This window comes from Phoca vitulina, unplaced genomic scaffold (genome assembly GCF_004348235.1).
Source record: "Phoca vitulina isolate PV1807 unplaced genomic scaffold, GSC_HSeal_1.0 scaffold5, whole genome shotgun sequence".
Classification (NCBI taxonomy): Eukaryota; Metazoa; Chordata; class Mammalia; order Carnivora; family Phocidae; genus Phoca; species Phoca vitulina.
Genome location: NW_022589708.1, coordinates 68,095,404 through 68,167,492, shown reverse-complemented (window position 1 = coordinate 68,167,492; position 72,089 = coordinate 68,095,404). Strand labels below are relative to the sequence as shown.

Below are 72,089 nucleotides of genomic sequence, written 5' to 3'. Positions count from 1 at the left end.
TACTTAATATGCTTATTGTTTATTTCCTGTCTTCACTGGAATGTAAATGACGCGAGGGTAGGGATTTTGTTTATTTTGTTTGCTGCTCGATGCCGTGCATGGTACAATACCTGGCACGCAGGAGCGTATTCATTTCCTACTGCTGATGTAACAACTTGCACAAAACTTAGCGGCTTAAAACAACACAAATTTATTAACTTACAGTTCTCAAGTCAAAGTGTTGGCAGGGTTATGTGCCCTCTGGAGGCTTCAGGGGAAAATGTGTCTCCTTGCTTTTTCTTCCTTTAAGGGCTGTGCCCATTCCCTGCCTCTGGTCCTCCCTCGAGACCAGCTCTGCTGGTATCACCTCATTGCCTTCCCTGAATCCTGCTTTCCTGCCCTTCCAGTTCCCTTAGAAGGACCCTTGGGGTTACACTGGGCCCACCTGGTGTATTAGCATGGGCTGCCCAATAACCAAACACCACAGACGAGGTGGCTCAAACAACAGCACTGAACTTTCTCACGGTTCCGGAGGCTGGAAATCTGTTAGGGTGCCAGCATGGTGGGGTTCAGGTGAGAGCTATCTTTGTGGCTTGCAGATGGCTCATTTCTCACTGTGTTCTCACTGGTAGAAAGAGAGGGAGATGGGGAGTTGGGGAGAGAGAGAGAGAGAAAGAGAGAGAAAGCTCTCCCGTGTCTCTCATGAAGGTATTAATCCCATCCTGAGATCCCCACCCTCATGACCTCATCTAAACCTAATTATCACCCAAAGGCCTCATCCCCAAATACTATCACGTTAAGGGTTAGGGCTTCCCTGTATGAATTTTGAGGGGACACAATTCAGTGAATAGCACCCAGATAATCCAAGATAATCTCTCTTTCTCTCAGGATCCTTAGGGACATCGGCAAAAAGCCCCTGTTGCCGTGTGAATCCTTTTCATATTCATAGGTCCCAGGAATTAGAACATGGTCATCTTTGTGGGCACCATATAACTGCTTATCACAGCAGGTGCTCAGTAAATATTTGTTAAATGAGTGAATAAAGCCTTTGGAATATTAAATACATTTCCGGTTTGGGTCTGGTTGCTGTACATGTAATTCTAGTTCAGGCCAGGCCAGACTGTCCTCACCTCTGGGGTTCTAGTGGCTAATTGTTCCCAGGGTACCTTGGCTGTGGAAGTGTCCCCCTCCCCCCCTTCATCTAGTGACATAGCCTCAGGTCAGCTCTCCATCCACAGAGCTTCCGTCAGCTCGCTGCGAAGTATGAGCTGGTAACAGCTCTCACGTCATTCCCTACTTCTGCTTTTTAGGCCTCTCGATTCTCTAAATATCTGGTAGCCTCTACCACAATGTTGGCTCTCAGCCCTTACCCGTCTCCTCCGACACCATCTACAGGTCAAGCTTCCTGAAGGGCCCTGCGCGGGCTTCTCCCTCCTCCGCTGTGCAGAGCAGGGCTGAGTGTTGGCACTTCGGTGACCATAATTGGGAGGAATAGGTTTTATGAGAGCGAGTGGTCACAAGGTCAATCCTATTGTAGTCGCTGCAGCCCCCAAGGAGAGATATAAACTGCCATTCATTTGTTTATTCGTTCCGCCAGTGTTTATGGAGCGCTTTGCAGGGCAGGAGGGCACCAAGCTCTGCCCTTGAGAAGTTCACGGTGGATCAGGTGTCGAAGGAGCACCAATGAGAGTGAGAGGTTGGCATGTGCTTCCTCCAAACCACGAGGGGTGCTGCTCTAAGCTAGAGGCTCCACGTGGCTCCTGGGGATGGAACTGACTCTCTGGTCGGAGGTACCATGAGGCAGAGTCTATGGAATGAGTACTATTTGGTTTTGTTGTCAGTGTCCAGCAAGGCTGCCGAGTCTTCACCAGGTGCTGATTTCCCTGTCATAGGAAATGTTCAGGCAAGGGGCGTGAAGGGGTCAGAGAAGACTCCACCCGTACCTGGTGGGAGATGAGGTCATATGACCCCAAGCTTCCTTCCAAGTCTAAGATTCTTTTTTGGGTGAGGTTGGGGCACCAGGCTGAGAAAGCCACATGATTAGTTCTTGGGTCTCTGTCGGCTGCAAACAAGGAACGTGCTCTGGCTGGCTGAAGCAGAGAAGGGATTTAAAGGACATTAGTCACTCCCACAATGGGATACTTTTCCGAGCACAATGGAGGCTGAGCTTCCAGGAATGGGAAATCACTCCCTCTCCTGTGGCGGCCAAGTCCTGGGTGCCACATCACCAAGAGGGAGTGGATGGATGCCCACGGGAAAGGATTATGGAGACCTGACCCCCCCCACTCCCCTTCCTTCCTTCCTTCCTTCCTTCCTTCCTTCCTTCCTTCCTTCCTTCCTTCCTTCCTCCCTTCCTTCTTCCTATGCTGCTCACATCCCTTCCTCAACCCTCTGTTCTTTCTTTTTTTGATATTGCCTTCATAGGAACATGAGCTCCATGTTCGGCATTTCTCTTTATATTTCCTGTCTTTTCTCTGGGACATAAATAGAATTGAAAAGAAGAGGGAGGGAGATTAGTGATTGTCTCCATTCATACAGCATCACTCTGCCGCTGGTACTACACGACTGAGATAATCCTTACAGGATTATTTAGCCCACCTTTTCCTTTGTTTGCTCTCTTCTTCTTCTTTTTTCCTCCTCAGAGGTAAGGGATGGGCAGGAAGTATTTATAAAGTAAAAAATAAAAGGGAAAATAAAATCCCCTCCAATTCTGTGCCTCAGAGGTATGCATTTGGCAAATCTTCAACCAGGAGATTAAAAAAAGAAATCTAAATTTGTAACATAATTTATGTAAATTTCCCCTATTGCAGGGCATTGGGGACTTTCCTATTGTCTTCTATTACAAGCAGAGCCACAGGACGTTTGTTCACTTATATCTTTATGCATTTGTTGCTGCTATTGCTGTAGGATAGGGTCCTTGAAGCAGCATTTCTGAATTATAAGGTGTGGGCATGTGTTTTTTATAGATAATGACAAATTACCCTCCTCCAAAGTTGTAAGATTTACATGTTTATCAGTAGTATGTGAATGCACATTTTCCTGCACTCGAACACTAAATGTGATTTCTTTCCTGTTTTTAGGTGAAAAATGGTATCTCTCTCTTTTAACAGTGTTCTTTTGCTTTCCATTCGTTTGGTAGTTGATAAACTACCAAATAAGCAAAGCTTATTTGCTTAATGTTTATTTGACATTTTAATTTTTTCCTTTGTGACATGCCTATTCATATTTTTTAAAAGATTTATTTATTTACTTATTTTAGAGAGGAGGGGGAGATAGGCAGAGGGAGAGGGAGGAGAAAAGCAGACTCTCTGCTGAGAGCAGAGCCCGACAACCGTGAGATCATGACATGAGCCGAAACCAAGAGTCCAACGCTTAACTGACTGAGCCACCCAGGCGTCCTGCCTAGTCGTATTTTTTGATGATTTTTGCACTGAGTTCATTGCCTTATTTATTTATTTATTTATTTACAGGAACTCTATAGATGACAGCTATTAACTCTGCAAATATTTTCTTCCAGATCTGTCATTTGTCTCAATTCGAAGTAGTGTCTTTGATTACTCGGTTAACATTGTCAGTCTTTTCCTTTATGTTTTCTGGGTTTTGCTTCATGCTGGGAAAGGCTTTCTTAACAAGATTATAAACATATTCTCTTATATTTTTCTACTATTTTTATACATTTTTCACTTTGCTAAATTTAATCCATTAGGAATATTTTGTTACAATGGTGTGAATTTGGAATCTAATTTTGTTATTATTTTCTCAAACAAATGGCCATTTTTACCAGTCTTAAAAAAAAAATCCCTCCTTCCATTTTAGCTTATGTTAAATCATTGTTAAATTATTGTATCTCTCCATCTATCCATCCTTCCAAAGCTGTTTTGTACATTCCAGTATGTTTTACTATTTTTTCACTATACCTATTCCAGTAATACATTGCTTTGTTTATATTACTAAAAATTCTTCCTTATTCTTCCTTTCATGATTTTCTTGACTGCTTTTGCACACTTTACATTTCTTCTCTGACACTGAATATTTTTCATGTTTATACTCTATCTGATTTGTTCTCCTATGAGTTCTTTGTGCGCTTTGCTGATTTAAGCACGGTGACTTTGAGATGGGAGCTTGAAATTTCCCGGTTGAAGTGCAGGGCAGGCTCTGTAGGTGTGGAGTGGAAGGCAGGGATCAGATCATGGTAGAGAGATTCTAGTTTGTGACTCACCCTCACAAGTGAAACCAAGGAATAGATGAGCTCTCAGAAGAAGGGTGTTGGGAGAGAGATGGATTGAGGGCCAAGGACTAGCAGATGAGGATGGTCAACAAGAAGGAGACGAGCCAAACCAGGATCACAAAATTCATACCAAAGAAAAATTATAAAGATCAAAATGCCCAGGGTACATCGAGGTTCTTGCTGAAAAAATAAGACTTTTGGGTTCTCTGTTTAGAAAGAGATGGCCAGAATAGTGTGGGTACAACATCAGTACTGTTGGTGGAGGATGGGTAGGCAATTCAGCTGTCACTTGCTCAAGGGGACAGACACTGCATCCAAGTTTTATTAGTTACACTAGGAGAGTGATGCATTTTTCTATGCTGGTAATAAATTCCAACTAATTAATTCACTTTCTGCTTTAACCAATGCCCCTGATGAGTCAGGACATCAACCTCAAGCCCATGGCCAGGGGCAGAGTGACAATCTTTTGAGTGGACCAGAGGGATGCTAATTGGGCCATCCAAGCTCTGAACCATTGCCCTTGGTCCTGAGCAACAACAGAGACAGGCCATATGCAAAGAAACAGCAAACCCAGTTTTGTATTGTATGAAAAGTATAGCTCTGTTGTCATCTCAGTGAGAAACAGGTCATAAAATTGTGAATTTAAACACAGGTAGTTAGAGAACCTGAAATGCTGCATCAGGTATTTGAGATAAATGTGGTTATATAGATAGTTACTGTAAAACTGCCTGCTGTGTAGCTTTAATCCTGCTGGTCGGTGATGTCTGTCATTTTTTGTTGACTCTTCAGGAAGTTCACTATTGTGGCTTTTACTTTTTTCATACTCATCCAGCTTGCAGGCTCTCAGCAGTTGAACTAGGCTTCTGTTCTACTCAAAGATAGAAACCATTAGTTTTAAGTTTCATGTCATTCCCCTGACTGCCCCCCATCAGCCTCTCACCTCAAAATATACGTCCACACCTTCATCTCTGCCTCCAAAGCTCTCTGTGGCTTCACCCATCTTTCTTCCTTTCTTCTCTCAAGGAGATATAGCCCTTCCTCACTTTGGACCCAAATTTTTGACATGATACCTCCTTTAATTTGCAAACAAGTTAAAATGACAGATAATGTTGAAAGATTTTATTGAAAAATCACCAATCCCCTGATTTCACCCCTTTCAACTCTTTCAGCTGTTCTTTTTCTTGGTATTTCACCTCCATGTTTAAAAATAATGTGTATGTACCACTTTCTCTCTTTTTTTTTAATTAATTTTTTTTTTTTTTTTTACGTTGGGGAAGGGCAGAGGGAGAGAGAATCTTAAACAGACTTCATGCCCAGCACATGAACCCGACGCAGGGCTCCATCTCACAACCCCGACATTATGACCCAAGCTGAAGTCAAGAGTCGAACTCTTAACTGACTGAGCCACCTAGGCGCCCTGCGCCACTTGCACTTGAATATTTATAAATTGGCCAATACAGTTATCATCATACTTCTCTATTATACATATAAAGTGTAAATGAGTAAAATTCATTCACGGCTGAGTCAAGTAGCATGTTATATGTAACATTTCCTTTATCATATAACTTTTTTTTTTTTCCTGAGGGAGGGATTACCTCATTTTTTTTCTCTCTTTGAGCCTGGTCCTGATGCTTGCTTTGTCTTTTCAGACTGTGCTTGTTTTTGCCTTTTAGCATGCAATTCTGTAGTTTTTTGTTGAAGGCTGGACATGATATATATGGTCAAAGGAACTGAGAGGTTTTATTGTGAGGTTTGACGTTTATCTGGCTATAAGTTAGTCTGTGTTTACTGTCGTATCAGAAGCTGAAATTTCTTCCGGTGTCCTTGTTTTTTGTCTTTCTTATCATCTTTGGATTTTTCTATAAACGTCTTAAATCGAGTCTGAGGCTCACAGTTCTGTTGGTTCTGATCCCCTGTTATTATATAGGAGTCCTCTGATGTAGTAGTAAGGTGTGGGGGCAGGGGAATCATTCTGTAGTCCCATGATTGGGTCTCAGTCTATTACTGGCCCTGACTTGGAGATCTCTCTTCCTCCATGTTGAAGGCCAGTGGGAGCTGGAGTTGGGTATTTCCTGTCCCCCAGGATGGTTAAGCATCGGGAACATCCCAGTTGGTTAGCTCTGGTAAAGCAGTTTCCCTTGAGAGCAGCCCCGTTAAGGAGAACGGAGAGGTATGAGTGATATCAGAATGGTTACTTTCCCTCCTTCTGCCAGAAGCACGAGAGGCTTTTTCTCCCATCTTCACAGTGAGAATCTGCTAGGGCCCATGGAGGTAAACTTCACAGAAGTGTGGGGGCCCCCTCAGAGTTTTTAACTCTCAAGCTTGTTCACACTGCATCTCCAGCTATCTGTCAATTACAGCTTAAAGCTTTCTTACTCTAGTGGCCCCAGCTGTGGGTGTCTGCTTCTGGTAAGCTGTGATTACATTACCCCAACTGTCTTTCCAGTTCTGGGGGCAACAGTTTGCCCTGTGACCTCATGTCTTTGATGCATCTAAGAAGAGTTGTTGATTTTCAGTTTGTTCAAGTTTTTTTTCTTGATGTGAGGATGGGAGTGATGACTTCTGAGCTGTTTACACATCAGCCCAAAACCTGAAATCCGTTACTTTGAATTTCTGGCTAAGTTTTTTCATTCACTCCTAAAACCCTGTAAAATCTCTCTCAATGAAGTTTATCAGATTTCTATCTGTTCCTTTTGTGTGTTTGTTTATTTCCTGGAGACATCTTCTTGAAGCCCTCTGTTCTGCTTCTGCCTAGACTGCTTATGCTCTAATTGGCTGCATCCTGAGCTTTCCTTTTGCTATAATCCTATAAATTCCCTTCATGTTTCATCTGCCTTCTACCCTCTGTTTCATGAACTTATATTTTCTTCTTTTTCGGTTTACTTCCTTGTATTAGTGGAGTACATATTTTTATAGCTTCAGAAAAAAGATGCATTTGAAAGCACCTTTTAAAAGATCCTTGATATCTGAAAGTGCCTACTTTACTCTCTCACTTGATTACTGGTTTGGTGGGGCACAGGATTCTAGGATGAAAATAATTTTCCTTTAAAAAATTGAAAGCATGGTATCATTGTCCTGTGATTTTCCATGTTACTCTTGAGAAGTCCAGTGCCACTTTGGTTCTTGGTTTTTCTTTTTTTGTTTTGTTTTTGTTTAAATGCTGAAGCTTTAGGAATTTATCTTTATCTCTGGTATTCTGAAATTCCACAAAGATGTGCCTTACTTTGGGTCTTTTATTATGATTGGGCAGCTTAGACCCATTTCCCTGGAACCTCATGATCTTCAATTCTGAATTTCCTGTTTGTTCTGTTTTGAACTCCTTTAAGTTGGATGTATGATCTAAATTTTCCTGAATCTTTATTTCCTATTTTCGAATGCTTTATTTTTTGTATACTTTTTAAGGTATTTTCTTATTTCCCAGTACTTTTACCAAATTCAAAATCGTATTTTTATTTGATACGATATTCTTAATTTCCACAAGTTCTGTTTTGGATCGCTATTTTTCCTATTTTCATCCTTATCCTATTCTTGTACCATAGATGCAATACCTTCTCTTACTTGAAAAAAAGTAACGACAGTTTTATACTCCTGCATGAGGAGCTTTCCTTCATATACCTGGTGTTTCTTGGCTGCTCTTTTATATCCAAGGATGAGTCACTAAAAAGCTGTGTGGAAGCTTTATGTGCATAGGCAGGGCTTGTGGCAGATGGAGCTTTATTGCCAGGTGCTCTGATGGAGTCCTGGAGCTAGCCTGGGGAAGGCCGGGGGTCCCACTCTTGCTCTGCAGAATCTGATCTACTCTCCTAATGCCACACCCATGCTCTTCTCCATATGTGCTGTCCCCAAGGCTGTAGCCTCTTTGGATCCATTTCATCAGAGAGACGAAGTTCCCCGTAGAGCTAAGGAATGAGGAATGCCAGACTGTGCAGAAGAGCGGAAAATTGGGATCTCCTCATTCCTGTTTTCAGGCCTCCAGCTGCCTATTTCTTCCATGGTGTCTCAGACTTTGAGCCTTTCTGGAGCGATGCCAGGTAAATCATCTTGCTTCTCATACATCTCTCTCTCAGCTAATTCACGTACCAGTCCTTCATCTTCATTTCCTTCCCGTATACTAACCTCTCTCAATTTCACTGCATATAGATATGTCTCTTATTCTTGTATTGAGGGTAGTTTTGAGAAAGGGAGTAGAGACATCTTGACTGCAGCAACTCGATGCCCTCAGCCCCCGGGGCCACGCTCCCTGCTTCTAGACATGACCTTGTGTCAGGACATGTTTAGTTGGGGTATAATTAGTTCCGGGCTAGGGAGGCAGCAGTGTCACTTAGAAGGACGGGGTGGGGAGGGGGACAGGGTGCAGGTTCCAAGCCCTCGGGCTCCCTGCTCTGCTCAGAAGAGATGGAGCCCTCCAGGAATGCTCACTTTCCACAGGCTGCAGAAGCCGCCAGAACCCAAGCTGGTGCCTCCATCACCCACTTCAGCTCCACAGAGCTCAGCGGAGCTGCAGCTGCCCAGGAGCCCACTTCATGGTGTTTTGAAGCCTTCGTGGGGCTCCCTTTGTCGCTTCCTTAGTAGCCTTTGATCCGCTTCCCTGCGGCACTGGCTCATGCTGCCTTCTCCATCATTCTAGCATTCCAGCTGCACGCTCCTGTTTTTGTGCTCTTTTTACGGTCTCCCTGTTTAATATGCTGGGACCTCCAAAGTCTCCAGCCATCTACTTTAGATCACAGCTGCCGCTGTACAGTATTCTGCTTCATCAAAAAGACGAACTCCTGGACTCCCAATTCTCCTTCTCGCTCTCCTTGACCGCTCCTCCGCTGTGCACAAACAGGTGCAGAGTTGCTCACCCTGAAAAATGTCCTCTCTACCGTGCAAACCCCTCAAGTGACCATCTTCTCGCATTCCTTCCACTGGCCAGCGTCTCAGCCGAGTCTCTACTGCTGGCCTCTATCTCCTCAGCCCCCACAGACTGCCTCGCTGACGCCTCACACCGCAATCTGACTTGAGCCCCCCCGCCCCCGTACAACTTAAATAAAATCTGCCTCCAAAGGCAGCAAATGATCTAATTTCTAGATCGGTTGTCTTTTCTCCACAAGTTTGATCACCTCTCCTTTTTTGAAGGCCTTTCCTTAGCTTGAAAAACACATGATCTTGTGACTTGAGGCACTCCTCTATGGGTCTTGTTTTCTTTTTTTTCCCCTTTCTTACTCCACCCTCTATCCCCGTTGATGGAGACCTATACTAACAACTAAAGGCCCTTGGCTTTTAGTTGTCTCTTTTGGAATACCCTCATTTTATCCACAATCCCAGTATCCAAATTTCTGGTCCAAATCTCCAGCCTGTAACTGCCTTTTCAGTCCACTATTGCCCTGCATAAATAGGTGTTTTTAATACAAATATACTGTGAACACTTTTTTTCTTCCAGGTTTTGCTTCTCTGTTATCCTTGCCTCCAGATCTCCTTGCCAATTTTACTCTTTAAACCCCAGATATTGTCCCACTTCTTTGTGAAACTTTTCCATCCAACTCAAAATAGGATAACTTCTCTTTCCCCCCTGAATTCCGTAACAGCTCTCATGTGTGTCATTTGTGAGCGCTCAACAATGTCTTTATTATCAACATTCTTTACCCTGTTTCTCCAGTCCAGTGTTGTCTTTGAACACTGGGGGTTCAACACAGGGGGTGTCACCTGTGATTTGAAGTCTTAAGCTCCTCATGGTGGCTTTGCCCATGGTTGTTGCTCAGAGAGATTGTCGGTGATGCTATCAGTACCTCCCCATAGAGGCTGAATGTCACGGCTGGTGAGCTGAGAGCTTGTGAGGTTGGTGTTGTGTTTGGGCCCATGCCGGTCGGTGGACTTCCTTCTGCTCCCTTGGCCGGGGAGGGCGCTAGTCGTCCCTGGAGCCCACAGGAGAAGTTCTGGTGAGGAGGAACTGGAGGAGGAATGTGGATGATGGGCAGCTTGAGGACCACCTTTCTTTAGGTTGTTGAAAATCATCACCATGACAGAAGTCTGTAAGTAAATTTTAAAATTTCCCTTCCTTTGATGCATCAGTAACTCCACCTTCATATTCAAAGCACAGCAAGGAATTAATCTCTTATTTGCCGGAGAACAAAGCATTGAACGAAACCCACATTTTAGAATTTGAAGGTAGTGTGAAAGATGAGAACCAAAATAAAACTGAACAAATGAGAAGCAACACCTGCAGTTATTCACACTTCAGGAATCCAGAATTTAATAACCATGAACAGAACCTCAAAAAAACAGCAAGTTCCGGAAATAAACTTTAATTATCATGAATCTTCATCATTGGGTTAAATAAACTATCATCTGGAATATCTCTGCAAGTGCTGAAGTTCTGATGTCCAACTTAGGAGAGATGAACTTCAGATGTGAGCATTTAATCAAATAGGTCCTTTCTTTTTAATCACCGCTCAAAAAAAACACACAAAAAACACCTCTCTCATTTTTGTTTTTGTTTTTTTAACCGTTGGTTAAATAAAAGTTGCAATAGATACAATCTGCCCTGAGCAAACAGACCATACATCAATAAGCCAACACTTAAGTCTAAGCTATTTTCCATGAGCCCCATGAAGCATTTCTAATTAAAACTTAACAAGCTATAATGCAGCAAATGCTCTAGTCTTGGGCTCTAGAACGGAAATGTGATCCTGCATGCAGACTTAGGAGCTTTTTCATTTAGCTGGAAGCGAGTGTGCCCGTGCAGTTGTGTGGCGTAATGTTTTCAATTGCTGAAGTGTCACTCTTTGTTATTTCACATTTATTGAAAAATGTAAATGCCACATGTAAGAGAATAGCGATAGGTCTTGTTCCAGTCTGATGGCTTAATCTTACTAATCATGATAATATATGCTAGCCAGAGTTGGGACTATTTAATAAGATACTGGAATAAATTTGTTGTGCTTACACTTAAAGGAAATTAGTAAAACCGCCTGCATCGGCAACATTTAAAACTTTATTGCTTTTACATTTGTAAGAAACAGCACAAGGATGATCATTTGACGAGAACGGATGTACCTCAGTGAGGATCTTAGTCATTGAGCACAGGTGCAGATGTGCCAGAGTGAGACACACGGGACTGGAGAGGGAGGAAAAGATATGAGCACGATCTTACGTTTGTGCTTTCCATGATTGAGTCATCTGTGCACACATTTTTACATTTGCATTTCGCAGGCCTCTCAGGTGACAGGGCAGATGTGGCCACCTGCATTGTACAGATGAGATTCCTAAAGCTTGGAGAAGAGATGGTTTCACAAAGGTGGGGCCCAGGCTGTCCACTCCCCACCAGATGTACATCAGTTATTCATAGACTGTCTATATACACCTTCAAATGGAGACTGTGCCTCCACAGCTTCTGTCAAAAAGCTCTCTGGCAACTGGAAGAAACCTCAGGAATCTCTTTTGTTGTAGTGGGTGGGAGTGGTTGTTTGGGCTACACCCCTCCACCCCTTTCCCTTCTCAGCTCAGGTGGCATCTGTGGGACCCAGGGACCTCGGCCTCAAGCACAGCTGCGGGCACAACTTGGCACAGAGAAGTTACTGCTAAGTTCAGAGCTGAAAGCTACAACGTGATTATTCATAAAACAGATGCAAAAAGGATAAAAAAAAAAAAGGTGAATGACAGTTATGCAAAGTGGAAACCTTGGTACTTTGTTTTTTGTTTCTTTAAAAAGTGTTTTTTTGTTTTTTGTTTTTTTAATAAGAACAATCAGAACTGTCATGACATGAACACGCCACCTTCCCCTTCCTCTGGGCCGTGGGCAAGTAATTCTGCAGGATGTAACTTAAGAACAAGCACTGACTTGAAATGGTTAAAAGGTCACTGTATGAGGGAGAGTCAAGCAAAGTGTCAAGGCAACCCAAGCATCTGCTTTGTCTTCCTTGCAGGCTTTCTAGACTGGGGCCTGGGGGACGGACCATTTGTCCGTGCGCCAGTGGGACGGCTCTCCGCGAGAGCATCTTACCTAAAGACTCTAAGGGAAAGTGGGCCACGAGTCGCTCTCTCACCACATTCCAAGTTCCCACCTGACTCCCCCCCCACCCCCCGCCGCCGCCGCCCTCCCGATACGATCTCGGCCAATTCCTAATCGGTTCTAGCAATGTCAGTCTGCAACTGTTCTCGGCCTCCGAGTGGGAGCAAGGAGAAAGCAGGTGCTTCGCCGCTGGCGGACTCCGAGAGGGCAGGCAAAGAACCCGCGCGAACTCGGGGAAAGTTGGTGGGCCACCTTCCCTCCTCGACGAACGCCGGCTCGATGGCTTCTCCCAGGGGTGCGCGCGGAGGGGAACGAGAAGGCGGCGCCGAGAGAACCCGCGTCGCCGAACCTCCTCTGCGGCTCCGGGGAGCAGCGAGGAACAGGTGTCTTTTCTCCGACGTCCCGGAGTGGCGCCCGCTGCACCTTGCTCGCTGCCGCGCCCCCTCCCCGGCACGCGCTCGCCCTTTGCGCCCCCGCCCCCCCACTCCAGGGGGGGGGAAGCGCCGCCTCACAGGTAATTATTGCCAGCGGGGCCCGGCGGGGAAGCGGGGGTGGGCGCGCCAGTGGGGGTGGGCGCGCCAGCAGGGGCGGGCGGCGCGGCGGGGCGCCGGCATATAGGGGTGCGGCGCGGCGCCCCAGCGCCCGGCTCCCTCGCAGCATGCCCGCCCGCGCCCCGCCGCGCCGCCTGCGGCCGCCGCCGCCGCTGCCGCTGCTGCTGCTGCTGCTGGCCCTGGGTGGCCGCCGCCTGCACGCCGAGCCCGGCGACGGGGCGCAGATCTGGGCCCGCTTCGCGCAGCCTCCGGCCCCCGAGGCCGCCGGCCTCCTCCACGACACCTTCCCCGACGGCTTCCTCTGGGCCGTGGGCAGCGCCGCCTACCAGACGGAGGGCGGCTGGCGGCAGCACGGCAAGGGCGCATCCATCTGGGACACGTTCACCCACCACCCCCCGGCGCCCCCGGGAGACTCCCCGGTAGCCGGCCTGCCGTCGGGCGCCCGGTCTCCGTCCCCGCCCGCTACCGGGGACGTGGCCAGCGACGGCTACAACAACGTCTTCCGCGACACGGAGGGGCTGCGCGAGCTCGGGGTCACCCACTACCGCTTCTCCATCTCGTGGGCGCGGGTGCTCCCCAATGGCAGCGCGGGCGCCCCCAACCGCGAGGGGCTGCGTTACTACCGGCGCCTGCTGGAGCGGCTGCGGGAGCTGGGCGTGCAGCCCGTGGTCACCCTTTACCACTGGGACCTGCCCCAGCGCCTGCAGGACGCCTATGGCGGCTGGGCCAACCGCGCCCTGGCCGACCACTTCAGGGATTACGCCGAGCTCTGCTTCCGCCACTTCGGCGGCCAGGTCAAGTACTGGATCACCATCGACAACCCCTACGTGGTGGCCTGGCACGGCTACGCCACCGGGCGCCTGGCCCCGGGCGTCCGGGGCAGCCCGCGGCTCGGGTACCTGGTGGCGCACAACCTCCTCCTGGTGAGTTCGAGGGGCCAGGCAGAGGGCCACGCGGGGAGAGGCCCTCTGAGACGCCAGGGGAGAGTGGGGGGCCTGAGCCTCCAGCCTAGACGAGGCTCCCTTTGAAGTCAATCATAAGATCTCCTAGGATTCGCATCCCGGGGGTGAGCTGAGTAGCTGGGGCTTCCCCGGGAAGCCAAACAGTTGGGAATGGGGAGAGAGAAAGGGGAGCCCCTTTCTCTGGGTGCAGAGGAATCCCTAGAGGTAAGGAGGGGACGCTTCCCTAATAGTACCTACGGGGCGGGGCGAGTGAGGAGGGTGGATGAAAGAAACAGGTTTGTTAGGGAGCCTTGCAGATAGCATTACTTACTCTCTGCTCGAGTTTGTGGAGATGTCGTGAGTTCAGTGTTAATCCAATGAGATCTGCCTTGTGTGTGTGGCCCACGTACACACTGCAGCAAATGCAAAGGTGTCAAAATCACATCTCCTGGTGAGCCGGGCTTCAACTCTTTGGAAGTTCTTTCGGCGGCAGGTAGAACTGCATCCATCAACCATGCTAACCTCGGGTGTGAAGACCCCTTATACAATCTTAAACAGAGCTAGCCGTAAGAATAACAGAATCAACTACAGGATGATATAGATTGTGTCCTACAACTGTATTTCCATCATCCTTTCTCCATTCCAAAGATTCCTTAAGGATGAGATTTGATTTTGACACCCTTGTGCAAAGGCTTAATACATTTTGATAGCTCGGTTATTGATATGCCATGATAAAGTTGTCTCTCAAATAATTCTTCTTCCTATTTCTCCTTCACTTCGTGCTCAAGATTAGGTCCCATTGATTTGAGGGTTCCTTTATAATGATGTCAGTTGTTGGTACATTTTGTACAGTTTTGTATCATGAGAGCAAGAACTTTTTATGTGCAAATATTTTAATAAAAGAGTTCAAATGTCTAACTTCTGGTACTGTATTTTGGTGACCTGTGAGCTTACTGAAGACCTATTTGAAATTGAACAAATTCAAGATGAAAACCCCCTCTACACACTTTTAACTGAAGCCATAGGTAAGTGAGGCAGAATAGCACTGGGTTATTGAGGTGACTTAGCGCTTGAGCTGCTGCTAGTTGTCATAATGGCTAAATTAGGTTGTATGTCAGCTCCGGTTTGCTACCACAGATCGCAGAAGAATGTTGGATTTGTTGGAACAAAAAATTGTGATTTCAGATTGGTATATATTTTTTTCATTAAGATACTTTGGAGCAATGGTAGTAAACTTTTTCAGTCTGTCAGTTTTTTTTAAGGAATTAAAAGACCCTAAACATCCCCTGTTAATGGTTGGTGATAGAAAAGTTATGGGAAGAACTGGCCCCTCTTCTGAAGAAAGCATAAGCAAATTTTAGTCATACCAGAAACAAATAAGAGATTTGTGGACCAGCTGGAGGACCTAATAGAGCATTCCTGCAAAATCACTGTTTTAGATTTAAATCATACACGTTCTGTTTTTAGAGTGTATGTAATAAACTCTGTATGTATACAAAAGTCATCAATTTTTATTATAGTCACTTGCATGATAATTGCATTTATAAGATCAGGAATTGGGACTGTAGGAGCTTTCTGGTACTCGGGTATTTGAAATAATCAACATGCTTTTGATTTTTGACTCTTGTTCCCACTTTTGGCCCTCTGATGAACTTTTCAGTTATATTTTTGTATCTTCACACAAAAAACTTGACAAACACTAACCATCCTTCCCAGAAGCACAGTGGACTTTGTATTCATAAGAAATTAGTCACAGGTGGACACTTGGTTTTGCCGATGCTGCAAATAAAATGCTAGTTGCTGTAAAATATTAATTTTGCTCTCAAATTTCTTTGGTTTGGAATTCAGTCATTCTTGTATGCTATGAAGAGGGAGCTCGTCATCATCAAGGACAGTATCTTAAGTTTTTCATATGAGATATTTTCATTCTGTTTTCAATGTTCTTTCTTGGTGGATGTGTTAGGGAGAGGGAGGTAGGGAAGTTTTGACCTTATTTGAAAAGATAAAACATATGCTGCAGATTCTGGTAATAGAACATTTCAGCCAGGGCTTAGATATTGCTGTCAAGGCCACTAAGCCCCTAGCATAATTTTTTTTTTTTTTTTTTTGCATTTGGGGATCTGAGGCTGGTGAAGGAAAAGCTGGCCAGCACTTCTTCCCTGCCCCATTCTGTGCCACTAATTTACACGTGGGCTAAGGAGACCCCCAGAGGGAGACTGGGGATTTGAACGAAGCTTCCCTCCCCACTGTTCCCTGCCCCCCCATTCAATAATCATTGTCTGATGGCCTGGAGGACAGGAGGAAAGCCAAACAAAACTGCAGAGTGAATAATGGGGGGGGTGGGTGGGCTCTGCTCAAAATGGAGGCCTCCATGTTCTTTTGGGGTCCTGGTACTGAGGTAAACCTTGAAAAAACAATCTGTGTGTGTGTGTGTGTGTGTGTGTAAAAGAGATAGGGACAGAGACTGAGACAGAGGGAGAAACAGAAGTAAAAGAAGGGTTTCCCTACAGAGCTCTAGGAGCCAGGTTGCTTTGCTCATCTGAGCATAACCAGAAAGAGGGCACACCTTTTCTCTGTGACTTGAAGAGAGACTGCTCTGCCTTTACAGCTCTTGGAAGATGGTTCTTGCGCTGGGGCCTACAGCTGGGATTCCAGCCCCAGCAGTGCCTCTGAGTTTTTGTTCTGCCCATGGATTTCTGAGACGACCAGGACCCAGTTGAAGATACACGTGGGCCTCCCATGTGGGAGTCTAGCATATGTTTGTACAGGGAACCTGTGGAAAAAGATACCGTCTTTCACTTAAGGAGATGGGACGAGGAGAGAATACTTTGGACACTAATGGGTAGTACAGACACAATTGGTATTGAGCAGGCTATGCATTAAAATCAAGGCTCATGGCTTAGCTGATCTGTCTGAGGCATATGTCTAGACACTATTCTCTTTTCTTGACACACTTCCTCAGCTTGGCTCTCTTTCTTCCCCTCTCAGCTCACTGGCGATTCCTGTGTCCACCACACCTCACCTCTAGGTATTGGAGGGCCCAGGGCTCCACTGATGGGCCTCTTCTCTAGAATAACTCCAAGTGAACTCTTTGAATACTCTAGATCCTGATAACTCCAAGTTTTGAGCCTCCAGCCAGAACTTGTGCTCTGAGCTCCAGGCTTGGATGGACAACCACCTTCTCCACTTAGATGCCCAATGGGCACACCACGTTGAACACCTCCAGAAGCAAACTCCTCTTCTTCCCATCTCCACAATGGCAACTCTGCTCTTTCAGTTGGTTGAGCCCCACACCTTAACTCCCCCCTTTCTCTCACATCTTACTTTCCGTCCATCAACAAATCCTACAGCCCTACCTATCTTCCAAATGTATCCAGAATCCAACCACTTCTCCCTTTACGTACAGCCCTCAGATCCAAGCCCCCATCAGATTCTGCCTGGGTAGTTGGAATAGCCTCCTTGCTGATGTCCTTGCTTCTGCCCTTGCACCCTGCAGTGTGCCACGATGGACATTTTCAAGGATATCATCATGTGTGAACAAGACAAAGTCCCTTATTTATTAAAATCCCACCTTTCCTTCAAGAACCACCTCACGTGTTCCCTGTGGCTCTGCACCTGAATGCCATCTCTTCCTTCTCTGGAATCCCACCGTGCTTCATTTCTGATGCCTCCTACCACATGCCTCTTTCATATAACCACTTGCCTTCTTTCTCTGTTCCACTAGCTGGTCAATTCCTTAAGTAAGGAAACCATGTTCATCTATCCTAAAGTGCATCTTGTCCTTGGTAGGTGCTCAGTACGTACCCCGTACATGGCTCCTGGCCATTTGACAACCTGATTTTTCATTTCCCAAGTAATAGTGAAGGCAATTTATCTGCCAGATACATGCTCAAATTATATATGCCGCATGCTTTTGGGAAGCGCTTTACCAATTTTCTTCTCATTAAAATATATTTGGTACATAGATGGAGGAATCAGCTGGGTTGAAAGTTAATGTATTTTGTAGAATAGTACTGAATTCCTGAGTGTGTTTAATCAGAAATAGTTAAAATATCTTCCAAAGGGCTTGACACACTCCTCTTTGAATATCTGATTGAACATAGTGTTTTTTAAAGGTTACAGTCAAGTCCAAGAAAAATTTTAAGAATAGGAAAAGAACTAATAATTTCAAAATCATAGCAATGTTTAACAATGTCAATAGAAAAGAAGGAAAATACAAACTACTCAGCATTCAAATAATGTCACTGTGTACTTCTTAAGCACAAAATGAATGCACAACTGTGTACCTGACTATGTAGTTAGTCATGCCTTTGGCGTATAGAACTCTTCTGAGTTATATTAATTTTTCAGATAATATGATTGTTCTAAGCCAGAATTTTATTATTATTAATTTGTACAAAATGTGCCTTTCTTTTGATGAATGACATCTTTTTAAGGCATGAAGGGAAGTTTAGGTGTAGGAGGAGAATAGAATATATGCCTATTGGGAGGACAAAAAATAAAGAATGGGTGAGTAAAAATACAGTTACTGTCCTCCAGGATCCACATCTTCTCAGGCAACTGCTTAGTTATGCTTGTAATCCATACTTAAACAGATAACCTACTTTTTATATACTCTACTTTGATGTATTCTGGGTACAAAGTTAATCTGCAGGATCACTATATCTCTTCGCCTCTCTATCTTGGGATAAACTGATACTTAGCCTTCAAAGTCTCGACACAAATATTCCCATTATATGATAACAACAGGCAGCGCGGATCATTCACTCATTTGTGACTCCTTGAGGTCACAGACTATAGTATCATATTTATTTTTAAATGTCTAATGCTTCTCTCAGTCCTTGGCACAGAGGAATATAATTGATATAATTTCTAATGAAGGAATAAATGCAGATATAAAATAATCTCTATTTATTTCAGTATGTCCTTTCCCCCCTTTATTTATTAAGTAGGCTCCACAGCTAGCATGGAGCCCAGCGCGGGGCCTGAGTTCACAACCCTCAGTCTCAATCAAGAGTCGGAGGCTTAACCGACTGAGCCACCCAGGTGTCACCTTTTTTCTTCTAAGCTGAATACTTAGAGTGGGCTTTCTATACTGTGTCTGGGGAGGAGTTTAAAGCAGTGAGGAAGAACTGGGAAAAAATTCCTACCCAGATAGTTAGATGACCTTTGTGCATTTCCGGGGCAAATAATAGACCTTTTATCCAGTGACAGAGGAAGAGGGAAGGGGAAGGACGCAGCCTCATAAGTGCCTGATCTGGAGGCTGCACGGTCCCTTCCACTCGTGTCCCATTGGCAGAGCTTGGTTACGTGGTGTAAGGAACCTGGGAATTCTTGTCCCGCCTCGCAACCGGAAGCTCAGCAAATAATTCTAATTATGTTGAAATCAGGTGGGAACAGATCATTCAGGACAACCAGCGATCTCTGCCACACGGCCAACCTCCCAGATATATTGTGAGAAGGAAAACAAAATCATGAATGTCAACATGTTTTGAAAAATGTAAAGAACTCTGCAAAGGTGAGGTATGAATTTATTGTCAATTGTAATAATAAAAAAAGTGAAAGCACTTGGGAAATGGTCCTCTTAAGCTATTTAGAAGAAAGGAATTAGACAAATACTTTAGAAATTGTTGCCCACTTAACTTCTTCACTTGGAACTGGTAGTACCCAATGGAATGAAATCTTTGCAATCATTTTGATAGCATTTGACCAATTCAAATCATTTTTGAAATAACCTATTTTACATAAAACACACTACCCAATACCTTTAGTTGGACCCAGCATGGTGTTTAAAAGAAGTATACTAAAGTTTATGACTGCGCTAATTTGCTATTTTGACTAAACTAAAGATAAATATTTAGTGACCTGTGGTCTCTGAATAGATTTTTTCTTGTTTGAAGTATGGATGTCAGAACATCATCCATGAACCATTATCTTTGTGGTTTGATGAAATACTCAAAATAAACTGAAAGCAGGGATATACATAAGGTTTAAATACAATGGTTAAGCAAATACTATTTCCATATCTATAGTGCACCTTTATTTGATAATTAGAATGTTGGAAATACAAGGGACTGGGGATAACCCCAGATCAAATTTCTTCTGGCGACAAACCGCTTGCCGTGACCCTACTGGGATCCTCTAGCTTCTGCTCCACTATTTGCAGCAAGAGGAGCTCAAATCTTCGCAAGTAACCCACTCAGTTTTATCTTTTATATTGAACGGGAAGCCTGCCTCTCATTTCAGGGCTTTAGGACAGGACTCACCTGTGGTTGGCCCTTGGCCTTTCCAAATCTCGAAGAATAAAACTAACTGCTTTTTGACGAGACAGCCTTTCAAATATCTGAAAAGGCCACTCTGTTCTTCCTAAGTATTTTCTCTTCATGCTGAAGTCGGCTCTGAGAAGAGAATCAGAGGGAGCTGGACATTTAGCCAAGGCCCATTTCTTGGGAGGCTGCAGTGTGGCAGGCAGGTGTGTTGCTGAATTCTGAGAATGCAAATTCGACCCTAGAGAGGCCTCTGTATCTTCTGACACCAGAGGATAAGGTGAAGCGGGACATGGAAAAGTTGATCCATGGTGGGGGCTGGGTGGGGGTTGGTCATGGTCTTGGAGGAGCAGAGCAGTCGGACCTGTCTCTGTCCCAGCACCCTGCACAAGGAGCTGGAGATGGGCGTAAATGACTGAGGATAAGGGGCCTGAGGTGTCCAGGCTTGGGGTCCTGAAGAGAATAGGGACCCCTGGCTATTATTTACAGGTTCTTTTTGTAAGGGTCCAGGGATGGTTCCAAAGCCACAGGGGAGGTGGGGAGTGGTAGGGAATGTACTTGGCTTTCAGGCCCCTGCCGGCCTTTTGGGGATGCTCCTCCTCCTCCGTGCATGACGTCCCCTTCTCACTGGATTCCTCATCACGTGGTCTTCTCCCTTGAACCCCTTCTATCAGTGACCCTAGTTCTTCCCTGGTGTTGGCATCTCTTTACTTAATGTCAGGCCTTTCTGCGGGGGCTCAGCAGAGGTGGGGCAATGGTGGTAGGGCCTTTCGCTCAGGGCTCAAGTGCATCCTCCATGAAATTATCTGAAGTCAAACAAAAGTTGTAGCATGGATATTTTCAAAGCATACTTTTTAGGCTGCATGAGAGATTCCGTTTCCTCCTGCTTGCCTCACGGGGGCTGTGTTTGCTGTGAGCCAATCCCCAGGCCTTTTCCACCCCTTCCTGGCCAGGGTTACATTTCTAAGCCTCCCTGCACCCACAGAGGACAAAAGGCTTCTCTCTGAGTCTGCAGGTTTGCCCCAGCTATAGAAGAAGCTGGGGTTGCGGGGGGGGGGGGGCTGGTGATGGGCAGTTTAAGGGTGGTGGGTCTCACATTGCCACCAAAAGAACGATAAGGTAAGACCCCCGCCCTCATGTCGCTTACAGATGAGTAGGGAAGAGATAGTTGTCAAATAATGTATAAGTGCCTTAATATAAATAGTACCAGGAACAATGGGGGTGCCAAGAAAGGAGGGATGGGTAAGAGTTTTGGGGGGAGTCAGGGAAAACGATACTGTTGAGATCAGGGGCTGGCAAGCTTTTCTGCAGAGGGCTAGGTATTAGGCTTTGTGGGTCATGCAGTGTGTGTCGCAATTACTCAGTTGTGTCCATGCGGTGAGAGGGTGGCCATAGGCGACGTGGGGCTGAATGGGCACGGTGGCGTTCCGGGACAACTTCAGGTACAAACGTAGGTGTGGGCCCATATTGCTCGGGCTGGAGGGCAGGCACCCGACATAGGAGGGGCTAGTGGCGATCTGGGAGAGCAGCGTGCTGTCAGGACAGATGAGACGAGGTGGCCATTCACCGCACAGGGTCAGGACTCGGAATGGCTGAAGCATCAGGAGAAAAGGAGGGAAAGAAGCTGGAAAAGTAAACCTAGAATTTGCCAAGGCCTTTCTTAAAATCTGATGTACCGAACAGATTTTAGCTGCCGCAGATGTTCAGTGTACGTTTCTGGTTCTGGATGCTGACCTATGTTAATGCCGTCTGGGACGGCATTCACTGTTTCGGCTGTGACCTCCCTGCAGACTGGATTTGTCACCAGCTTTAATGTTTCCCCATGTGAGTTGCTGGTGAGCCAGATCTCTCCTGAACTCTCCTTTTGTTGTTTATTTTTGAACTCTTAATCTTAGTAAATTTCATCTTCACTGTGCAAAGAAGAGGGTTACCACAGATGGTGGATAATCCTTGAGAAATGGAAATTACCTAAATATATTAAGGTGATCAGTTAAAGGAATAGCCATACATGTGTACCATGGAGTAGTATTTAGCTATTAGAAAATTGATGTATGGTGATTAAGAAGTTGCACGTGGTATGTTAAGAGAAGAATGCCAGTTACATTATGCTTCTTACCTATCTCTGCTGATAAATAAGTGTGACTAAGTTGTATGTACTTTACAGTTCTTGGGCTGTGCGGGGCTCTCTAGCCCCTTCCTGACATGCCCAAACCTAGATTTGGTATTCATCCTTTCTCCTCCCGTAAAATCCTTCTGTAATAATACTTGACCCATTTTATTGAAATGATTTGTTTGTTTGTCTTCCCTCAACAGACCTCAGCTTTGAGATGCCAGGAACCGTGTTTAGCTTGCTTTCTATTTTATACCCAGAGCCTCCCAAGGCCCAGAGAGAGGGAGCATGCAGATGTTTGTTGCAGGAATGAAAGAACACACCCCGTCCATGAACTGGGAAAGGAACAAAGTTAACAGTGGGTTATTTCTGGATGGCGGGATTGCAGATGATTTTTTTCTTTCTGGTTATCTGGATTTTCTAATTTTTGTATAAGCAAAATGCATTACTTTTGTGATGGAGAAATAGTGTTTCTGGGAAAAGATGGCAAATTGAGTTTACCCATTAAAAATTTTTTTTTTTCTCTCTTGAGACCCCATCAAACTCTAGTAAAGAAACTTAAAGAAAGAAGGCTGAGGAAGAACTGAGGGCAGAAGAGAAGGAGGGAAGGGAGGGGGAGAAAGACCCATACAGTGGAGAGAGCAGAGTAGCAGCAAAGCTTTGAGAGCTGAAAAAGCAGATGGACAAGTGTTATTGACTGAGCAGGCTCGAGAAGGCGGACTGTTCAGTTGGCAGTGGGAGAGACCAAGAGCAAATCCTATGATTGCTACGGCTCCGAGAGTAGCAAGACCAGATACTCAGGAACCGGAGGAGAAGGGCGTTAAGCGCTCATGTAAGAATTGGTTGAAAGCTGTTTAAGAAAGAACTAGATTTCTAGATCACCCCCTTCTCCTCACTGCTGGGCATCTGCCCCTTCTCCATTCAGGAGAAAACAAGAGGTTAATTTTCTGGAGAGTATAGAATGGGAAGTGTCTGGGCTGAGGGACGTCAGGCACGTTTGAGGGCATGAGCCTATGCGGAAAACAAGGATTAAGTAAACATATGCAGCTGAAAGCTGAGACACCCCCGGGCCCCCTGCCCCCTGCTCACCCTCTTCTTCCACCGGGCTCTGTGGATGCTGCAGTGTGGCTTACTCTCCAAGTAGGGATGGAAGAGTCTTCTCCAGGGAATTGGATGAGTTCAGGTGGAAAGACCTAAGATGCTGATCCTACTGGTTCCACAACAATTGGTTGAGACAGATCCCTCTACAGTGAGACTCAAAGTCTACAAACCCCACCCACAGGCTCAGACTTTCCAATCAGGTTTTTTGTTTCTCCTTCTTAAATTTGAGTAGACAATCAAAGATCAACCAACATCTGAGGAAAGCCTCCAACATGAAGATTGAGAACCACACAAATGAAGAAACAACAACAAAAAATCAACTATCTCTGAAGGAAACTTGGAGAAACCAAGAATATGCATGGAGAAAAAGCTAAAAAAAAAGACCCTAAAAACCAAAAAAACCCTCAGCCAAAAGATACAAACTTCCAGTTATCAAATAGGTCATGGAATGTAATATACAGTATGGCAACTATAGTTCCCAATACTGTATTATATATTTGAAAATTGCTAAGAATGTAGATCTTAAAATTCTCCTCAGAAGAAAAAGAACTGTAACTATGTGTGGTGACGGATGGTAACGAGACTCATGGCCTCCGTGGATGTAACAAGCCCAGCTCTGTGATGGCCTCTCCGACTGTCAGCCCTGGCCTGTGGGAAAGTGCCACTAAATTTCTTAGTGATGCTGGTGCCCCCTCACTAGCATATTCCTGATGGCCTTGATGAATGGTCTGTCTCCCTCTGGTGCTCATATGAGACACAGAACGCTGGTGGATTGTTTGGCTTTACATAATATATTTATTCCAGCAGGCCTACTTCTCTCAGATTCTTGTATTCCTTCCTCTATCAGCTGTCAAGGAAGCTCAAGCATTTCTGCCCACTCAACATTGGCCATCACTTTTTCTAGGCTTCTCAGAGCCATTCTAGTAGCAAGTTTGCCCTATTTCCTGGGGTCCTTGCCAGAGCATTAACACACATTTTTAGAGAAAGTGCCCCCTAGTCAATGAATTCTGTCTTGTCCAGTCTTATATTCCAGTCCCTTAGTCAAGGGCCCTCAAAATTCAATCCCAGTGGTACCTCTTGTGTTCTTGAGTATATTCTAAGTCTTGAAGCAACTTTGGTATATAATGCCTTTCCTCCTCTGTCAGGCCCGGCTGTCTCCAGGTTTTAACCCCAGGATTTAACCCTCGTCAGTGGCTCCCGAGGAAGGCACTACTGCCCTTGAAGGGTGAGGCCTCCTCAGCATAGGGAAGGGCTGTCTCTAACGAGGGCAGAGCAGGCCGCCTCCGTAGTCTCCACGCGTTCCAAGGAGCCTGAAGATCCCAGCAACTACTTGCCACGTTTCAGAGTCTTAGGTTTTCCCAGCCAGGGCTCTGACCCTGGTATAACAGACCTACCCTGGTTGAGCATTTCAACATCCCGGGAGCTCTGCATCTCTACCAGGTCGTAGGTCTGAGGCTAAGTTGTGCGTAGACTTCCACTGTGGGAGATAAGGGCCTCTCTGTGAGTTACCAGTAAGACCCTCTGGCTCCATATTGAGTCTTGGACTGCTTGGTAAAGGCCTTTGGCTTCTCCTGATCTCTCTGTGGCGTCTCAGTATAGTACAGCAGGAACCGATCGCTTCCCCTCTCCTTGTAGCCATTGGAACGCCCGCATCATTCCACCTACGATGGCATTCCCCTCCGCCAGGACATTTCCCCAGTTCCACTGGTGAAATATTTGGCAATCGGGATTCCATCTTGTGCCGGGAAATTACCTACCTCCTAAATATCACTCCGAATGGCATTTTCTTTGCCCTGCAGGAAGTGAAACCTCACTTGTGTTTGTTTAGGTCTTCTGAGATGCAAATGTCAAGACAGGATTAGATGTGCAAAACATTTATTCAAGGAAACAACTGTGAAGGATAAAGAGGAAGGAGCCACAGAAGGCAGAGCCTTTAGACCATGACACACGCCCAACTCCTGTGAAAGAGAGTGGGCAAGAAATAGGTTTCACTGGGAAGAGTCTCAGACGGCTGTCCAGGTCTAAGAAAGATCCAGCCAGGCCAGTGAGGAGCCCTTGAGCCAACATTGCCTATTGAAGTGGTCACCGTCCTGCAGGTATGGGTCTGCATTAGTACCCTTGCCTTGTTCATTCAAAAGGGAGAGTAGCCCGTGACAAGCACGACCTCAGGACCTCAGGGCCAGTGAAGTGGTGGGTCCAAAAGGGCAACAACCGGTGCCAGTCGGTTATGCTTCTCATAGCAGGAGAACTGAGCAGTGCATTTTCATGGTTACCACAAACACCAGTGAGGAATGCCATTCAGAAGAAGGGAATGAAAATTATTTCCAACCAGAATTTTTTTTTAATATATATTTCCGACCAGAATTTGAGATTTATTTAAACTACCACTCATTTATGAAGGTAAAGTAATGAGATTTCAGGATATTCAAAGTCTCAAAAAATAAATCTTCCATGAACCCTTTATGAGGAACATAGCGGAGACAAGAAGGAAGAAGGAAGAAGACAAAATAGTAGGTCTAACCCAGGAATGTGATGAAGAATTGTCTACAGAGGAAGTCAACTGTGCAGCAGAACTAAGAGCAACCATTCCAGAAGGGGAGAAGATTCTAGAAGTGTGTCTCCAAGAAAAATATTGGAGGCTGATGTGAACTTGTAGAAATTTCTGTTGACAGGCTATTGGAAAGTGTGGGAAGAATTAGCCACAGGCACAAAGAAAACCAAGGAAATGAAAAAGCAATGCAATTATTAACTTTAAGGAAAACAAAAATAAGAAAGAAAACAGAGTCTTAATTACCACGTTATACAGCCCAGCTGTGAGTAATAGTCATGTTGGCAGAATAATGTCAGTATGGAAGAGTAGTTATTCAAACCCAAACCTGCTGTAGAGCTGAATTGGCTGGGTAAGAGAGCTAAGTCCTCACTTCCCATAACAGGAAGTCAGTAAGTATGGAAGTATAGAAATGTGTAAGTTTCAAAAATCAGAAGAGTCAATGGTGTTTACCTCTGCAAAGAGGAACTGGGGAGATTGGGGAGGTGGAGTAGGGCAGAGAACTGTGATTGTTGTTAGAAGTGGCATAAAAATAAAAATAAAAAAAATTTTATCATCACTTTAAAACTTAATTTTGTTAGTTATAGCACATATTTATAGCATTTCAATCTGTAGGACTCTTTTTGCAGCGAGCTTTTTTGCAGCATTTCCAAATTTTCAGATTAATGCTTTGTGAATTTTCATCCTTTTGATGATAAAAATGTTGAAAAGAAATAGGGCTGTGAGTCAACTCTGTGGGATGTTGTTAGTCACCTTCTCTCAGCGGGACATCTCCTATTAATCAATGTTGCAAACATCTGTCAGTGTTTGACAGTAAGCAACCAGTAAATTTTTGTTTAATCAATGAATACTCTTAAAATATAGCTTTCCAGCCTCAATTATTCAAGCAGACAGTACTGTGATAGATAGATAAATAGATAGATAGATGATAGTTAGATGATAGAACGAACTCCTACTTTTCTTCTTTTTGACCCCAAGAATATCAAAAGAAGTTCTAGCAGTTGTCAAAATTATTACACAGAGAGATACATCTATTGTATTCCTAGGTAAGCTAAACAACACTATAAAAATTATTTGAGGCTAGTTGGGCAGCTATATGTTATGAACCCCTGTTGCTTCCCCCGTATTTTCTCTTCCTCAGTGCTGATGTAATTGTATTAAGCCTTACATAACTTCAGTCCTGGGTCAGTTATTTCCAAAATCCACATTTTCTTCCATTTTAAAATTAAGAAAATGTTCATTTTTCAAGCATTGTATTTTCCATGATCACTCAAAGTAACTGATGACTGTTTCAGGATCATAATTGCAAATTCTTTTGCTTGGTCCCTCTTGGAGATGATGAATTTGGAATGGCATGCAGACTCCTGATGTGCTTTCCTCTTGCAATAATTAGTAATTCAAGTTCAAGAAAATGTCATAGTCTGAGGATAGATATAATAGAGGGCAAAAGGTAACAGACTAAAAAATGCTGGTGACAGGAAAAAATCAAGGAGACCCAACAGGTGTAGGGGATTTAGGAAGTCAGAGACTTGAAATGATCAGAGTCTATGACCTCAGAATGCAATGTTGATTTTCATATCAACTTTGTTATGTTGGAGTAATAAACTGATTTTCGAAATATATTTCTTTTATATAAGTAAATTCAATCAATCAAATTTTATGGAGTGCCTGTACCTACAATACAACTAATATATGCAGTTTGTAATCTTAGATTTTATTTCATATAGATACAGTTCTTTTTTTTTTTAAAGATTTTATTTATTTGAGAGAGAGAGAGAATGAGCGGGGGCGGGGGGAGGGCAGAGGGAGAAGCAGACTTCCCGCTGAGCAGGGAGCCCAATGATGCGGCACTTGATCCCAGGACCCTGGGATCATGACCTGAGCCAAAGACAGATGCTTAACCTACTGAGCCACCCAGGCGCCCCCGTATAGATACAGTTCTGCTGAGGAAGCTCAGAATGATACATGGGTTGGTATCTTGATAAATTCATGATCTGCTGGGTAGCTGCAAAGTGTAATGTCTAACAGGGACGAAAAGGTGTTTTAATTGCATGAAGTGGGCCAGCGGTAGGAAAGCTTGGGGCCTTTGGTGAGCACTTGCCACAGCCAAATCCCTGTCAGGAGGGATGAGATACGGTCCTGCCAGAATCTTTGTGATTTCAAAAGAAGTTAGAGATTTAGAATTTTGTGTGAAATTTCCTGATTTTTAAAGCTATCTCAATTTTTTTAAGTATGACAAAGACCACACAAATCTCCTCTATGGATTTTGAGTCCATAACCTCTGACCTACAGCATCTGGCTCATCTGCGAGAGGCCTGACTCCAAAGCTTCCAGCACGCCTGGTCCATCATTTCCTGCCTGAGGTTCTCGACCAGCACTGAGGCTTTCTCCAGGTTTCACCTCCCACTGCAGTGCTGCTTATAGACAATGGGATTTCCCCACATGGAGTGATTACAGAGGCTGGAGAACACAAATGGGGGTGAAGGGCAGAGGCGAGGGAGAAGCAGGCATCCGGCTGAGCAGGGAGCCCACGCAGGGCCTGATCCCTGGATCATGACCTGAGCTGAAGGCAGATGCTTAATGGACTGAGCCACCCAGGTGCTCCAGAGAAGTGGATTTTTGAGCATAAAGCTCTCTAATGTATGGATTGGGTAGTTGCAGGTGTTACATCCTGCAATATTAAATACATAATGGGTATTCATTTAAACTGATTTTGTTCAATGACATAAATAGGTTTTTGTCAAATCATTAGACAATCTACTTAATCATAGAGAATGTTCACAACCTGCCCCCACTCCCAGGCCAGAGATGGAAGGTTTACTTTTGGGAGAATTTGAAAGAGAAGGAGGTGGAACTTGGGGGCGCTACATAAAGCAAAGGGCAGGGGGTGAGACACAGGGATGAACAGAGGGGCTCAAGTGGAATTCTATCTACAAACTTCCTGTCACTTCTCAGCAGCCTCTTCACTCTGTCAGCAGGTAACATCGTCTCCCTGGGGGGAAAAGGGAAGTTTTTTGTTTTTTTTTTTTTTCCCTATTTGAAAGTCTCTGAATGGCTCCCAAAGTACCCATCTCACCCACTGACTTTTTGGGTGGGTCCCCTAACAAAACGACTGGCTTCCCAGCCAATCAGCAGAAAGTATGGCTTGTCCTTTATAAGGTGATCCCATACATATAATTTTTTTACCAGTTTTTAAGTACTTTTCTCTTAAGTATGGACAGCCAAGCATCAGAAAGTATTTGAAGAAAGCGCTCAACATAAAAGAGAGAATAAAATAAATAAACAGAAAAGCAAACCAGGAAAAACAGATTGTGCCATAAATTAAACACACACAAACTCAGAAAAGAGCAGAGAATATTAAAAAATTCTTGGGCATTAACAATGTGATTCTTGTTTAGTAAAAAGTTTGAAGAATAAAGTCAAAGAAATGACCCCAAAGTAGTGCAAAATGACAAAGAAATGAAAATATTAAAGACAAGAGTAAAAGATTGAAAAGATCAAGTACAAAAGTCCAACATCAGACTACGAGGAGTTCCAAAAAGAAAATAATGGAAGTGGAGGGCAGGAAATTTTTCAAGAAATAATATAAGAATACGTCCTTCAGCTTTAAAGATCCTATTGAGTTCCTAGAACAATGAATGCACAGTTATGTAGGGATTTAGAAAGCTTACCTTCAATGTAATCTGTCCTAAGACGCCAGTGGAAGGTATGCACCAGCAAAATTACAGAGCAAATAATAGGAAGAAATTGGATCCAGAAGAATATGGCTGTAATCCATGAAAAACAGAAAAGTCCTAGGAGGAGAGCAGCTCTAGACAGCATGTAGTCCAGATGGAACCAGGAAGGTGGAAAGGTCTAGCAGAGCAGGTGAAGAAGTAAACAGAACAGGTAGTATGGCAGTGAATACGATGGAGAATCATGAAAGCATTAAAACACATGGAGTGTTTTGCAAGTCTAATAATGAGGTGGTTATTTATTCAAGGGAAAATAAAAAGCTGTCCGAGAAACGTGGGGTGGGGAGGGGATGTTATTAGTGTCCTATTTGGCTTTGCAATGAACAATATTAATATGAGAACCTTGATGTAAAGACTGATTAATGATTTAAATAAGAACAGACATTTGGGAGGATAAGGGAGGAAAACTGGGGAGTATGAAAGACCTATCTCTTCATTATCATGATGCATGATTAAATTTTGGAATAAGCATGACTATGATGGTAATTACTAGAAAAACCCAGCTAAAAGTTAAATGCGATTATCTGCAGGGAGCAGGAGAGGGAGTTTGAGAGGGGGTGGAGAAAACAGTTTTTCATGGCAGGCCTTTGGTACTATTTGATTCTAAACTACATGAATGAATTTATGTAATTAAAATAATTTTTTAAACCTGTACCACTGAATAACGCTTATAGATTCTAAAGTGCGTTTGTGTATTTTTGGGGGGGGCAGGTAAATTAATAGAGGGGCTCAGAGAGTCTAGCTAACTTTCCTATGGCTGCCAGGGCGTGGAACTGGGGTCTGCTTTCCTGAACGTTCCCAGGGCGCATCCCGTGATTCCATGCTTTCTCCGACACGGCACAGTTTCATCTGGGGGTGTGCTGGTGAATGTCTACACCAAGAGTCAGTTCCCTCCTTGTCCGCATATTAGCACGCCGAAATGGAGGAGAATGGGAGCCCTAAATTGTCACCAATGGCTTCTACCTTTATTAACATCTAGAGATTCACCATTACCCGTATTGAAAAAAACCACTGAACCATATATATCTGTTCCACTTATTACTGCTACGTCATACCCCAAGACTTCGCGGCTGCCACAGGGCGGGGCAGGATTAGGGAAGTTCTCCCCGCAGTCACGGAAGCTTCCACGGGGCTGGGCTCTTGCATGATTGGCAGTTGGTGCAGACGGCCCGCGAGCCTCAGCAACACGGTGGTCTCAAGTCAGATGTTTTACATGGAAGCTAGCTTCCCCCCACAGCAAGCACCCCGAGAGAACCTACTAGAAGGAAGTGGTGTCCCTGCAGCTTCACTTCTGTCAGAACAGTCACAACCCCCAGGGTCAAGGGGAGGGAACAGAGACCCCTCCGGGGGAGGCGTGGCAAGGTCACAGTTGTATTGGATCACAGGGGAGGTTCGGTCTTTGAAAAATGCGAGCTGCCGCAGCCTCACAAGCTTTCCGCTCGCAGTGATCTGTCTCAAATGCCTTTTCCCATCTCCCCAGGACCTGCACAGCTCTCAGTATACGGTTTGGAAAGTACCTCCTACGTGAAGACATCTCCACAAGAAGGAGTCTTTCTTTTCTCTGAAGCCCCATTGTATTTTCTTAAAAAAATCCTTCTCACCGCCCTTTCATTTTCAATCTTGTGTCACAATCGTTCTGTTACCGGGGCTTTGATCCCACACTATGTGCCCTGCGTAACTTGCCCGTGGCGTAAATATTTGCTCGGTGAAATAACGATCGCATGATAACACAAATAATACTTGTGAAAAAGTGCGTTCCGATTCAGGGCTCTTATTTTATTTTCCCTTGCAATTCTAATTTCTGAAAAATGGAAGGAAGCAAACAATCTCTCAGGAGGAGTTATAGCAGAAACTGAGTGTGCCTGCTTCCTTGTGTTTATTGCTAATCCGTGAGAAACAAGGGAGAGGGGGAGTAAAAACCATGTCATTTACAATTTGATTAAAAAGCTTTTCTTTTCCTTTCATGTTTAATCCCCTTTACATTTTCCCTTTTGTCATAGAGGGGGGTTAGATCAAGCGGGTATTACTGCCTCAGTTCCCCATTCTGGAAACATCCTGGCAGGTGCGTGACACATTTGGCCTGAACGCTGAACCCTGCCCCTTCACTCACTGTCTTCCAGGCCTGCAGAAGGTCTTGCTGTTGTGCCCTGGGAACTTTTCTTCTGACTCTCCTCTCTGCCTGGAATGTCCTCCCCACCCCACCTGACGCCCAAATCCACAGAATCAGTTTCCTCACCTGTTTGAAGCCTATGCTCAGAAGCCACTTTCTGGAATGAGGCACAGCCTGATCACCCCATCCAAACTGCTTCTCCCAGACACTCGGCCTTTGAGGAAGTAGAGAGACCTACTTCCTGGCACAAGAAGTCCTTCCTGGGGCCCAGTGGAGAGAGGAGCTCACTAAATTTATAGGTACTGCAAATGAAATGTGTGGAGAAGAATTTTGGGGGTTTGGTTTTTAGCCTCAGAATGGAAAGGCCTATACGAGCAATTAAAAGACAAAACAAAACCAGCAAGCAAACAAAATCCCTCTGGCATAATAGTGGCTATTGCCAATGCCATCTTTGATTTCTTAAGCCATCCCCAGAAAGAAGCCACAGATTTAGTAGTTGCTCAACACTGTAGGGCTAGGTGGCTTCTATGTGTTAATTAACATCCCTTGAAGAACATTTGTAAATGAACCTGATCAAAGCCAAAGCCCAAGGAGAGCCGCTTTTATTTGGGGGGTGGGGGGTACGGATAAAGAATAACCTTTGAGGATTATTTAGGATCACAAAGGGAGACTGTAAAAAAAAAATTTTTTTTTCCTAGACACAGAAATGGGGCAGAAAGATTGGGTGTCTTCCTGAGCTGGCCTGCTTGGATTAATCCCATTCTCTGATTCTGATTTTCTGGGGGTGCAGAGGGGAGTATGCCTTTGCTTGATTTGTATTTACTGTGGATTAGGGGACTGTTAGATGTTAATGGACATGGATTGATAGATGTTAATGGACATGATTCTTGCCCAATAAGAACACATCTGGATTTTGCCCTATAGAGCTGTGAAATGAAGACTGACACCGCAACATGTGTAATGGGAAAACAAATGAAAGATTCTTGTGAGCACCACCAAGAAAATGCATCTCCTGTCCTTGGCACCCAGGCCGTCCTTACTTTGTTCTGCATTTTCTGACCACTTATCACCTTCTAACATTCTTTATAGTAATGTTTACTATGTTCACTGGTTATTGTCTCTTCTGCTAAAATAGAAGCTCCACGAGGGCAGAGCTTTTTGTCCGTTTTGTGCCCTGTTGTTTCAACACTGTGCCAGGCGGGTAGATGCTCCGTAAATACTTGTGGAATGAACATACCCCTTAACTTAGACCAGTGACTTCCAAATAGTTGGAACTTGCCCCGCAGTAAGAAAGTTGACAAAGTCACACCTGAAACGAAAGTTTCATGAAGCAGGGCTTGCCTGCCCTTACTCCACGCAACACACTCTGATAATTTCTAATTAGTTCTAGTCTACTTGGATTTTCAAAATTGCTGTGGCTGCTCATAACTTGATATCGTGCCTGGAATCCGCCATGAGAAACTGTGACGTAAGGCCGTGTAGAAACTGGGCAAATGGGAGAGAGAGAGGAAAAGGTGGGCAGTTACTTTCTACTACCAGCTACTCCATAAAATATATATATATATATATGTTAGAGAGGGAGGGAGAAAGGGAGAGAGAGAATCTTAAGCAGGCTCCACGTCCAGCGCAGAGCCTGACGTGGGGCTCAACCTCACAACCCTGAGATCATGACCTGAGCCGAAATCAAGCATCCGCCGCTTAACCAGCTGAACCCCCCGGGCGCCCCTCCATAAAACATATTTTAGATTTTCATAATCTTAACCCTGTCTGACAATGCAGAAACCCTCACATGCTCACAAATCACTTTTTCTTTAGGTGGAAAGTGTTCTCTACTGCAAGGGGAATTGAGTTATTTCAAAAGCAAACAGCCGGGAATGAGCCTGTGAACTGATAAATGATCTTAAAGTCTCAGAGAGAGTCAGTCAGTTGGCATCTGCTGTTGATAATCCCAAGCAGGAGAATTAGGTGAGGAGACAGAGGTAAAACATTCAGAAAAGTGAAGCTGACTCTTATGAGAAAAATACTTTTCTCAGTTTTGTTGAAATCGGAGAGCGGCTGGTTCATGAGGGTATTATAGAATTACGTTGGTGATTTTAGTAATAGATGTTTACTGAAAAGATTCCAGCTGATGGATGAACCACAGGATGCTTTTGCTGACCGTGTACTAAACATGCCTTATCTGAATTCTTTATCTTCTCGTCTCTTTTTCTCATCTAGCCTGATGTTTCCTTACTTGTTCCTTCACCATTCTCCTTTTGTTGCTGTTAGAAAAACAGAGATATAAAATCCAGGGATTGGAACTCCTCTGTGTCTCTAAGAACATGGTGATAAATGGACTAGGTGGATTCTGGTCACAAGCTGGATATTTTGTTAACAACCTAGCATCAGTGACTTGGAAGGATTTTTATAGCTGCATGATTTAGTATTAAATAGAATGAATTAACTGATGTTGATTAGTTTTGTACAGATAAATGAGGCAAGAAACTTAATCTCTGATTTATTGATGTATTTACTCCAACTGAGTTATGAATTTTTTTTACTTCATTTGAAGGAAGTTTATGCTTAAAAACAAATGAATAAGGCCTTTTATGTAACCTACTTTGGAAAAATCCAGACAAAATGATTATACAAAACTCCAGAATCACACCATGATTTTAAAAAAAGTACCTTGGCCTTGCCTAGGTCTTGCCTAGCTGTAAAAGCATACCTTTACCTCAGTGAGGTCTCATAGAATCTCAAATTTGGCTATATGTGTATTTAGGAATTCTATATTGGCAAATGACCAACCCCAACTATAACTAGGTTAAGGAAGAAAAGGAGACTTTATTCAAAGGACACTGGGATACTTCACAGAATTGGAGAACAGCTCCAGACACTTTAGGGATTGGACTTGCAGGTAATTATTACCATTGGGCAGGGGGAACAATCTCTCTCCCCCTCTCTCTCTCTCTTTCATGCTCACATGCTTGGGTCTGCTTGGCTTCTTTACATCACACCACAGAGGGTGTCTTCCCATGCCAGCAAGTCCAGATTTACTCCAAAGGCAGGAGAGACTCTTGCATCTACGACAGCAGAAAAATCTCAGGGAGGATCTCTCACTGGTCTGCCTTGGGTCATTCAACTCGAAGTGGAAAATGACTCCTGTCTCATGTCTATTTATTCTACATATGCACATATGAGCCCATAAATTAGGTAATACTGCACATGCATTATCTTTAGCTCACTATAATTTATTAAAATGATTGATGATCCTTTGTAGCTAACAAATAATTTGTTCCATTTAATCCCTTAGTCCTGGACTATTTCAACTGATCCTTATTGTTGTCCCTTTAGATTGTTTCACCTAATCCAAGAACTATGTCTGACACATAATAGCTACTCAATAATTATTTGACTAAAAGAATAAATAAATAATCTCACGTTGTGAGGTGTTCAGGTTATTTCGATTCAACTCCTGTTGATGAAGAGTACATGGTCTTGGTGAAGAGCCACTAATTTATGAAGAACTATGAAGAAGCATGGTATATACTCCAACTATATGTGTTTAGGGTGTGGTGGGAAAGGAATGTCTAAATGCATCCAGGAAGCCAAACAAGTCTTCACAGAGGAGATGAGAATGGAGCTGAATTTGGACGGAGTGGACATTTATAGTGAATAACTGGGGAAAATAGCACCAAGAGTAAGCAGGTTAATTATGGACTCTTCTCAGAAGAAACAAATCTAAAACAGAAGGCAGGGAAGGCTCTAGATCATAAAGGAAAAGTAGAATGTCATTTCAGGATTGGTGGGTTGTCATCCAAGGTACAGCCCTGTGTGAGGGGTATCAAGAAATTAACTTGTCTGTGGTAAAGGAGCTGGGTTGGGAAGTGATGAGATATGAAACGCATATGGGTATGAAACTGTACCTGATCTTCCTCTTAACTTGTGAGAGGCTGTAAGGCTTGGTGCTCAAAGTGGAAATTCTACATATTTAATTTGCTAAGAAGTCCAGAGTGAAGGCACACAAGGTCAGCTGCTGCCTGTTCCCATACATCTGTCTGACTGGGGATCAGCGAAGGTGGACGTGAGGCCTCAGGCATAGGTTGGGGCCCGGATGACTGAGGCAGGTCCTGGGCAACGTTTGGGAAACTGCACACAGAGACTATTGGTTACAGTATTTTTGTGCATAAAATTATAGATGACTATGTTTTGGAAATTATTTTTGTGCTCTTTGAGATGGTTATTTTGTGAAGGCTGCTTGAAATTCTATCTGAAGGAACTGCAGTTTATAATCTACAGAGCTGTGCTGATAGAAATAACAGGGTTTGGTCTCCAAACAGGAACATTGGCATACTTGGGTAACAGCAAAGTATGGCAGTGACTTTGAAGAGAGTCCTTGGACATGTAATCATGATTTAAAATTTGTTTAGTCCTTTGACCTTTCTTAAAAGAATGTACCTTTAATTTAGAACTAGACAACACCTCGAGGTCTCTTCTTGGGTAGGGAGTAGCCACAAACTAGCTGTTTGAAATATTTTTTGCTTATGGGCTGCATTTCAATTCTTTAACCATTGGTCTCAGTCAATTTAATTAAGATTATTTATAGGATTAAATTAATCCTTTAAGAATTATTCCATTTCATCTTTTCAAAAAAATCTAAGGAATGATAGCCAAAAGTGACCCTTTCAGTGTTACCTCTGAAATGTATTTGAATGATTGTTAATACCATCCATCCTTGTCTTCTCCAACTTTTGACTCATCCACCCAGCCACAACCAGGCATCTTCACTGAGTGATCAGGACCATGACCCCAACAGAACTTGATCACTTTCCTTCTGCAAGCCCTTGCTTGTTGCTTTTTCTGTTGTCCTTGATTCTTTCCCTGCCATGCAAGTCATGTATAATTCATCACCAAGTTCAATGATAGCCTAAATCTGGCCACTTCTCATTATCTCCTTTGGTCCAAACCAGTCTTTTGCCTGCACCAAGGCAATAGCTACCTAAAACAGAAGGCAGAGAAGGCTCTAGATAATAAAGGAAAAGTAGAATGTCATTTCAGGATTGATGGGTTTCCTTGCCACTATCTTGCCCTCCTGGAGATGGTTTGCCACACAGCAGCCAGTGATCTTTTAAAAATCATAAATTACATTACTACCACACTTGAAGAATAAACTTACCCGGCCAGTCACAATTATAAGTGCTTTTCATATACTGACTTACTTCATCCCTGTAAGAATAGGAACATAAGGTGCTATTCTTGTCCTCATTTTACAGATGAGGAAACAAAGGCACAGAGAGTTAGACGGTGTGTCCAAGGTCACACAGCTGATAAAGGCACAGAATTAGAACAGTCTGACTTAGCCCACGTTCTTAACTATCTAGTGAATTTCACCTTATTTAGAACAGAATCCAAACTCCTTATTTGGCCCTACAAGGCTGGGCCAGCCTGACGCAGTTCCAGCTCCCTGAGAAGCAGACCTTGGGGGAAGAAGTACTTGAAGCAGTGAGGGCATGAGAGCAGAACTAAGGAAGGGGTAAAGGCAAGTGATGTTGCCATTTCAGCTTGACCCCCTGCGGGACCTCTGGACTGTAAGTTGCCTTCAGTGGGACTTTTGAACTCCCACACCTGTCAGTCATTGGCAAGGGCCCCTCTTGGTTTGGAGGTGGGAGCGGGGGCTAAATACCTGTGTCTGATCTTCTTTTTAGGAGGTGCCCCCTCTACTTTCTATATGGCTTTCCTCCAACCTGCCACATTCTCGCCAGACCCACAGATCTTTCTTTACACTTGCCCAATCCTCTACCCAGAATGCTTTTTCTCTCCAGGTCTTATTTAGCATTCTTCATTTATGCTGTTATTGATAGATCTCTCCTTAAACACCCCTGCTCAAAGAAGCCTTTTGTATTGTACCCCTCCATTCTGATCCCTGCCATCTCCTAGTCTCTTCCTCAGCTGTATTTCGAGGATCTCTCTTTCTCCCTAGAATGTAAGCTCCATGAGCTCAGAATCTTATTTTGAATCCTATTGATTTCTAGAAACTTAGAAAGGTACCTAAGACAACATTTGTTGAATGAATAAATAAGTGAGTGAATAAATCAGTATTCATCTCTTTACTTAAAAGCTAAATAACTGCAAATTTTTATTTAAAGACTTAAACATTTTTTTCTTATTTATTTATTTATGTAAGTCTATTTATCTATACCCAACGTGGTGCTCAAACTCACAACCCCAGGATCAAGAGTCACATGGTCTTCTGACTGAGCCAGCCAGGCACCCCTTTTTTTGTTAACTTGTGATGAGCAGATTTTAACTTTGATGAAGTCCAGTTCATCAGTTTTTTCTTTTATGATTAGTGCTTTCTATGTTCTAAGATCAAGAGGCTTTGTTTTGTTCTATGTTTCATAGCTTTAGCTTTCACATTTGGATCTATGATCTGTCTCAAATGAATTTTTATGCAAGGTGTAAGATTGAGTTCATTGTTTTTTCATATATTTTTCCAATTCTTGCAAGAGAATTTGTTTTTTTAAATTTTATTTTATTATGTTATGTTAATCACCATACATTACATCATTAGTTTTTGTTGTAGTGTTCCATGATTCATTGTTTGCATATAGCACCCATCACCAGGCTAATCCCTCCCCTCTAGAACCCTCAGTTTATTTCTCAGAGTCCATAGTTTCTCATGGTTCGTCTCCCCCTCTGATTCCCCCCCCTTCATTTTTCCCTTCCTACTATCTTTTTTTTTTTTAACATATAATGTATTATTTGTTTTAGATAACAGTGATTCAACAGTCTTACACAATAAACAGCACTCACCATAGCACATACCTTCTCCAACGTCTATCACCCAGGCACCCCATCCCTCCCACCCCCCACCACTCCAGCAACCCTCAGTTTGTTTCCTGAGATTAAGAATTCCTCATATCAGTGAGATCATATGATACATGTCTTTCTCTGATTGACTTATTTCGCTTAGCATAATACCCTCTAGCTCCATCCACGTCGTTGCAAATGACAAGATTTCGTTTTTTTGATGGCTGCATAATATTCCAGTGTGTGTGTGTGTGTGTATACACACATATATATATATATATATCACATCACACACATATATATATATATATCACATCATCTTTATCCATTCTTCTGTCGATGGACATCTTGGGTCTTTCCACAGTTTGGCTACTGTGGACATTGCTGCTATAAACATCAGGGTGCACATACCTCTTCGGATCCCTACATTTGTATCTTTGGGGTAAATACCCAGTAGTGCAATTGCTGGGTGGTAGGGTAGCTCTATTTTCAACTTTTTGAGGAACCTCCATACTGTTTTCCAGAGTGGCTGCCCCAGCTTGCATTCCCACCAACAGTGTAGGAGGGTTCCCCTTTCTATGCATCCTTGCCAACACCTGTCATTTCCTGACTTGTTAATTTTAGCCATTCTGACTGGTGTGAGGTGGTATCTCATTGAGGTTTTGATTTGGATTTCCCTGATGCCGAGTGATGTTGAGCACTTTTTCATGTGTCTGTGGCCATTTGGATGTCTTCTTTGGAAAAATGTCTGTTCATGTCTGCAAGAGAGTTTGTTGAAAAGGTTTTCCTTTGCCCTATGAATGCATTGATGCATTTGTTAGAAATCAGTTCGCATTAGGTTAATTTTTGAATTCTCTATTCTTCTTTGATCTATTTGTCTGTTCTTATGCCAGTACCACGCCTTATTGAATATTATAGCTTTAGAGTAAGTCTTGGAATCCAGTCATATGAGTGCTTCTGTTTTGTTCTTCCTTTAGCAATTTACTTGAACTTATCTATGTCCTTTGAATAATCATATACATTTTAGAAACAACTCATCAATGTCTACAAAAAATGTGTTGGGGATTTTGTATGGGATTGTGTGGAATTTAGAGATCAATTTGGGGAGAATGGATAACTTCCAGTGTTGACTCTTCCAATCCGTAAACATGGTATCTCTCCAATCCAAATTTGTCCCAGAGTCTTAACTTAAACAGTAAGGAAATCATACAACGAAAGGCAGAACTAAAAATTTAAAAAGTGGTATCTTTCTCCTTTTTCTATTTCTTCTTGAGCCACTTTTGGTAATTTGTGTATTTCTAGGAATTTGTTCATTTCATCTAGGTTACTTATTTGTTGGCATACAATTGCTTATTCCCTTATAATCCTTTTATTATGGAAGTAGATACACAGAAAAGATCAGTAGTAATGTCCCCACTTTTGTTTCTGATTTTAGTAATTTAAGTCTTCTCTCTGTTTTTCATAGTTTAGATAATTTGTCAGATAATTGTCTGGATACTTTATCTTGTTTATATACACTCTAATCTTTATTATTTCCTTTATTCTGCCAACTCTAGGTTTAGTTTGCTCTTCTTTTTCTGTTTCATTAAGGTGGAAGGTTAAGTTCTTGATGTGAGGTCTTTCTTTTTTAATGTGGTCGCTTACAAGTATAAAATTTCTTCTGAGCACTGCTTTTGCTGCATCCCATGAGTCTTGGCATGTTGTGGTTTGATTTTTATTCATCTCCAAATATTTTCTAATATTCCTTGTGATTTCTTCTTTGACCCATTGATTTCTAAGAATGTGTTCTTAAATTTCCACATATTTGTGAATGCTATTGATTTCTCATTTCACTTCACAGTGGTCAGAGAAGATACTTTGTACGATCTCAGTCTTTTAAAATTTATTAAGAATTGTTTTGGGTCCTCACATATGGTCAGTTCTGGGGAATGTTTCATGGGCACTTGAGAAAATTGTGTATCTGTTCTTGTTGGACAGGCTGTTCTAGATGTCTGTTAGCTCTGAGTGATTTTTAGTAATGTCCAAGGCCTCTGTTTTCTTGTTGATCTGTTGTCTAGGTTTTCTTTTTTTTCTTCTTTTTTTTTTTTTTAAGATTTTATTTATTTATTTGATAGAGAGCACAAGCAGGGGGAGTGGCAGGCAGAGGGAGAGGGAGAAGCAGACTCCCTGCTGCTCAGAGAGCCCTATGTGGGACTCGATCTCAGGACCCTGGGATCATAACCTATGCTGAAGGCAGACACTTAATCGACTGAGCCACCCAGGTGCCTGCTGTCTAGATTTTCTGTCCATTATTGAAAGTGGAGTATTAAAGTCTGCAACAATTATTATCAAGTTATGTATTTCTCCCCTCAATTCTATCAATTTTTGCTTCATTAATTTTGTTCTCTTTTTGGTGTGCATGTGTTTATAATTATTATATATTCTTGATGGATTGACCTTCTTATCCATAAGCAATGTTCCTTTTGTCCCTTGCAACAATTTTTTACTTAAAACTATATTTTGTCTTATACTAGTATTGCCACCCCATCTCTCTTTTGGTGCATTTAAAAAATATTGTGCTTGATCTCCAGTTATTTCAAGGATTTTTGCATAGATATTCCAGGGAACATAGATTTTTCAGAACGTAGATTTCAAAATCAACACTGAGGTTGGGAAGGAAGTGGAGAAGATATCACACACCAGTGTCTTATGCCTCAAATTGGATCATTAGTGCATTTTGAGAAAATGCACTCAGAGGCCTACTATGCCAAATTCCTTCTAATTTATTTTCTTAATGGTGTGTGCCTGAAAGCTCTCTGTCTTTCAGGGTCTCAGAAATGAAATGCAACCAGGGTATCTTATGAGAGAGTTTTCTCACTCTGAATCAGAAAAATGTTTGCTTCTGTCCCAAACTCTTTGATCTGGTTCTTACTGCCAGCCTTCATTCCTCCATATCTGTTCATTATACTTACTCTGCCCCAGACATTTTGCTAGAATATGAGAAGAGAGAGATGAAGGATCCACTCAAAGTCTTGGAAACCCCTATAATCTAGACACTTACATGAATGCAACACAATATGGTGAAGGTTTTTGATCTAGGCCAGCCATGGAGACACATGGAATGGACACTTAGGGGCAGAGAGATGGAAGATGTCAGGGAAGACTTTCCGGAGGGGTGATGTCTGAGCTGGGTTTTGAAGTGGGGTGAGCTAGAGGGACCGGGGATTGGAAAACTTGGGAGAGCTGCCCCTTTGAAGGCATGAAAGCTTAGGGGACTTCAGACTTTCGCAGAGGGTTCAGTGTGTCTGGGACTTAGGAGCTGAGGCAGAGACCATAGGGCACAACAGAGAACAATTAGGCAGGGGTTATTTAGATCACGGCTTTCAAATAACCGTCATGGACAGTTCAGCAGGGCCAGCCATTTGGCTCCTATGAGCTATTTTCCTTTCTTAAATTTTAAGTTTTTTTTCTTACCTCTAAAGCAATACATGCATATGGTAGAAAATGAAAAAATATAGATAAACAAGTTGAAGAGAATTATACCACCTGCAACCCTGCTACAAAACCTTTTTTTTAACAACTTATAAATCATTCCAGGTTTTTATGTACATGTTTTTCTTTAATAAAAAATATTGTTAAACTCTCCTTACTGCTTTGTAATCTGTTCTGTTCAGTTAGTATTTTAGAAACAGTTTTGCCATGTTAATGGACGTTCTTCTGTATTATTTATAATGTCTGAATAGTAGTATATCTTTAGTCATACCATAATGTGTTAAGACATGCATATATGGGTGTGAATATATTTGAATATTGGACATTTCAATTGTTTTCAATATTTCGCTCTTAGAAATAGTGTGTAGGTGAACATTCTTATGCATAACCTTAATTACTTCCTTGAGTCCTTGTCAATAGCTTTATTAAATCTCAATCTTGAAATGACAAACTTGTAAGACGAACATACGTGGAATAATTAGAAAACAATGCAAAAACAAACATAACCATGTCCCTCTTAATCATCCTTAGCTGTTGCCACACCTAAGGTGGTGACCTTCCTACACCTTGCCTTATAGTAGTCGATCACTCAAATCTACCATGTGAACATGGAATGAAGGTGAATGAGGCAGGCTTCAGTTCAGTTCGACAGACACTGGGGCCTCCATGGGCCAGGGAGGGGATGAGGGAGCACCCAGGCAGCTTTGTCTGGGCAGGAAGGCGTCATCACCTGCAAGAGAGGTATGCCTAAGACTCGGAGGGTGCCGCGAGAAGGACGTGCAGCCCGGTGTGGCAGATTGGGTGGGGGTGGGGGACTTTCTGGAGAAGATGCCATGCCTGGGATGACCACCATGTTGGGCTGCTGTGGAGAGCAGTCAAAGAACAGATCAAGTAGGGGTTTGGGGGTTGGGTGAGCGGTTAAGACAAGAGATATCCAAGATGCTTTCTATATTAGTTTGCATTCTCCAGAGAAAGAGTTCACCCGTCCTTCCCTTTTCTCTTCAGCCCCTCAATGCATTGGATGATGCCAACCCACATTGGTGAGGCTGATCTTTACTCAGCCTACCAATTCAAATGCTAATCTCTTCCAGAAGTACCCTCATAGACACACCCGGAAATAATGTTGTTATGGTTTGTTTAAATTAACATTTGTTAAGCAGAGCACAGTGCTGGATGGTGAGCCTCAGTGCCACAACTGACCACAAGAGAACTTGAAATAGGGAAGTCTGTGACTCCCAGGTCCTGGAGGAAGTACAAAGCTTTAAGGGGCCACTTGGGGAGATCAAGGCAGAGCGCAGACAAAGAGAGAGGCAGGGCCTAAATACAGGCCTTTATTCAGGTTCCTGGGCTAGGGCCAGGCTGGTCATTTCAAGCCAAAAAAACGGATCTTGGTAAGCCCCGGTGGGGTGGGGGGGTAGTCTATCTAAAGGGCCCATAAGGCATCCAGGTGCTGGAGGGGAGGGGAGCCTGTTGATCACAAGGGCAGATCCAGAGGTCATGTCAGGAACTTAAATTTGCTTGTGACCCTGAAGGCTGCTGACTGGGGTATGCCCTTGCTGGAGAGGCTGGTGTCAGCTGCAGGTCCCTGAAGGCCACTTGGCCAAACAAAATGGATGCTGAGGCAGCAATACCGTGGCGCAGCTTAGCTAGACCCTTGATAAATGTTTTACCAGCTATCTGGGCGCGGGGGGGGGGGGGGGGGGGGGAGGGGGTTAGCCCAGGCAAGTGGACACAGAAAATTAATCATCAACTTCCCAATGCTGCAAATTTATACTTCTCTAAAATAATCAGCTACTTACTAGACATTTTTCCTTGCCTCCTATCCTTTCATCCTCATCGTGTCCCTGCAGAACACCTTCTATTCTTATTTGTACAGAATAAAGATGGTATTGGTAATGGATGGTAGTGGATGGGGGAGTTGGGATCCAAACCTAAGTCTCTTCTAATCCAAACGCCAGGTGGTATCACTACATCACTTGGCTGTTCTTCAACTGAGTTCCTTAGCTGGTGGTATTCTATACTTTACGGGTTATGCTTTCTTTTTTAGGCCTGCTCATCCTTCGGGTAGAGAAGGAATAAGCATTCATGGAGACCTTACCATATGCAAACTCTGTGTTAGGTGTTCTATGTAATCTCTTTAATCCTCATAACATCCCTGTGAGAGACACAAGGAAGTTAGTCTCACCTGCCCAGTTTAGGTAATGTGGTTAAAGGCACAGAAAAAAAAGTAATGGAGCAGGAATTTTATCTGACTTTAAAGACCATGTGTATACTACCATGTGGCCCGGGGCATTCATTGCCTCACCAAACCTCCTCTGCGCTGTGTCAAAGAATCCAAGGTTAGAGAAATGGTCCATTAGCATAGGCCTTTCTGTTTTATGACTCCTCCTTCAGCTACCTGCCAAACTGACCCAGATTAGGAAGTTCTGGGGTTGTTTTTTCTTCTGCCTGGCGCCTTACACTGTCCATCACAGCATTTGTTCTACAGAAGTGTGTCTGTTAGATTTAGGACATGAGTGTCTGTGGGCCTTAATTGGGCCAAGTTAGGAAAGTGCCCTGGTCTGCCTGACAATGGGGAAGAGAGAGGTCAGGTGGTAGAGGTGAGGAAGATAAAGGTGGGAGATGTCACAAAACCAGCAGCCCAGCATGACCGAGCCCCAGTTTCTTGAACCATGTGGGCAAATGCCACTATTCTTCTGCTTCCCTTTTTATTCTCCATTTCCTTTTTAGCATATGGGTAGCTGCTTCAGGTCATGAAAAAATATATTCAGTGGAATGAAACAGTAGATATTTACCAAGAAACTAAAAATGAAAGTTAGACATAAACTGTTTTATTCCATTGAACTATTTGGCTGAACTCATAAGAACAGTGATGAGATCATTCTTGGACACCTGCACCAAAATGAACCACAAGAAGAATATTTAGGAAAGATGAAGAGGATATTTGGCATACTGAGTGAACGAGCTTCTTCAGGCCCAGGGACTGGGATGAAATTGGCATGATCATTTTGGAGAACATGAGTCAAAGAGAGAATTGGAATGGGGTTTTTCAGGGAAGATATATTAAGGGAGTAAAAGGCTGATAAACAGCACTTACATTTGTAGAAAAATAAGGGGAGTAAATCAAGGATTTCAAAAGTGAAGGGAAACTTAACTCAAGTAAGGGAGGAAAAACCCTGTAAACCTCACTAGTCTTTGTAAGTAAAAGGAAAACAAGTGAAAGTAAGCTATCAGAAGTCAGTAAGATTTTATGGGGGTATGAAGTTAATCTTAAGGAAGCAAAACCCATTTCATTGCTGTAGGAAACTCCCAGCTGAGCACTGACTAACAATGGACATCTGATCTCCTTGAAGCTGTATTTGGGTGACTCTTGCTCTTGGCTTGTAACTTTCACCCTGGGTCTTGTGGGAAACCAGCGCTGTCCCAGAGTTCCAGAAGGTGGGCCAAGGTTAGATATTGGAGTTGGTCCTTAATTTATTGTGCTGATTCTTCTTAGGGAAGAATAAAGATTGTGGGAACATGTGTTAGAATTTTAGCTGTGAGGCATGAACAGAAAATATTAAATTGACTCCAACAACTTGAGTCAACTCGAAAACTCCCAGTCTCTTAGGATAAAAAAAAATATATAATCCTATTTAGAAATTCCTGGTGTGATCATAATGCAGGATTGGTTCTTCTCATGAAGCCTATTAATGAAAAATTACATAATCCAAAGTCAATTAAGTAGTAAGATATTATAACAAATTCTTATTTCATTAACTTTTCAAAGTACGAATAATCACTTTGCATTCAAGACAAAAAATTCACATTTTCCACTGGCTACTGAAAAACAATGGAAATAATTCCAGTCATGGTAGCAGCTCTCTGTGAGCTGACCCACCTCTGAAAATAATTTATTGTTTCCAGGTGACTTTTACACTGTGGGATTATTCATTAGGTTAGGCTTGATGAGAAACAGATACCAATAGAGTTGGGGATTCAAAAATGTATTTCTTCTCACAATCAGAGATAAATTCACCATGGCTTTTCTCTTTATAGGCTCATGCCAAAATCTGGCATCTCTACAATACTTCTTTCCGTCCAACTCAGGGAGGCCAGGTATCCATTGCCCTAAGCTCCCACTGGATCAATCCTCGAAGAATGACCGACCATAGCATCAAAGAATGTCAAAAATCTCTTGACTTTGTACTAGGCTGGTTTGCCAAACCCATATTCATTGATGGTGACTATCCTGAGAGCATGAAGAATAATCTTTCATCTCTTCTGCCTGATTTTACTGAATCTGAGAAAAAGTTCATCAAGGGAACAGCTGACTTTTTTGCTCTTTCTTTTGGACCAACCTTGAGTTTTCAACTATTAGACCCTCACATGAAGTTCCGCCAATTGGAATCTCCCAACCTGAGGCAACTCCTTTCTTGGATTGACCTTGAATATAACCACCCTCAAATATTTATTGTGGAAAATGGCTGGTTTGTCTCAGGGACCACCAAGAGAGATGATGCCAAATATATGTATTACCTCAAAAAATTCATAATGGAAACCTTAAAAGGTAGGATTGGGGATAAAATTCTAATTTCCTGCCAAAATCCACAGGAAAAACAATCTTTCAGATCATCTGTAATAAACTATGTGAATTTATAGTTTTTATCGTAATGCAGAAAATCATTTTGGCAATAGCAGGAATGCATTATGTAACACCTTTCTCATTGGGTCTTGAGGAACTTAAATTCATTTTTAAAACTCGTTTTGTGGGGCGCCTGGGTGGCTCAGTCGTTAAACGTCTGCCTTCGGCTCAGGTCATGATCCCAGGTTCCTGGGATTGAGCCCCGCATCGGGCTCCCTGCTCAGCAGGAAGCCTGCTTCTCCCTCTCCCACTCCCCCTGCTTGTGTTCCCTCTCTCACTGTCTCTCTGTCAAATAAATAAATAAAATCCCTCAGAGTTACTACTCTAGATTTTTAGATTATATTAAGGATTAAGCAAATCCCAGGATATCTAGATCTCTGTACATGTTCTTGGGTTCTTATTATTTGCACTGAATAAAACAATTTTTAAAGAAAAAAGAATACCAACACTTTCTGAAGAAAATATTGTGTAGTTCATGCTTTTAAAGATTTTAATCCGTTTATTGCCACAGCCACAATGCTAGGATAGACAATGGAAGAAGACATCTTCTCAGGCCCAATGACCACCTACTGGAAATAAAAATAGTCCAAGTAAAAACATATTGGAGATCATCCTATTTGTGAAGACATTTATTTCTAGAATTATCCTGGTGTGATAGCCTTTTATTAGTAAGAAAGGTCATTGGTTTACCAAACAATGTGCATTATTCGTAACTTATTTCCATAAGTAGTAAGCCCCTCAAATGTTCTTGAGTCATGAGGCCAGTGCCCAGCTAAGGGTCTGTCATGTTGTTCTTGTCCTTTCTTCTCTTTGCAGCCATCAGGATGGATGGGGTGCATGTCATCGGGTACACGGCGTGGTCCCTTATGGATGGCTTCGAGTGGCACAGAGGCTACAGCATCAGACGTGGACTCTTCTATGTCGACTTTCTAAGCCAGGAGAAGAAACTGTTGCCAAAATCTTCAGCCTTGTTCTACCAAAAGCTGATAGAGAAAAATGGCTTCCCTCCTTTACCTGAAAATCAACCCCTAGAAGGGACATTTCCCTGTGACTTTGCTTGGGGAATTGTTGACAACTACATTCAAGTAAGTCAGCTGACAAAACCAATCAGCAGTGTCACCAAGCCCTATCACTAGTAAGTAGTGCTTCCTTATTAGGTTGTCATGGCACATTGTCCATTCTTCAGGCCAAACGTGGTTCCTGAATGAGCACGTTAAGGGCACAGTTTGGAACATGGCTCCCTTCTCTCCAAAAATCTTCCTAACTTCATCCTACACTTTAAATCAGCGCCAAAGGAGGAACAAATTAAAAATATATAAATATTTAAGATCTGAAAAGATAGTAAAAAGATAAAATACTCCCTTTTAATATAGTGGTTTTCAATGCTTTTTAAAGCAGTTGGGTTCTTCCATAAACAAGAAGTAACAGAGAACTGCAAATTTTCTGAGATCTCAGTGGAGCTGCTGAGCCTGAGGCAGGAACATCAGGCAGAGCCTTCCCGAGCATAGCTGCACCCTGTTGCAGAAGTACCTCGGCAATGAAAACCCTTGCTCCAATGATTCACAGCTCAAAATTTCATTTCTAGAACTAGTCATCGAAATGGTAAGGAAGTTCTTCAAAATGGTCGACCAATATTTATTGAACACTTACTATTTAGGTAATCCTCAATATTATTTTTAACTTCCCAATCTTAAGGGAATTTGTTTTCTAGAGTTTGATGGAATATTTTAGTAGGCACTTATTTGGATGCTTAGCGTACAAAGCCCTAGGTTAATCGCCGGGTGTGCTTGGTTGAGGGGAGTGCACACTGAGATGAGTAAGGTTGACCCCCGCTTTCAAAGAAGTCTGTTGAGAGAAAATGCGGGACACACAAATCATATAACGGAGAGCACAGGGTAGGGTGCTAAGTGAGCAGGGTGGTGGTAGGGTGCTGCTGAACATTGTGAAAATAGAGATCAAGACAGAGACAAATGTTGGTATTCATAGACAAGCAATGGCATTGAGCATGCTGGGTGCTTCTAGCCAATTCACTGGTTCAGTAGTAAGGAAAAATAACTTTCCCTCTACCCTTCTGAGCTGAGATCCCCTATAAATAAAGACAGATTAACAAGAGAAAAACAAATAGCAGTTTATTAACATGTGTAGCTTACATATACATGGGAGATACTCAGAGAAAAATGAGTAACTCCTTGAGGTGACTTAGAATTCAGGCTTAAATACATACCATCTTAATAGAAAAAGCCAGAATCGGGGGTGGGATATAGGTTTCTTAGGAAAGAATAATTTTTCGGAAAGATGAATGGGGCCTTAGAAGAGTAGATGGGAACCACAATAGTTTGTGACAAAGTCTGTCTGGGTGTTGTGGTGACCTCTGGTCTCCTCTTCTGTGACAAGACTCCATCTTTCCTGGGGAATGAAACCCCCCCAGGAGGGGACTGATGACAACTGAGTTCCTTTTGGAGGATCTGTCTTTAGGCAGGTAAGGGGAGTTCAGAGAAAGCCTTTCCCTGCATTTGCTATTTTTTGAGTGCCTGCAGGTCAAAGTAATCAGTTTTATACCAGCAGAGCATACTTTGGGGTGACAGGCCCTGAACTCCTACAGTCACATTTTGGGGTGGCATATTCTGTTACCCTTCAGTTCAAGAGAAAGTATTTAGAAGAATGCTTGGATCTGAGGAAAGTTCTTTTAGTTGAAATGGGTTGCTGTTTTCTTGTAAGTATCAAATGGAAATCCTTTATTTATAAGGAAATAAATCAACACTATCCTTAATACGTTTTCTGCTGGGTTATATTATTCTTAGGTCTTTCGCAGACCTCAGTTGGGTTAAAGGGCAGTCTCAGACTTAAATCCCTTCTTACATTTAAAAGGCGACTTCGGGACACCGTTAGCAAAGATGTCTGAGCACAAGAGGAAGATGTCTAGCTCTGCCCTGTTGGGCTTGGGGTTTTCCTCCCTCCTCCTCTCTCTTCTCCCTCAGCCTCTGTTCCCAGAATCTCCCTTCTCTAATTTCTCTCCTGCAAGTGGGATTCATAGTGGGGTTCAAATAGGGTGCTGGTGAGGGGGAAAGGGACCAAGGGAGGGAGATGGGCTCCCCATCCCTCCTTCCTCCCCTGCTGGGGGCGAGTTGGTCCCTGGTCTTTGTTCTCTCTCCTAACCTTCTGCCGGGTGCCACTCCCAGCCGGGCTCTGTGCCCCTTGTCCCTGAGGACTCATGCTCTGCCCTGATGTCTCACAGCAGCCCGAGCCTGGGGGGCAGGTAAATTCCCAGTTCAGTTTTACGTGAAGAGAAGTTTCTGCGAGCATTTCTGTGTAGACAGCGTGAACCCGGGGAGTTGTGGGACATGTGGGGAGCCCCTTCACTCCTGCTGTGGTCCCCATCCCTGGACTGTGTTTGCCTTGAGAACTGGTAAGTAGAGAGAAAGTTTTAAGAGTTCAACCTATTTCCGAGAGAGAGAGAGAGAGAGAGAGAGAGAGAGAAGAGAAACTCTGGTCAGACGTAACAAGTCTGGCAGTGGCGAGGAAGGGAGACAGGGAGGGGATTGCTTTTTCTACTCCTTAGGGGCAGTTGTGTTAGAATTTGATCTGATTCCACCCATGCATCAGCTCTGGATCCTTCCTCTGAGGTTGCACTGCCCTATTACCTCATCAGCTGGTGGGGGGGAGTCCCTACTCCTTCATCCAGCGGAGCGCCCCCGCCCCCCAGTCTCCCCTACACACAACCAGCCACACACAAACTAATTCCCTCTCAAACCCATGGTGGGTGAACTTCTCCAGAAGCTCTCTAGTGGGAAAAGTCTGCAACTGCTGTTTTGTCCTTTCTCCTTTTCCCCTGAGCCTTGCATTATTTTGGCAGGGCCCTTCCTGAGCTAACTTCCTCCCCGGCAAAGTAAAAACAAGTTTGTTGTAGGGTGGTTCTGAGGAGGGTGTGCGTATGTTTTAATTTATAAGCTGTTCTCTATACTTTTAATACATTATGTTAAAGCCCTGAAAAGTAATTTTTAAACCATTGAAATTCAATTCTTTCCTCCTGGCTAGCATTTCAAACTCTTAATACAAATAAATTTCTAATATTAATCCTAAAAAAACTTTAAAAAGAATATCCCAGTAAGGACATCCCCTGTTTGAAGTCTGACCTCTGGCTTGTTCACATGGACTGTCACTGTCACTGGACCTAATTTCCCAGACGACAGGTTTGTTTTCCCATAACCACTAATGCTCATAGTAAACATAGGTCAGAACCTTCTACAGGCTGGGGACATAGAGCTTCTTTAACCTTGGCCACTATCAGGAGAAGGTTTCTTCCATAATATACTAAATATATACTTTATACCCATTGCTTCTGAAAGGCTCCACTTGATTTTTCATTTTTTTTATTAAGAAAAGTCAACCAGTTAATGGAGGTTAGATAGAATTAAACCCAAGTACTCATTTCTACGTGTCCTGTATTTTCAAGAAATAGCTATTCCCCCCAGAAATTGTACCTTAGTCTCTCGTATTTGTTTGCAGACGGACTGAATAAAAGCTGCTGTTTTGGAAAAAATTGCGGTAGAAAAGTTACAAATTCAGTCAACTCCAGAGCTCTGTGAAAATAATCCAAAGAATTCCTTCAAGCTATGAACACTTTCACTTCAAAAGAGCATGCAAATATTTTCTCTTGCAAAGCTGAGGAAACAAGATTTGTGGGTGCATCATGGTGGAAAAATACTTCTCACAGCATTCCCACAGTACTAGGGGAAATGCATGTGTGGGTGATCTACAAGGGACAAGTCTCCAGAGAAAGCAATTTCCCTCTGACATGCTGGTTTTTTATTACTTTCCTCTATAAACACAGCACTGACCCCTCCAGAGGAGCAGTCCCTCAGGCTGGCAAAGTGCAAAGAAACCTCCGCTAGAGACTCCAAACCAGAGTCTGACCCCTGCTTGTATTCCAAGGGTCAAACCCAGGGACCTGTTCTAACAGGATTGTTTCTGAGGAGAAAACTGGTTTACTCAGTGGGTCCTTAGGATGAACTTTCAGTGTGCCTTTTCCTCCATGGTTAACACGTGGAGGGAGCATTTTGTGGTTTCAATTTTACTGCTTTTCCTAAATACTCATTTTCATATTGGAGGCTAATACTTCAGATGATTGAAAACCACTGGTGTCGTGCTCATCACAGAAAAATAACTCAGGAACGTTTTACAACTATGTTCAAATAGCCCAGTACGTGTAAATGACAATATTGTTCCTCATTTCCATATTCTCTAACACTTTTACCGTCAGATTGAATTTAAGTTCTGTCTTTGACATTAACGCCAATAAAAGGCAACAGTTACACGCATCTAGCATGTTCTCTACTCACAGCAAACTTCAATTTACAATGTGATTTTTAAGAAGCATGATTTAATTTTAAATATCATTGCATTTTCTGACTCTCACTCAGGTTTTATGCTTTATCTTTTTGTCTATGTTTTTTTAAATTTGGGAGTCTCATATTATTAGTGATTTCTTTTTGTTTATTATCTTATGTTAGTCCCCATACAGTACATCATTAGTTTTTGATGTAGTGTTCCATGATTCGTTGTTTGCCTATAACACCCAGTGCTCCATGCAGTATGTGCCCTCCTTATTAGTGATTTCTTATATTAAAATACAAACGTTCAAAAGTACTTTGCTTGCTTAACACAGACCAGAGGTGTGTGAGAACCATTAATGTTTGTCATCTGAAATGATAAAAAAATCAGATTTTTGTTTTTTCTTTTCTTTTTTTATTATTATTATGTTCAATTAGCCAGCATATAGTACATCATTAGTTTTTGATGTAGTTAGTGTTCAAGGATTTATTAGTTGCATATAACACCCAGTGCTCAACGCCACACGTGCCCTCCTTACCCATCACCCAGCAGATTTTTTTTTTTTTAATCATTAAAGTTCGAGAGTTAGGACTATGGGTAAAGCAAATATGCATTAAAAAGCGGAATCTTTTTTTCTTCATGAGCTTAACGATTGAGACACATGGTTTAAATTTCCTGCTAGAAAGGCTCTCTTTTTGCTCCTCTTGCTTGCTAGTTCCGCAGAAGGGACTGCACGGAATTCCTTTTCCAGGGCGGTCAGGTGAGACTAACGCCTCCTCCTCTCCTGGCAGGTGGACACCACCCTGTCTCAGTTCACCGACCCGAATGTTTACCTGTGGGATGTCCACCACAGTAAGAGGCTGATTAAGGTGGACGGGGTGGTGACCAAGAAGAGGAAGTCCTATTGCGTGGACTTTGCCGCCATCCGGCCCCAGATAGCCTTACTCCAGGAGATGCACGTTTCGCATTTTCACTTCTCGCTGGACTGGGCCCTGATCCTGCCGCTGGGCAACCAGTCCCAGGTGAACCACACGGTCCTGCACTACTACCGCTGCGTGGTCAGCGAGCTGGTGCGCGCCAACATCACGCCGGTGGTGGCGCTCTGGCGCCCCGCCGCCCCGCACCACGGCCTGCCGCCGCCCCTGGCCAAGCACGGCGCCTGGGAGAACCCCCGCACCGCCCTGGCTTTCGCCGAGTACGCCCGGCTCTGCTTTCAGGATCTCGGCCGCCACGTCAAGTTCTGGATCACGATGGGCGAGCCGTACACGCGGAACATGACCTACAGCGCCGGGCACAATCTGCTGAAGGCCCACGCGTTGGCTTGGCGCGTGTACGATGAGAAGTTCAGGGGCTCTCAGAAAGGCAAAATATCCATAGCCCTGCAGGCCGATTGGATAGAACCTGCCTGCCCTTTCTCCCCAAAGGACAAAGAAGTGGCCGAGAGAGTTTTGGAATTTGACATTGGCTGGCTGGCCGAGCCCATTTTCGGCTCTGGGGATTATCCACGTGTGATGAGGGACTGGCTCAACCAAAGAAATAATTTCCTTCTACCGTATTTCACGGAGGAAGAAAAAAAGCTAATACGGGGCTCCTTTGACTTTCTGGCTTTAAGCCATTACACCACCATCCTTGTCGACTGGGAAAAAGAAGATCCAATGAAATACAATGATTACCTGGAAGTGCAGGAAATGACCGACATCACCTGGCTCAACTCTCCGGGGCAGGTGGCCGTGGTGCCCTGGGGCTTGCGCAAAGTTCTTAACTGGCTGAAGTTGAAGTATGGAGACCTGCCCATGTATATAATATCCAACGGCATAGACGATGATCCGCTCGCAGCCCAAGACAGGTTGAGGGTGTATTACATGCAGAATTATGTCAATGAAGCTCTGAAAGGTAAGGAGCCCTGGAAACAGCAGTCCCTTGAAGCCTCTGCCTCCCTAGGGCATGATACGTGATAGGCACTCAAACACGTACATCCACTGTCGCTCTCAGAGGAAAGTGCTATCCGTTCCTTGCCACACTGAACAAGTCCAAGAGAGACCTAGTATTTTCCCCCAAGGATAATGGAGTTTAGCTAAAAGTGGGAGACTCTAGCAAAAGAGTGGAAAATTCCCTAGCACCTGCTCAGGGTCTATAAAAGCATGGACTCTCTTGTCCCCCATCTCAGATGGGTTCACAGCACTCTTGCCTCCTTCATGTGCATAAAGATTTAACACAAGTACATCATAAGAGGTTTAATTATGTAAAACCTACTAAGTTAAATGTAGCTCAGTATTTGTCCTCTCATGAAAGAAGCCGTTTATGGTTAAACCTAATTTAGTTTTATTAAATGGTATTGAAATTTTCCCTGATGCACTCCCTAATGCTGTGTAAAAGGGAAGTGTTGTGTACAAAAAATTTTAATAGCCATTCTGTCCTTTTGTTTTTCTAGCTTACATACTGGATGGTATCAATCTTTGCGGATACTTTGCTTATTCATTTAATGATCGCACAGCTCCGAAGTTTGGCCTCTATCATTATGCTGCAAATCAGTTTGAGCCCAAACCGTCCATGAAACATTACAGGAAAATCATTGAAAACAATGGCTTCCCGGGTCCCGAGACTCTGGGAAGATTTTGTCCAGAGGAATTCACCCTGTGTACCGAATGCAGCTTTTTTCATACCCGAAAGTCCTTACTGGCTTTCATCGCTTTCCTACTTTTTGCTTTTATTATTTCTCTTTCTCTGATTTTCTACTACTCTAAGAAAGGTAGAAGAAGTTATAAATAGTCCTGAACATTTTCCTATTCATTTATTTTGAAATAATTATGTGCACACATCAGCTGTTAACCATTTGCACTTCTCAGTGTTGTAAAACTATAGATTTCATTTATCCGACTTCTAGAAAAATTTTTTGTGGCATATGACAGACATTTGGAAATGAGCATAGGTGATTGTAAAATATTGAATAATGTGAATAGTGCCTGGATTTGTTCTTTTTTTGGAGGGTGATCAGAGACTGTCAGGGGCCATCATTTCTGCAACTCACTCTGTAACAAATGTATGGGAAGTGGGAACCATTCCATAATTTTTTTTACAGAAATTGAATGGCCTTATCAGTGCCATTCCTAAGTGTAGTGTTTATCTTGAAGTAATAATTGCAAATGTTGGAATAAAAAGTTAAATTATAAATTAAATTATAAATTAAATTAAGTTAAGTTAAATCCCAAGTAACCTTACCCAACATAACCAACTGCCATGATGTGCTTAATGGTCTCTGTTGAACCAAGTTTCCCTTGAAAAAGAAATGGCAGAATATAGGAGAGATGACAAAGAGCCCCGGGCTGCCACATTCCTTTTAAAAGCAGTGTTTCTAGCAAATGCTGGTAATATTAACTTACATATCTGGTTAATGATATATTTGGCAGAGCAAATGATAGAACTTTATTTTATGTGGCTTTCAGGGCGCTGTCCAGGCCCTGGGGTCCTTGAGGGCTTTGCGTTACTGGGGCCTTGTCAAGCGCCTGCACATAGGACTTTGAACGTTTGCAGAAAAATAAACATGAATCATGAGATGTTGGGCTCTTCAGGAAGCATAAACCAATCATGAAATGCATTATACTGTGTGGCTCTAGGAGGAAGAAAGGAGAAAAAGTACTTATTCTGAGCAACATCATGATTAATTTGATTATAAACCCTTTGATTTTAGAGCGCTCCTTGCAATGAATGATGTGACCTTTCCTGAGCGAAAAAGAATGAAATAATAACTCATCTTGTGAAGAGTGACTTCACTTGCTGTTCTTTAGAATGTGCCATGATTTCTTTGAATTGAATTTTTTTTTTTAAATTCTTAATAGGCTCCAAAGCATTTGGTCTGATAACACTGGAAGATTTGTTTCTGTGATTGCTGAGGTTTATTTTATATTTTTGCTGCAACTTCTGTGGAACTAGCTTTAAGCTAGTTTTGCTTTGAACTTTCACACTGAAACATGCTACTGATTTCTAGAAAGGGCTAATGAGGTCTTATCCTTTAATGCCCCTCAAACAAGTTTTGCTGATTTTCAGACAAGGGTCTTTCTGTTGCACTGGCATTGTGGATGATCCTAATGTTTGTTTTATAGATAAGCCAATATCATATCAGGCAAGTTAAACCACTATCATATCAAGCATAACTGATCTTGCTGACACAGGGTTATAGTATATAATAAAATGCTGTACTGTATTATATATCATCTTCAGGGGTGGTATGATTTTTTTCCATGAAAGATAAGCTTTTGTGGGTATTCTTTTAAAAATTGGACTTATTTTTAAAAATAGAAACTAGAGAATAATAGTTCTTCTATGTATATATTTTTTTCTGATTCTAAGAGTAATATATGTTCACTGTAAAAAATTTAAAAGCATAGAAACTATACATAAAGAGAAAAAATGACCTGTAATCTCACCACCAAAGTGGCCACTGTTAACATAGCCTATGTATTTTATTTTACATGGAGTCAGATCATATTGTAAATAATTATGTGTCTTTATTAATTTTTATTGTGTGTGTTTCTTTTGTCATTAGTCTTCAAAAGCATGATTTCCAATAGTTGTAGAGTGATTCCACTATATGAGTTTATCACAACTTATTTAACCATTCCTATTGGTGGGACTAGTTTCCTATTGTTAATTACTGTTAAGTAATGTTTAAAAATTTTCTTGCTACAATATTAATTTTCATTTCCTTGAATGTAGACAGAAGTAATTCTGTCCCTTGATGAAGTATTGTAATAAATCTGCCTGCAACTTTGCTTTTTTCATAATCATATAACTGGCTGCTAGATACGTTTCTTTAAAAAATTTTTTTTGAGTTGAGTTAGCTACACAGAATATGAGTGGTGAAGAAATGGGTCTGACAGCGAGGCTGGAAGATGGGAGGGCATGGAGGGTGCCCCAGGCTCAGCCCTGTGGTTGAGCTGAGACTTTTAGACATTGAGAAGACAAAACAGGAAGAGTTGAAAGAGACAATACAGACGCCAAAGCCTCTAAGAGAAATGACATCTCAAAACCATCCAACTCAGTTATAGTGAGAGCAGCATGCTAATGTTGAGCCCCCCTCGACCTTAGGAGGAGGTACGTGGCTCCCTCCCGCAAAGGAGAGAGGCCATCCCTTGGGTCTGAACAGACGTTAGGAGGGAGGAGGGACCCGGTGGAAGAGGGAGGCGGGGCCAGGAGCGGGGCCAGGGGGTGGGACTTCCTGTCAGAGCACCACCCTCCTTCCACGTCAGTCCTTACAATATTTCACTCACGAATCCTGGGTATTTCACCACTTTACTTTACTTTTTTTTTTTTTTAAATATAGAGACTGTTCCCCTGGAACTCTACAGGGCATTAGGTGGTAAACTGATTAATTTGATTATAAACCCTTTGAGTGTCCTGTGGTGTCCTGAGTCCTCTTGGCTAATTTCTGCCACACTTGTATTTGCCCTGCTTTCACAGACCCTGCGTTGGACCCAGGTGTATCCCTTGCGCTTATGCCTCGTTCTTTTTGCCTGGGTTTGCAAGGATGGTTTTTCAGATTCATTAAGGACATTTTTCATTTTATTTTTGGTCTTCCACAGACAGTAATTAGAATCTATTAATGCCTTGGAAGCTTTTCCTTTATACTATTTATAACAATGCTGTCCAACAGAAAGAGTGCAAGCTGCATATTTTAAATTTTTTTGTAGTCTCATTAAAAAAATTAAAAGTGCAGAAGAAATAAAGCTTAATGCTATATATTATTTTCCCAACATAAGCAAAATATCATAACTTCAATGTGTAATCAATATAAAAATGATTGAGATTTTTACATACTTTTTTTTTAAATACTAAGTCTTAGAAGTCTGGTGTGTGTTTTACGTGTATGGCACATCTTGTGCTCAATTTGGATTAGCCAGACTGTAAGTGCTCAATAGCCACATGTGGCTTAATGGCTGCTCCATTGGACAGCGCAGGTCTATAAAGAAAGCCTAGCTCTGCTAAGTCAATTAATAGCATAGTAAGATACCCAAAATATTTCATAAGTTAGAAGAATAAACTTTTTTTATAACAATCTTCCAAGCTCTATAGTCCATGGAAATAATTGACAAGTACATTTACAATTAAGCTAAACTATTGATTAAAACAAATATTTAAAACATCTATGTAGGAAAGCAAAAATAAATTCAAAATGGGTGAAAATCCTAGAGAAGAACACAGGCAGCAACCTCTTGGACGTTGGCTGTAGCAACTTCTTGCTAGACACGTCTCCAGAGGCAAGGGAAACAAAAGCAAAAATGAACTATTGGGACTTCATCAGGATAAAAAGCTTTTGCACAGCAAAGGAAACAACAAAATTAAAAAGCAGCCTATGGAATGGGAGAAGATATTTGCAAATGACATCAGATAAAGGGCTAGTATCCAAAATCTATAAAGAACTCAAACTCAACACCCAAAAAACAAAAAATGCAGTCAAGAAATGGGCAGAAGACATGAACAGACATTTCTCCAAAGAAGACATACAGATGGCCAACAGACACATGAAAAAATTCTCAACATCACTCAGCATCAGGGAAACACAAATCAAAACCACAATGAGATACCACATCACACTGGTCAGAATGGCTAAAATTAACAACTCAGGAAACAACAGATGTTGACAAAGATGAGGAGAAAGGGGAACCCTCTTACACTGTTGGTGGGAATGCAAGCTGGTGCAGCCACTCTGGAAAACAGTATGGAGGTTCCTCAAGAAGTTTAAAATAGAACTACACTATGACCCAGCAATTGCACTACTAGGTATTTATCCAAAGGACACAAAAGTAATGATTCGAAGGGGCACCTGCACCCCAGGGTTTATAGCAGCAATGTCCACAATTGCCAAACTATGGAAAGAGCCCAGATGTCCATCGACAAATGAATGGATAAAGAAAGGTGGTATATATACATAATACATACGTATATATATATATATATACACACACACAAAGGAATATTACTCAGCCATCAGAAAGAATGAAATCTTGCCATTTGCAATGACATGGATGGAACTAGAGTGTATTATGCTAAGTGAAATAAATCAGCCAGATGATTTCACACATATGTGGAATTTAAGAAAGAAAACAGAGAACATAGGAGAAGGGAAGGAAAAATCAAATAAGATAAAAACAGAGAAAGAGGCAAACCATAAGAGACCCTTAACTCTAGAAAACAAACTGAGAATTGCTGGAGGGGAGGTGGGTGGGGGGATGGGGTAACTGGGTGATGGGCATTAAGGAGGGCACTTGATGTAATGAGCACTGGGGTGTTATATGCACCTGATGAATCACAAACTCTACCCCGAAACTAATAATAAACTGTATGTTAACTAACTTGAATTTAAATGAAAAAAATAAATCTATGTGGAAGGGAGAATTCTGTAACTAGTTTTGAATACTGTAGTAATTCAAATGGTGGAATTAAACTGCTTTTGTTTTTACATAATCTATTTCATTTTTTTCTCTCATACTGCCTTTTTCTGAATGAATGGAGCAGTTATATTGTCCTATAGCATCTCCATTTAATATTTACTATTGAACAATGCTGCTCAAAATTTCTATCTGGGAAGGAGAATGTTAGATGACATGGACCAACCTTGACAGAGAGCCTTGGTTCTAGAAGGAAAGCAGAGGCCATGTCTTTGTGTTTTGTTTTGATTTTCAGTATTTAGTCCCGTGTCTTATACAAAATATTCTTCAATAAATGTTGATTAGTTGAATAAATTATGGATGAAAGATGGAATACATGAGTTAACAGAATTAGCTCCCTGACATCACCTTTGTCCAGAGATTCATTTAATAAAGACCAACTGTCAAGAATCAGAAACTGCTGTGGGTTAGATGCTACAATGGCTCGATTCTGTGTATTCAGAGGAAAGAATGAGAGCTTCCATGTGATCACCTTTGATAACCTATCTTTCTGGGTAACAAGGCAATAACACTGCTGTCCTAAATCATCACCCCTAGACCAATCACACAGTGAGAGGACTGTAACTTTTTTCTTCCTTATTCACACTGTCCCTCAACCAGTCAGTATTCTTACTATTTGCAAGAATTGTTATATATTGGGTTAAGTTCTTTATCTGCCAATAAAAACCAGGGAACTCATCTTCTAGAAAGAATTCCCTTATGTCATCTTGAAATGCTTACAGTTTCCAAGAAGATGTAGCTTTTTTCTCAGATCCATTATGCTTTTCCATTTTTATAACCATTAAATATTATTAGAGTTTTGTTTGTTCCAGTACATTTCCTGGGACATCTTTGTTTCATACCTTTGTGGTAAATACCCATTGTTTGATATCAAGGAGAAAGAGGTCAAGAAAAACCACAAGGAACCTTGAGTAAAGGGTGGAAATACCATAATGTCTGTGATAGGACACCTACAATAAGGTGAAATCTGTTTTGCAACGTAATTGTTACACACAAGAAAAGGTTTAGTGACTGATAGTCAAGCCTTTGTTGTAACACCATAGATTAGAGAAAAAAACAGTTTCACCCTACCTATTCATTGAGTCAGAAAGGCAGAGGGACAAGAATCAGTGGATCCATCTTCTAAATGTCAGAGTCTCAACTTCCTTATCTTTGAAATGGGAATAATGTCTATCAGAGCACAGTGCTGAACATACTAAGTATCCAATAAATAAAGCACCTCCCCTAGACACATTTTTTTTCTGGACTAATTCCACTTTTTCTCAATATGTATATGATTTATTGTTAATCAGATATTCAGAGCTCAGTAACATAAAACCAGGGACTGTAGCAGTCAATACGATTCATCCAGAAGTGCTTCAGTTATTTCATTTGTGACTTTGAATATACAACATCATAGAATGCCCTTGGTAAAACCAAACTAAAAAAATCAATCCCCACAGTTATTTAATAATACCAGATTATTTTCTTGGATCCGAATTTTGTGAATGTTGAATTGATAGAATCCTGAAGATCATTTGGCAGAAGATGTTTCTATAACAGTATGTTGCACCATCTGCTCTTTTGAAACAATCTAATGACACAGACAAAACACTGAAATTTGTATTTTTGTTATTGAATCGGTAAATAATTGAAAACCCATTAACTAAATTTTTGTGTGATTCAAAAATCCTGGGTAGAGTTTCTAATTTTGGTTGTAATCTTTCCATATGCTTATTTTATGGTAAAAACGAATTAACTTTTAATGAGCTTATTTATTTTTTATAAATTATTTGCAACTGAAACATTGCTCCTTAATAAATTGCTAGAATCGGGCTGAATGGTTTTTTTTCTTCTGTTTAAAATCTCAATTGATTAGTTTATAAAATTTGGTGTTCTTTCAATATTGTAGCAGTTACTGTCTAATTATGGCCTTAAGCATAAATGTTGCCTAAGACTTTTTGGCCAGTTTTGAGCATGTGAATCAAAGCTTTGGCTAATTTAGTTCCAGAATATCAGACTGCAAGTGTTTCAAGTTTTCAACAGTGTTTCAAGGCCATGCTGTTGCAGTTAAGACATGAAGGTTTTATAACTATTTTTTTCACCTTAAATTATGGGTATTGTGAGTCTCCAGTAAGTAGCCCAAAGGCTTCAAAATAAAACATTTCAATCCTCAGGGGCAGGAGTGGTAAGCCACAGAGCAACAAAACAGATATAATTAGAAAAAGATTGACAGGTCAGGTGAAAATATTCCATTAGTGAAAGATGACAGATGAAAAATGAACATGATTTTATTCCAAACTGCTACCGTTCTAAAATGTCCTTATTCTATCTGAGCCTTCATGGACTTAATAACCCACCAAAACAAACACAGTGGGAGTTACTCATCCATCAGCCTGACAATAGCAGAGCTGCAAGATTCCAGCAGTGTTCACCTAGGCAGGAAGGAAGGAGACAAGGGAAGCCAGAAAGTGCGGGGAGGGCTTGCAGGATTGGGGAGAGCCCATGAAAGAAATATTTGCAACAATGACAGAATTTTTCCACATGGAAGACTAGAGTGGGCTAGGGTTGGGTATCTCCCTTCTCCCAGGTCAGTTAGGCTCTGACGAGACCCCAGTAGGCTAAGCCCTGGTTAGCTGGTTTCTCCTGAGGGCAGGCCTTGTTAAGAACAAAGTGCTCTGGGGTGCCGGCTGGCTCAGTTGGTAGAGCATGTGTCTCTTGATCTCCGGGTTGTGAGTTCCAGCCCCATGTTTTGAATTTATTTAAAGCAAACAGAGCGCTCTGGCATATTCTAAGATGGCCCTTTCTCCTCTGGCCCCATCAGAAACACAAGGAGATTTTTCTCTGATATTACACAATTGCAAAATACAATCTCCAACATACTGTGAGAACCTGATAGAGCTCCTGGAATAAATCCCACAAATTGTGCCCCCGGCCCCTCCTCTGCTGTGACTGGATCGCCTTAGAGTTTGTAACTCTTGGAGTTGGCCACGCTGAGTCTCTGGCAATTCCCGAATTACAGTTCAGGTTTTCCTACTCCAGCCCTGGTTCCTGAGGTGGTTCGTAGCTACTTGTGAGACTCTGCTTGGGTCCACCACAGACTCCCTGTATTTGACTGTCTCTCCAATTTGTGGGGCAGGAGTTTGCCGTGTGTCTTCCCTTCTCTGACAGATCCAAGAAGAGTTGCTAATTTTTCAGTCTCTTTAGACTTGCACTTGCTAAGATGGAGTGGTGACTTCCCTCCCATCACCTCTAAAGAGATAGAGAAAAAAAAAAGGGAAGGGTCAAGAAAAGGCTGCCATGTTTATAAAGCAAACTGGGCGGCGGGGGGGGGAGTGGTTATTGTCAAACCAATTGTGATGCGATTGCAAAATACAGTCTCTATCCTCTCAATGGTCTCTCCTGCCTTGGCCAGTAAGGCACAAACATGCAAAGGCACCAAGGATTATCACTGGTCATATGATGGACCTGTGAAGAGTTGGATCTAGTCTTCTCCAAGGTCAGCCCAAAAGCCTGGACGACATGGTCATCACCACCATGCCTTTATGGAGGAAAGTGGAGGCTCGACATGTGTGATACATGGGAAGTTGACTGGCACAGCTACTTTTGAACACCTTTAAGAATATTGTGCTAACACAGGAATTTATATATATTTTTTCCACAATATTTTGGAAAACAAATGATGAGTGTTTCCTCTTCTGGCTACAGTTGCACAGGGACAATCTCATAAAGAATACAATTTGGCAAACAGTGGGTGTTTTCAGTGCAGTCACGGTGGATGTCTCTTCTTGGATGTCTCTGGAGCCTCCAACTAGATATGTCTGAAGAGGAATGAATATTCATTTTCTTTCCCTTCAAACTAGATTTTCTCTCCCCAGTTATCCCTGGGAGACATTCAGCAGGAAATTCTAAGGATTGTTTTCATTCTGATGTTTGTAGCATCCACCCCGCATTTGGATGCTTGCTGAGGGTGTCTCCTTTAAACTCCTTGCTTAGACGTTTCCCGTACTCCCTAAATGGTTTTCTGGCTGTGTCCCTTCTGCACATCAAATGCCATTTTGATTCAGTTCACCTCTCCCTTCAAGTGCTTATACTGCGTGTCCTTGCTCCTCACCATTAGCTGACATTTGCGCTAAATCTCCCTCTGGGGGCGTCTGGGTGGCTCAGTCAGTTAAGCGTCTGCCTTTGGCTCAGCTCATGATCTCAGGGTCCTGGGATGGAGCCCCGCGTGCTGGCTCCTGCTCAGTGGGGAGCCTGCTTCTCCCTCTCCCTCTGCCTGCCACTCCCCCTGCTTGTGCTCTCTCTCTCTCTCTCTGTCAATTAAATAAATAAAATCTTTAAAAAAATCTATCAGTCAATCAGTCTTCCTCAGCATGTCCTCTAGACTGGTCATCCTCAACCTGGCTGAACATCAGGATCAGCACTGACTGCCTCCTACCAGGACTTTCGTGGTTGTCTAATCTCTGCCGTTAGATTATAAAGTGCTCTGGGGCAGTTACCTTATCTTATTTGTCTTGTTATTCTCTGGGATGAATATTAATTGCTTAATAAACATTTCTTATATGAGTAAGTGCTTAATGAAAAGGGGTAGGGGTAGAAACTTATTACAGGTGGTTCTTTAAAAGGAGTTAACTGTTTTTTCCAGTTACCGAGGCTCAGTTCACCTTTATTACCTGGAGTTTTGCCAGTCAGACTTCTAGTCAACGATATTTGTGATGATAATTGGTGTTCATAGTGATTACCCCGGGACTGTACAAAATCTTGAACTCTCTTCTCAGTCATTTAAGAGAAGATGTTATTAAGATGTTTGTTTCTAGTTAACAGATTCATTATATATATCATCATGGATTTTACCCATTTTAAAAGAATTAAAATACAATAAAAATTTTGATAAGATCACACTGGACATTAATTTTCCTTTGATGTTCATTCAACAAATAATTAGCACACAATATATGCAAGTTAATAGAGCTATTATGCAGGAATATTCTACTCTCGTCAATTTATGTATATTTGAAATGCCTTGTGCATCAATTGTGCCAGTCAATGCTTTACTGTAATTGGCATACAGTACGATATTTAATCGATTTTTTCAATAGACATTAAGCAAAATATGGCTCTTTATTTTTTTTATTTTTTATTTTTTTTAAAGATTTTATTTATTTATTTGAGAGAGAGAGAATGAGAGAGACAGCACATGAGAGGGGGGAGGGTCAGAGGGAGAAGCAGACTCCCTGCCGAGCAGGGAGCCCGATGTGGGACTCGATCCAGGGACTCCAGGATCATGACCCGAGCCGAAGGCAGTCGCTTAACCAACTGAGCCACCCAGGCGCCCCGAAAATATGGCTCTTTAAAATAGTGTATTTTGTAGAGCAACTACTAAAAAGTTACCTATGAAGCAAAATTCTATAAATCAAATCCAGTTCTTTGATAGGTCTTCAAGGGTACATTAGAGCCAGTTGGTTGCCTATCCAACTGGTCACTTTGGTCTCTGATTCTGGACTTTGAGCCATGCTATGTCAGTAGCTCCTCTTGCCATGTCTGCCTTGTCTGGAGTAGATGCAATACTGGGGATGCAGGTTGTGATTGGGTGCTTTAAGCAATGGTTCTCAAGCCTGGGTGCACACTGGAATCACCTAGGGAGTTTTAAAAACCACTGATGCCTGGTCTCATTTGCAAAGATTCTAGCTTAATTGGTCTGGGACGTGGCTCTGTGTCTCTTTAATGGCTCCAGCACCCATTGGACGGGCTTGTCAACTCTCCCAGGTGACCCCAGCCCTGGCGCCCGGGGTCACTTCTTCCCTTATTGTGTAGCTCAGGTGAGGTAGTGGCTTCCTGCTGCTGTTACTCCCTGCTTCCTTTCCATTCACGTTGGCTTCCCAGCTCTTCCATCATGCCTGTAACCAACTCTCTGCATAACATTCTCTCTGTTGTAAAATCTCAAAGTAGGTCCTCTTTCCCTTGTTCTGGTTCTCATTGGAACTTGACTAAGGAAGCTGGTAGTAAAGACAATGAAAAGCTAATTAAACATAGACTGGAACAACCATGGGCAGCCATCTCTAGTCCTGCCTAGGGGGTAGAAGAGGCCCAGGCAAGTGGAGACGGGGGGTGGGAAGGACACAAGTTTGGTGGCCATTTCCAGAGGCCATTTATTTAGCAGCACAGACACCTTGCAGATAGTCTGTAACACAAGTCCCATGGGAGAATCTCATGAAATGTTCTAATTTCATCATTTTTGATGATTTAGTGTCCTTGTCATGGGTCACACTTTTATTTGTGAAGTCTATAGGGAAGAAATAAATTTTTTACGTGATGCATATCTATTGGTATATATGGTTGATTAACTCTATCCTTTAAGTCCATACTAGTAAAGCTGAAGAAACCTAAATGTGAATTTCTTTTTAAATTTACAATACCCTTTTACCAAACCCTGGGGCTGGCTTATGCTTCAAATTCATGACCAACCATATGGTAGGTTTGGAAAGCCTCATCCCAGTTAAAAAAAAACCCAAAAAACTCAACCTCAAAAAAATGCCTGTTCTTTGTCTTATGTAAGTAGGAGGAGGTGTTCTGTTCTGTCCTACTTAACCATCATGTCCCATTGGAGCTCTGTGGATGGTGGCCATGGAAACAAGAGAAAGCAATCCCAGGGATCAAATGAAAGCCACTTGTGTCTGTTGGTTGTAAACATGGACATTCAAGGCTTACTTTCAAGGAAGTTCAAGACTGATCATATGCAGACCCAGAGGCTTTTCTTCACACACAAACTCGCATGCACGCACACACACACTTGCACTCACACACACTCGTGTGCACGCGCACGCACACACACACACTCGCACACACTCACACATAACCCCCACAGCCCCAGCTGATCCTGCAGCAGCCTTCACCCAACTGTGCTTTCAGAATGGCCTTACTGAATTGAACATTTTTCCTGCTCTTTTATAGACTCCTTGAGAAAGCTGTAAGTAATGACCAACTACATTTTACACCAAATAATTGTTAGTCAAAGCTAGCGTTTTTGTTTTCCTAGGGACATCATTGCTATAACCTAAGAGACTGAATCCCATTGACCTAGAAGTGAATATTAATAATAAACATTTGTCAAGCCCCATCTTTAAAGGTGTGCTACTATCCCCATTTTACAGATGAGAAAACGGAGGCTTACAGAGGTGAATAACATGCTAATGGCTCAGAGCAGGAAGGTGGAGGTAAGAGTGTGATCGGAGCAGGCAGGGTTGCTCCAGAACTTGCACTCTGAATTTATGTCCATCATGTTTTAAGTGGCTGGATGAATGCAGAGCTTCTCTATGCCAGAGCTAATCAGTCCTGGGAAAATTAGAGGCTCAGAAAGACCCAGCAACTAATTTAAGTCATTAGTGACTATTTGAAGTTAGGCTCACATTGGTTTCCTCGAAAAGGTAACCAATTGATTGACAAGGAGAAGAGAGACAATTGCTGGCTGGGGGAGCTACAGAAAGCCTCTAGAAGGAGAGATTGTAAACGGCAGATTTGTAAGACAAATTACTTACTAGATTGGCAATAAAAAGTGCATTAAACACCCCAGTCCAAACCACTGGTGGGTGGAAAACCAGAAATTAAGTTTGCTATGTGCCTGGGCTCCCAGGAAGAGCCTGCAGTTACACAGGGCCCAGGTCGAGAAGGACCCTGTGCTTGGTTTAATGTTCTTCTGTGATCGTCTTGAGATTCTTAATCTACGTTTATCTCTGAATCTGCATTTTGTGATGATGCTGATGGGTCAGTGCAGTCCGCACATTGGTGAGTGGAGCTGCGCCAGGCAGCAACCCATGCACAGGAGGGTTGTGGTCCAGCGCAGCCCACGGGCGCCCAGCAGTTGGCCCAGACCTCCCGTGCCTGCCTCAGGGCAGTTCAGGCTTCCCGAGGGGGTGGCCAGGACAGTACCTGGGCCCAAGTGTTGTGGTGGCAAGCCCAGCTCCGCAAGTTCAAGGAAATGTCAGAGGAAAATTGAAATAACATTGTATACATTTGCATGTGACAGTTATCGTCAGACTTACATGAAACCGTTTGTGCAGAGAGCTAGATGTTTTAGAAAAAATTATTCTGTGACAATCATTAGTTCCAGATGTAACAAAATTTACATTTCGATATCACTTATTAGAGATTTATCTCAATATAATATGCCCAAATAATCCCAACAATGTTGTCACAGCCTATAAAGTACTCTCGATAGCTCCAGTAACAGATGCATATGCAGAAAGATCCTTCTCAAAATTAAAAATGATAAAAAGTTTTTTGTAATCTTGCAAGAGCGACCAATATTGCTTTATCAATAGCTATTAAAAATAAAGTTGCTAGAAGTATGGATTTTGATGATCTGATAAATTTGCAGAAAAGCCAGAAAAATCATAGGGTCTATCAAGATATCACACTAATAAAGTATGATCATTATCACATTATAATAAAAGGATGAGACCAAAATAATACTATTTTGCAAATTTGCAAGCTTATGTTGTTACTCGTGTATCGCCATTACTCCTCTTGCTCTTTTGTAAGTAACAAAAAGTTTTTAAAGGAAAAATATTTATATTTTAGCACCTTTAATAGCACTTTTCCCTACTCTTTCGACAGGAGCTTTCATTTTCATTTTGCGTCGGGTCCTTTAAGTTAGGTATTAACTTAACTGTGATTCTCTCGTCCTTGCCCTGCTCCTAGAAGAAGGAAATGATACTATAGAAGAAAACAAGGAGGACGAGGTGCTTTAACCGAGTCCAAGTTTCACTTTTATCTTGATGAAAAATACAGCCCTGACGCAGAGGGAGCGGTCAGTTCGGGGTTGGGGTTGAGTGAGCTTTGAATCAGGCCCCCCGCCCTCCGCCTCCCCCCCGCTGCCTCCCCACCTCCTCCGCCCCCGGCGTCTGGCCAGGGCACGCCTTGATTACGAGCTGTCAGGCTTTCCCTGGTTGCCAAAGCAGCACATCAGCTGTTGGACAGCATTACAGATAAAGACAACCTGAGGAGAATGGGTTGTTTTCTTTCCTTAGTCACTACTCTTGTAAAAAGTACTGTATATTTTATGTCTATTTTTATTCTCATCTTACTTTTCCTCTCCCCACAATCAGAGCTGGTTCCAAGGAGAGAGGGAGACTGCAGAGCAGTCTGGTGTCTGTGATGCCGGGCCGGAGAGCTGGATGTGGGCCCAGTTTTGCCTTTTGTTGCAGTGAGACCTTTAGAAATGACTCAAGTCTTTAATTCTTCATTTTCTCGTACATGGTGGTGAAAGATACAATGACAGCTGATGCATTTTAGTGACACGGCTTTGATTATGGCTTTTGTGTCATCGGAGCAAATGTCAACATAGGGAAAAAGGCAAATAACGTGATAGGATTATTACAAAAGGGTTTGATCATGTAGATGCCCTGAATGAGTCTTGAGGAACCTGCAGAGCTCTGTGGACCACACTTGGAGAACCACCATTCTGTGGCATCATTTGAAAACACTAATAGTTGGACCTAAGCTCTAGTGTTCAGAGAGGACCCAGGAGCCTCAGAGAGGAAAAACAAGCAGAACACACAAGACAAGCCCCAAAATGAAAGATTAAACCTTGAACCAAAATACAGAAATGTGTCAGAATAGTCAATTATGCTTTGTAAAGACTTTTTGCATGACTTTTGAACTAAAAATGCTAGCAAATGAATTGAGGAGAGTAGTGGTCACTGTTGAGACTCTTAGTGACCTGGAAATTCAACTGGAAGTAATATTTAAAACACAGAGCAAAAGAACAAGGACGAGAGAATCACAAGAAGAAAAAAAATAGATTTTTGGCGGATGTATCTGGAAGAACTAACATGTGAGTAAAAGAAGATTTAGAAAGGAGAAAAGGAACAGATGGAGAAGAGGCAATAATTAAACTAATGAAAGAAGAAAATGTCCTCAAGATTAAGAAAGACCTGAATGTGCAGACTGAAACTATTCACAGAGTTCTAAGCAGAAGGGATGAGAAAAAAAAAGTCTGGAAAATTCTTAAACTCCAAGGATGGAGAGAAACCATTGCAAACTTCCAGACAGAAATAACTGGTTGCTTAAAGAATCAATGCCATTCAATATTTCATCTGCAACACCTTAACTAGAAGATGGCGGGGCGTCTCTGCCCAGTGAGAGAGAACTGCCACCTTCCTCACTGAGCATGTCAGTCACCTCTCAAGATGGAGGTAAAGGTGGGTGTCCTGTGATCCAGAGAAAGTATCACTTGTGCACCTGGGACTCTAGAAGAAACTACTAGGGGAGGATATAGCAGGTGAACCTCTACCCACTACCCATACCATCACCGAAGGTACGAGAGCATGGGGAGGAAGAGAAGCCGTCATCAGCAAGGCACACATAACACGATCCAAATGGCCAGCAAGAGACCAGGGTTGTATACTAGCAACCCCAGATAATAAGTCTTAAAATAGAAAGGAACTATGTAAGGGTAATTCTAAGAATAATCTGGAACCAAAAGTGCTGAACTATTTAAAGGAAATCTAGCAGTTAGGCATGAAGGAAGAGAAAAGCAATGAGGCAAAGCATTAGGAAGATTTTATCTTGGTCTGCATGAGGGTAGAATTGAGAACAGTAGTGAAAACATTTGAGAAGACTGATCCTATTCAATAGACTATCTTGGTGAAGGGATAAATTATAGCTTGTGTTTTTTTATAAAGAAAATGACAGAAATGTATGTTTTGTTGTGAGCCTGTAGAGAGGGGAAGCAAACACTTATGAAATAGGAAGTTACAGTAGGACAACAGTATTAACAAAATGAAAAAGACAATGAGAAGAAACTTATGTAAACCAGCAAAAACATAACAAAAGGAAAAGGAGACAACAAAGTAAACCAAACTGAATACAAAGTAAGCATAAAATGGAAGAAATAAAATAAAGCACAGAAAGCACCATGAGGTCATACAAAACAAGAGCCGTCTGAGAAACACTCACAGCAGGAGAAGCCTGAGGGACAGTACAACTACATGAAACGCGGTATCCTGAACAGAAAACAGACATTCAGTAAAAACGAAGAAAATCTGTTTTGGCTTTTAGCTTCAGGAGAAAGAGGAATTCCAGGGCACTGGGCATCTGACAAAGCTGTGGACTGGGATTGCAGCTGGGTGTCTGACTGTAACTTTACACAGAGACCCATGCACTCTTGGGAGCCAGGACATCTCTTTCCCTCAGTCTTTCAACTCTGCTGTTTTTCTTGCATTCTGTTTCATCATCCTTTGACACGGCAGCTTGGGTTTCCAACCACGTGGTGGAAGTGTCCATGACGCTTCCTGAATTAATATCTCCTCTGAGGAACAGAACATTTATTCATTCATTCATTCATTCATTCATTTAAGAAATAGTGCCTGCCTACTATGTGCCAGGTGCTCTACCATGTTCAACTATGCTTTGAGGATTAGATAAAGCAGATGTTATTCCATCCTCATGGAGCTTAGTAGATAGTAGGAGAAAGACGTTACTCTATTATTTATACAAATCACTCTGTAATTACAAATGAGGCAAGTGCAAAGGAGAAAAAGTTCTGTGTATTGTGAAACTGTTTCCCCAACTTAGTTTAGGGTATGAAGGAGGACTTCCTGGGGGAAGTGACATGAGGCTGAGACCTAAGTGTAGATAGGAGTTTCCTAGCCACTGGGGACAGGTGTGGTGAACACCACTACAGAAAAGTCTGGAGATGGGCAAAGGGAGAGAGGTGGAAAGTGGACCTATTTATCCTAAGCCTGTTGCTGGGGTCTACTACGAGGTGTGTTCAAAATTTTTCTGTTCTTTAAATACAAATATATTTATTCACTGACTCCTAAAGAGCATGCAGTTTCTTAACATCCAAGCAATATTTACAAAAATAGTTGATCATGTACTTGACCACACAGAAAACCTTAATCTCAAGAAGGTAATTCAGAAACCTAAAAACCACTGATGATCTCCTAGGAAAATAAAAATTATTAAAATTGAATGAAGAAGTAGAAAATTTGAATAGACTGAGCACCATAGAAGAGATGATAAAAGTGATTAAAAATGTATTACTGAAAAAGTTAACAGGATTTGATGATTTCATAGCTGAACACTATTAACTATAAAGGGCAAGCAGTTCCGATGTAATTTAAGACTATAGCAGAAAACAAATTGTCATCATCTTTATGAAAGCAATCCTGTTACTATAACCTGATAAAGATACTGCAAAAAATATTGAGGTCATATTAATTTCAAAACATTTTAAATGTGATAGTAGCTACAATAATCCAGCAATGTGTTAAGAGACTAAGAAACTATGGCCAAGTAGAGTATATTGCAAGAATGCAAGGTTGCATAGTATCAGGAAATCAAGCAATGTAATTCATTACATCAACATATTAAAGCCGAAAAATAAATGAACATGCTAATAGATGCTGAAAAGCCATTTTGATAAACATTCAGCAGCTATTCTTAATAATAAGTTTAAGAATATATGTACATGAGGAAACTTTTTAAGTATGATAAAGACTACAAAACATCAGTAAACATTATCCTAACCAGTAAAACACTAAAATCACTTTAATTATGATCAGGGACTAGGTAAGATTGCTTGATCTTTTCATTATTATTCAACATTGTCTTAGAGGTTCTAGCAAATGTAGTAAGAAAAGACAGTAAAATAATCTGCAACATTAGAAAAGAAAGGATAAAACTTTCTCTTTTTGTTGATAATATTATATTCTTGGACAACCCAAGAGACTTAAGAAAAAAGCACTTGAATTGGTAAGATAGAGAGAGAGAAAAATACATATAACAACGAATAGCAGAAATCACCTAAATGTGAAAATGGGAAAATTTAATTTGTGGTTGCAATCAAATGCAAAGCAATACTGTGTGAAGAAAAGTATAAAATCCTAAA

The 72,089-nt window shown here is 42.3% G+C and overlaps 1 protein-coding gene across 1 annotated transcript; it reads left to right on the top strand.

The window, feature by feature from the left end:
* Positions 1 to 12,855: 12,855 nt before the first annotated feature.
* Positions 12,856 to 55,991, top strand: KL (klotho). Its single transcript, XM_032402496.1, has 5 exons — positions 12,856 to 13,671; positions 45,857 to 46,367; positions 47,259 to 47,527; positions 52,565 to 53,666; positions 54,205 to 55,991. Exons 1-5 carry the CDS (start codon positions 12,856 to 12,858, stop codon positions 54,540 to 54,542), a joined length of 3,036 nt encoding a protein of 1,011 aa, XP_032258387.1. The 3' UTR covers positions 54,543 to 55,991.
* The last annotated feature ends 16,098 nt before the right edge of the window (positions 55,992 to 72,089 follow it).

Bases quoted from the DNA above. Each gene is read 5' to 3' on its own strand.
- KL (XM_032402496.1), top strand. From the start codon at position 12,856: ATGCCCGCCCGCGCCCCGCCGCGCCGCCTGCGGCCGCCGCCGCCGCTG. The intron at 46,368-47,258 runs GTAGGATTGGGG...TTCTCTTTGCAG, and splicing joins CATAATGGAAACCTTAAAAG to CCATCAGGATGGATGGGGTG. The intron at 53,667-54,204 runs GTAAGGAGCCCT...TTGTTTTTCTAG, and splicing joins TGTCAATGAAGCTCTGAAAG to CTTACATACTGGATGGTATC.